At 32.5% G+C, this 60,948-nt stretch overlaps 5 protein-coding genes and 2 non-coding genes across 13 annotated transcripts; 1 reads left to right on the forward strand and 6 right to left on the reverse strand.

Annotated features, from left to right (window-relative positions):
* Nucleotides 1-3,120: 3,120 nt before the first annotated feature.
* Nucleotides 3,121-3,753, reverse strand: LOC144550632 (F-box protein SNE-like). The gene has a single exon (XM_078298619.1). The coding sequence runs from the start codon at nucleotides 3,678-3,680 to the stop codon at nucleotides 3,207-3,209; it is 474 nt and encodes a 157-aa protein (XP_078154745.1). The 5' UTR covers nucleotides 3,681-3,753; the 3' UTR covers nucleotides 3,121-3,206.
* A 22,847-nt stretch (nucleotides 3,754-26,600) lies between these two features.
* LOC144572366 (putative serine acetyltransferase 4) lies at nucleotides 26,601-27,790 on the reverse strand. Its single transcript, XM_078321920.1, has one exon. The coding sequence runs from the start codon at nucleotides 27,688-27,690 to the stop codon at nucleotides 26,812-26,814; it is 879 nt and encodes a 292-aa protein (XP_078178046.1). The 5' UTR covers nucleotides 27,691-27,790; the 3' UTR covers nucleotides 26,601-26,811.
* Nucleotides 27,791-38,881: 11,091 nt separating this feature from the next.
* LOC144572375 (uncharacterized) lies at nucleotides 38,882-41,761 on the reverse strand. Of its 2 annotated transcripts, none has more exons than XM_078321939.1 (3): nucleotides 41,332-41,744; nucleotides 41,007-41,078; nucleotides 38,882-39,364 (listed from the first exon to the last, which is right to left on the reverse strand). In XM_078321939.1, the coding sequence occupies exons 1-3, from the start codon at nucleotides 41,686-41,688 to the stop codon at nucleotides 39,053-39,055; spliced, it is 741 nt and encodes a 246-aa protein (XP_078178065.1). In that variant the 5' UTR covers nucleotides 41,689-41,744; the 3' UTR covers nucleotides 38,882-39,052. The 2 variants fall into 2 exon arrangements, with proteins under 2 accessions (XP_078178065.1, XP_078178057.1); XM_078321931.1 differs by lacking the exon at nucleotides 38,882-39,364 and adding an exon at nucleotides 39,475-40,478 and having other exon boundaries at nucleotides 41,332-41,761.
* A 1,049-nt stretch (nucleotides 41,762-42,810) lies between these two features.
* LEW1 (Undecaprenyl pyrophosphate synthetase family protein) lies at nucleotides 42,811-45,772 on the forward strand. 5 transcript variants are annotated; one of them, XM_078321979.1, is made up of 8 exons: nucleotides 42,811-42,889; nucleotides 43,110-43,161; nucleotides 43,571-43,859; nucleotides 44,146-44,213; nucleotides 44,300-44,501; nucleotides 44,986-45,082; nucleotides 45,282-45,364; nucleotides 45,632-45,772. In XM_078321979.1, the coding sequence occupies exons 3-8, from the start codon at nucleotides 43,571-43,573 to the stop codon at nucleotides 45,637-45,639; spliced, it is 747 nt and encodes a 248-aa protein (XP_078178105.1). In that variant the 5' UTR covers nucleotides 42,811-42,889; nucleotides 43,110-43,161; the 3' UTR covers nucleotides 45,640-45,772. The 5 variants fall into 5 exon arrangements, with proteins under 5 accessions (XP_078178105.1, XP_078178129.1, XP_078178097.1 ...); XM_078322003.1 differs by having other exon boundaries at nucleotides 42,826-42,889; nucleotides 43,558-43,859; XM_078321988.1 differs by lacking the exon at nucleotides 42,811-42,889 and adding an exon at nucleotides 42,956-42,974.
* A 5,743-nt stretch (nucleotides 45,773-51,515) lies between these two features.
* LOC144550718 (small nucleolar RNA R16) lies at nucleotides 51,516-51,598 on the reverse strand. Its single transcript, XR_013510560.1, has one exon. It is a non-coding gene; the product is annotated as a small nucleolar RNA R16 (small nucleolar RNA).
* Nucleotides 51,599-51,696: 98 nt separating this feature from the next.
* LOC144550717 (small nucleolar RNA R16) lies at nucleotides 51,697-51,780 on the reverse strand. The gene has a single exon (XR_013510559.1). It is a non-coding gene; the product is annotated as a small nucleolar RNA R16 (small nucleolar RNA).
* A 1,205-nt stretch (nucleotides 51,781-52,985) lies between these two features.
* LOC144572389 (polyol transporter 5-like) lies at nucleotides 52,986-56,508 on the reverse strand. 2 transcript variants are annotated; one of them, XM_078321951.1, is made up of 2 exons: nucleotides 56,263-56,508; nucleotides 52,986-54,742 (listed from the first exon to the last, which is right to left on the reverse strand). In XM_078321951.1, the coding sequence occupies exons 1-2, from the start codon at nucleotides 56,384-56,386 to the stop codon at nucleotides 53,295-53,297; spliced, it is 1,572 nt and encodes a 523-aa protein (XP_078178077.1). In that variant the 5' UTR covers nucleotides 56,387-56,508; the 3' UTR covers nucleotides 52,986-53,294. The 2 variants fall into 2 exon arrangements, with proteins under 2 accessions (XP_078178077.1, XP_078178085.1); XM_078321959.1 differs by having other exon boundaries at nucleotides 52,986-54,776; nucleotides 56,263-56,393.
* Between the last annotated feature and the right edge of the window lie 4,440 nt (nucleotides 56,509-60,948).

Below are 60,948 nucleotides of genomic sequence, written 5' to 3' on the forward strand. Positions count from 1 at the left end.
TGCTAGCATATTCCGAGATATAATATTGAGAACCATTTGGTTGGACGATTTTATAATCATCAGACCAAATTGCCATATGCGTTAACTTTATAAGCTTCTTTTTCAATGCAATATTTATGTTCTGTATTAAGAATATAATTAAATTTTCTTACAATATTTTTGATGTAATTTATATTTCAAATTATTAAAAATAGATTTATATTAATATAAACTGCCATGTAAGATAGCTTCCTCAAATAGACGAGGGCGGGGTTGCAGACGCTCCTATCAAATTCAACAATAATAAGCGAACAAATTAAAGTGTTTTTTTTTTCATAGTGATCTCTTGTCAATCTAACATCAAAGTGTAACTCGATACTGCTTTTGAATGTGTTTGGATCGTCAAGAATAGTATAGAGTTAGCACTGTTTTTGGATTATTAACTATTTTTCTCCGTATTTTAGGTTTGGATCACTCTAAGAATAAAACTATTCCTGAAATTAGCATTGTTCTTGCTAACCTATATAAACCATGGAATAGTGTTAACCTCAAGTTAGTACTATTCTTGTTATTCTTGGAGTTGCATCAAAATGCACTCTTTATAACTATCGCTATATATATTTTCATCTCGTTGTCACAAACCATGAATCGATCCCAATTTAAAACTTTAATCTAATATAGTAAAGTAATTACCGATCACAAATCCTTCCGAGAAAAAAAATTAAATAAAAGGTTTTGATAGTTTGCATTAAAAAAAGTTGCGTCAAATATCTCTCTGAAAATCATTTTATTTTTTCAAATTCCAACATTTTTCTATAGCCTAATAATTAGAGGGCCCAAAATATTTTTTTCTCTTCACTAGATTATATTTGTCAGATTAGGAAAGTTATAGTAGGCCTGAGGTTCCATACTATGATGTTCATCAAATAGCAAACCATGATTGATTGGCCATACCACTTGATGAGGGGAACCCATTTTTACCGAGTAATTTTTGATGTGTATAGCGTTTAATTTTTTTATGGACCAAAAGGCCTCTGTCCAACTCATCTCCTGTCCTGTTTTCTCTTTTTCTATTACTTTGTTGTAGGGGTATTTTGGTTCGTAAAAAATTCAAACGCTGTACGCACCAAAAATCACGCTGTAAAAACGGATTCCCTTGATGAGCATCTATGCAAGGCAAAAACGTCTATATCAAACTAATATAATTTCCCAAGTAGAACTAGGGTGCTCTTAAGCTCACCAAAGTTTTGGTGAGCTTAACTCTAAAACTCATTAAATCGATTTCAAATGACGAATCCGAACCGTTGAAACCCGCCTACCTTATGTGTGATGCATCTACATGTGAAATTTTTAAACATTCGAATTAATTTAGTATAAAGTCAAGCGGTCAAAATTAGAAGGTTAATAAATTAATTTTAGTGCATTCATTTTTGAACGTTTTTTGACCGCTTGACTTTATACTAAATTAATTCGAATGTTTAAAAATTTCACATGTAGATGCATCACACGTAAGGTGGGCGGATTTCAACGGTTTGGATTCGTCATTTGAAATCGATTTAATGAGTTTTAGAGTTAAGCTCACCAAAACTTTGGTGAGCTTAAGAGCACCCTAGTTCTACTCTAATTTCCCATATATACGGCATCTTTTTAAACCAAAAATATAAAGCAGATATATCTCATTTAAAAAAAAAACTATTATTTATTGTGACAACATAATATGATTAAAATCGAAAATAATAATAGAATAATAAAATCAACAGAATGCAACCAACTTATATTAAATAAAAACGAAAAATAATTTAATAACGACTTTAAGTATCAACAGGGTCGGAGCCAGGAATTCATGGAACGGGGGTTAAATAAGTTGAATGATGTGAGCTTTTGATAAAAATGGTGAATGAGAGATATAATATAAAATAAGAAGTGTCGCATGTGAGCTTTTGATTTTTTTGTATTAAAAAAAGTTCTAGAATGCTAGAAATCCCTCCAAATTATACACATTTTTTTTTTTTAAGAATAGCGGTCAATAGTATAGAATTTTAGAAAAAAAAAACACATGGAGGTCAATTTCTTGTATCCCTAACATTTTACTATAATTTATATCAGTGAAGTATATATTTAGTACTAGTGTTTGAAAAAAAAAAAAAATAGAGATCAATTGACTCCATTCTTGCATATATATTAGGTCCACCCCTGAATATCAACCTCTAGATCTTAGTATCTAGTAGCTCTTTAGCTACTTTTTAAGTTTTTTTTTTTTATCAAACAGTGTATATAGATGCTTAAAGAAGTTAATTTTGACACTAAATTAGTTACTTTAAATGCATAGTTATTGAAAACTTGAGTCGAATGATTGTGTACTTTTACCATTAATTTATATTTTTAACAAAAAAAAATTGCTCATTTAACACTTATATATACAGCATAATTCTCAAAAAATATCTAAAGAATATACGGAACTAACATTTTCACATTAGCGTATCATCACCATACATTCTTGAAAATTGTAACCGTACAGGTTTAAAGAGAACTGCATTTGTATTAATTAAAAGAAACTAGCTAAACATTTCTAAAAAATAATATTCTTATTTTCTTATTTTCTAAACAAAGCTGACATGACAGTTGAAATCTTATTTACTTTGTTAGATTGCTGCTGGTTGCTGACATTACAGTTGAGAGTTGAGACTGAAATTGTTCATGCAGCTGCAGCTAGCATAGATTATTATTAAAAAAATATAAAATTTGATTTCCATGTCCATTTTTATATATGGAGAAAACGGTTTGGATATTACAACGTGCCGTAAGCCCGTAACCTTACTCCAATAAAAATCTTTACTACAGCTACAGGTAGCTCAAGTCGAAATTATTTATTTATTTTCCCATGAAGACCTACCTAGGCACAATCACTGTAACAGCTCGAAGTGAGCACAAAGGTATGGTACAGTCGTCATGAAACAGTTTTAGCATTTAAGATACAAGTGCACCAACCAATTACTCAGCAAATTAATAAAGAATGGTGGCACAATCGACGAACAAGTACACTTCCCTTTGTACACGAAAAGCAATATATATAGTGCACATAATAAATAATTATTAGCACAAAAATGAATAAATAATTGTTGTACATAATAATTGCCTTTAGATATTTTAATTCCCTCGATAATGGAATTACATTTGCAAATACTAAACTAAAACCTTAGTGGAATGATCAAAATGAACGCTCCAGATCAAGCCACGTTCACAGGCTTACACAGAAACAACAGCGAGGCTGGTCGCTGCTTCCCCTCAAGCCTTTCATAACAATCAATGGAGAAGAGTGAGAGCGAAAGAGACAATGACAAGTGGGCCCACCCTTGCTTATCAGGATCAGCCGGGTCACCTGAGCAGGTCAACCGATCAAGTGCCGGCCCGAGACAAAGCCGGTATAATCGACGGTATCCCCCTAAAGCTGCAACCACAGACCGTGTACCTGAATCACCGGCCCCACCTACCACGTGGCGGTCACAGAGTGTCTCCCACACACTGTCCCGGTTGCACACAGTTGACCACAACCGGCAAACACAAGCCGCCACACCGAGAGACCTTCCGTCAAGCCGTGTCAGTATTTCAGCGAGGATGTCTACATTGTCGTTTAAGTTGTACCCACGGTTCATTGTATCGTCATCCTGCTCATGTTGCTCTTGCTCTTGCTCTGCTCCCATTGCGGAGGTATAATCTAAAGAGCAAGAAATGAGAGCTAGGAAGTTCTTCAAAGTTGGTTTGTTCGAGTGGTTATTTAACGAATGGGATTTTACCAAATAAAGAAGGAAAACTTAAATAAGAGAGAGAAGGAGAGAGAGAGAAAGGGTATCTAGGGGACGAAGGGATGGGGCCAAGAGAGAAGGGGCCAAAGGCGTGGAGATGCGTGGTATTCATTTCTCGGGAGACTCAGAGAAAAAGAGAAAAAAAAAAGAAAAAAAAAAAAGAAAAGAGAAAACATTCAAGCGAGAAAAATGGGACAGGACTAAGATGTGACGTCGGATGCTGTTGTTGTACTGTAGCATGCCGCATTTGGTAATCCAAAATTACACGGGGTGTTTCAAGTGTTTTATGTTATAACATGGATTATAAAAATTATTATATTATTTAATGTTATAACATGTATTTCTCTCGGTGCAAGCATGCATGGGAAGGTGAGCTCCCAACGGCTAGTAAGAGGTTGGAGTTCGCATGACAAATTGGCAATATTAGTAGTAGGCTGCTCTCTAGGGTCAACTTTAGTTGCTCTCGTTTTCATCTTGTCTAAAGTCTAAACATGCATTTCTCACACGGCGCCACCTTAGAAAACTATTATTCCTATCAATTAATGCAATCATGCATGCATTCACTGACAAAAAACAAGGTTATATTTCAGTACCGGAATTCACTTTTAATGAAAGTATACAAGCAATTTGAAAACAAGGTTATATCTAGCATCGCCAATTCAAATTTCGTTTGGGACAACTCGTTTTTTTTTTTTTTTCCGCTCACAATTTTTTTTTTTGGTTAGTGGCTTTAAATATACTCTAACAATTTCATTGATAAAAAACAGACTTACAACGAAATAAATGACCCTTCTTAAATCTAAACTCATTTATTCTCATGAAATAATGAAACCAACTCTAATCAACTAATCATATTTATCTACTCTAAAAAATACTCTATTACCTCTTTCTCCATCTCTATCTACGACCAGATCCGCTTTCGTCCGATAGCCGCCGCACTCTGATGGTCGGATTTGTCATGCTTCGATTAAGATGGGGGTAAAAGCTCAACATTTCGAGCTCCAACGATACCGCACTCTCGGCTCCAATCAGCTCCGCTCGACTCGGTTCTCTCTCCTCTCTCTCTCATTCTCTTCTCCGCTTAAGGAGATTGAGATGAGAGAGGGGAATGAATATCGTTATGCCAAAGAAGAAAATTAAGAGTGGGACGACTGAAATGAAGAGAGGCGAGAAAGCAGAGAGCGACAACGGCTAGGGTTTCTCCTCTCTAGAAAGCTCTTTTTTTAGAGCCGTCTGTCAATAAATGATAAACTTAATTTAAGATATAGCTCACAATATTTAAACAAGAATATAAAAAATGACGTGATCTAAACCACATTAGGACCTATAGTGGAGAAAAATATATTATCTGATGGTACAAAATAATGGAAAAATATATAAGCTTTTCTATTATTGTTTTGAGCATGCCTAATGCTTTAGATACTGATCTCCAAATGTTTGGTTGTTTTGAAATAATAGCCCATAAATATAAATATTAAAATTTCTTCATTTTCGCTTAAGTATATTTGGTAGAACGCTATGCTGTTAATTAAAACTTGAACAATTTGGCAACCTTTATAGCGGCCGATTATATATATAGCGCTATATTGGAAAACTAATTGATTAAAAAGGTACTTCAGAAAAAATAAAACAATAGAATTTTGTGCAGATTTAGCAGAAATCTTCAAATCCATTTAGTTTTAATTTTTATAACTGAGGTCGTCTTTTATTTTTCACTCATTGTCTTTTTATCGGGACAATTACTATATTATATTTTTGGGATCGACTAACAGTCCCCCTACTTCAGTCCCATATCTGTCCCCCGCACTAAAAGACAAAAAAATAGTTAAAACGTGTTAACTACCACCAAAGAGCAAGATTAATGCTATCTTATTAATAGTCAAAACGTATAGTATTCATACCTACGAATTTATAGTATTCATACTTATTATCATAACTATTTGTCATATGTAAACACAAGCTGGAGGGGACCAGTAACAACCAGGGGGACCGCTGACGTCTTGTGACAGCCTGGATTGGGGACCGCAATCGTCTGAAAGCGACATTTGCCAAGATTGGGGACCACTACAGCGAAACTATATATCATTCATATCTAAACAAATGAAGTATTCATACTGACGATTATGAAGTATTCATACATGTTTGAAATAATTTATACAATTCAAAATTCAAAGTAAGATTCATCTCTCACCCCACCTCTTCCAAGAAGTATTCATACTGACGATTACGAAGTATTCATACATGTTCAAAATAATTTATACAATTCAAAATTCATTGTCAAATTCATCCCTCACCCACATCTTCCAAGAAGTATTTATATCTAACATGAAGTATGCATATATAACAAATGAAGTATTCATATCTAACTAATGAAATACTCAATATATAACAAATGAAATATTCACATATATAACTATTCATATCTAACTAATAAAGTATTCACACATGACACTAACAATATTCACATCTGACACTAATAATATTCACACTTGCCCAGATTGGGACCAAGAAATATTCTCAACAGACTAGTATGCATATCTAAAACAATGAAGTATTCATATCTAACTAAAGAATTATTCATACTGACGATTACGAAGTATTCATACATGTTCGAAATAATTTATACAATTCAAAATTCAAAGTCAGATTCATCTCTCTCATCCCACCTCTTCCAAGAAGTATTCATATGTAACATGAAGTACGCATATCTAACAACTGAAGTATTCATATCTAACTAATGAAGTATTCATATGTTGCATTGTGACAACCTTCGCTGGGCTAGCATGGACCCTCTCCAATGGTGCACCACGCTCTCCCCGCCGAATCTTGACGGTGCACCATGCTCTCCTCGTCAGATCTCGACGGTGCACCACGCTCTCCTCGTCGGATCTCGACGGTGCACCACGCTCTCCTCACCGGATCTCGACGGTGCACCACGCTCTCCTCGCCACGTGAGAAGATTGAAGATTGAAGATGGTAGATTTTGACCACGTAAGGGAACAAAAAAGGAAAGTTGTTAGGGGGACAGATAGGGGACAAATTCAAGGGGGACAACATCTTTACTCTATATTTTTTATTTTTCATAATTATTATTCGGTAGGAGTGATTTTAATTTAATTTTTATATATTATATATATATAGAGAGAGAGACGGAGTATGGTGCATTGCAATGTATAGCCGCTTTTGTACATTGGACTATAAATCATGACCGGATTCAAAAGTCCAAATAACTAATTCAAACCGTTAATCTTGTTCTTCATATTAATATGTATTTGGAGACCAAATATTACATTTTTTGGAAAAAATTTACTATTTTTTTAGATTTATTGAAAATGATTATTTTTTTATGGTCCAGATTTGTCTGAAAACAACGATTTTCAATAAATCTAAAAATATAGTAAACAAATTTCAAAAAATGTAAAATTTGGTCTCCAAACACATATTAATATGGAAAACAAGATGAATGGTTTGGATCAGTCATTTGAATTTTAAATCTGATAATTTATAGTCCAATGTACAAAAGAGTCTATACATTGTAATGCATCATAGCCCATCTCTCTCTGTATAAAAAAATTAAACTTGATACTGATAATTGATGACGTTGCGTTTTCAAATCTTTTTGGTTGGATTTTTCAGTCTGCAATATATATATAGAGAGAGAGATGGGCTATGGTGCATTGCAATGCATAGGCCCCTTGTGCATTGCACCATAAATCACCGATTCAAAGTCCAAATGACCGATCTAAGCCGTTCATCTTGTTCTCCATATTAATATGTGCTTGGAGACCAAATTTTACATTTTTTGGAATTTTTTTACTATTTTTTAAGATTTATTGAAAATCTGAAAATCCAGGTGAACAGTAAAAACAGTAAAAATTTCTGGACCACCAGATCAGTGATTTTCAAAGTGGCTTAATAAATAGTAACAAAATTTCAAAAAATGTAAAATTTGGTCTCCAAGCACATATTAATATGAAGAATGAGATGAACGGTTTGGATTGGTCATTTGGACTTTGAATCGGTGATTTATGGTCCAATGCACAAGGGTGCCCATGCATTGCACACTAGTGGAGAACTTGGAATTAGTGTCGGCTGTTTATGGGTATTAGTGTCGGACATTAGGCGACACTAATCGGGCTGATACTAATACTTTGTAAATAGCCGACACTAAAAATAAGGCATTAGTGTCGGCTATTTATTAAATGGCCGACACTAATACTAACTTTTAGTGTCGGCTATTTATTAAAAAGCCGACACTAATACTTAAAAAGCCGATACTAATACTTAAAAAGCCGACACTAATACTTATTAGTGTCGGCCATTTAATAAATAGCCGACACAAATACTTATTAGTGTCGGTTTTTTAATAAATAGCTGACACTAATGTTTTTTTTTTTAAAAAAATTTCAAAAATTCACTATAAATCATAGAAAATTCTAAAAATTTAAATTTTTGTTCTGGAATGCTCATATATTTTTGCTGAACTATATATAAAACAAAGATATCAAATAATTCATCATAATTTACAAATAACACTCACTAAATAAAATATCATCCAAATTGCACATTTATTGTTATCATACAAACCCTAAAACAGAAAATACATACATAAAAGATACATAAAAGACCCTAAAAACTCTAAAATTATAAAGACTATACCAAAAGTCCATGAAGGAAGACTCGGATCGCGAATCTGAGCCCGCAGAATGGTGAAACAAATCAAAGATTTGTTTCTAATCCGGTTTTGGGCTGTGGAGTTTCTGTCAAAATTTCAGCCCGATCCGACGGACGGATCAAAAGTTACGCCCCTTTTCGTGAAGCATGCGCAGAAGAAGCGGCTGAGAAGATCAGATCGGAGAGAAGTGTTTTTCGTGAAGCATGCGCAGAAGAAGCGGCTGAGAAGATCAGATTGGAGAGAAGTGTGAAGCGAAGTGAATGTTTAAACCCTAGGCGTGCGTTTGAAAGAGGTGCGCGGGACTTAAAATGAAATTTTTTTAGCTTTAGTGTCGGCTGTTTATAAATAGGCGACACTAATAACTGAGAATTAGTGTCAGTTGTTTACAAAAAACCGACACTAATAATATTAGTGTCGGCTATTTAGATGTAGGCGACACTAATAACTAAGAATTAGTGTCGCCTACATCTAAATAGCCGACACTAATATTATTAGTGTCGGTTTTTTGTAAACGACCGATACTAAAGTATTAGTGTCGGTTTTTTAAGGCGACACTAATTGTATGTTCTCCACTAGTGGCAATGCACCATAGCCCATCTCTCTCTCTCTATATATATAGAGGTAGGCTAATAAACAATTGATTGTTTCTAGCCTCCCGTGCAACTAAGTCATTTTTCGATTTTTAAAGTCCAAATGATTGATCCAAACCGTTAGATGTGATCTCCATATTAAAATGTGCTAGGAGACCAAATTTTACATTTTTTGGAATTGTTTTACTATTTATTAAGCCACTTTGAAAATCTCTGATCCAACAGTGGCTTCACCAAATAGTAAAATCAGAAGCTACCGTTAGATCAGCGTTGTTCAAAGTGGCTTAATAAATAGTAAAAAAAAGTCCAAAAAATGTAAAATTTGGTCTCCTAGCACATTTAATATGAAGATCACATCTAACGGTTTGGATCAATCATTTGGACTTTAAAAATTGAAAAACGACTTGGTTGCACGGAAAACTAGGAACAATCGATTGTTTATTAGCCTACCTCTATATATATATATATAGAGAGAGAGAGAGAGATGGGCTACGGTGAGTTGCGAAGTAAAGCGACTATTTTACTTCACGCTCATATTTTGCGATTTTAAGTTCAAAACGTCGATCCGAACCGTTCATCTTGTTCTCCATATTGAAATGTGCTTGTAGACCAAATTTTACATTTTTTGGAATTTTTTTACTATTTATTAAGCAATTTTGAAAGTCGCTGATCTGATGGTCCAGAAAATTTTACTGTTTTTTTACTGTTCACAGCAAAACAGCAATTTTCAAAAATACTTAATAAATAGTAAAAAAATTCCAAAAAATGTAAAATTTGGTCTCCAAGCACATTTCAATATGGATTAAACATCTAATAGTTCGGATCGGTCGTTTGGACTTTTAAAATAAAAATACGGCGTGAAGTAAAAACGCGTTTTACTTCGCAACTCACCGTAGCCCATCTCTCTCTCTCTCTCTCTCTCTATATATATATATATGTATATGTATATTTTAATAAGTTGAAGGATCATGTGACGGGTGAAAACGGAGCGGATAGTAGTAAAATCATATGCATATTTATTTATTTTCATTTTCTGGGTACAGATACGAAGCGGATGTCAGACAATTACGGATACGGGTCCGAATCATATTGGATATTTATGAAAATAATATAAAAAAATTAAAAAATATTAAAGTTCATAATATTTATCGAATTATAATGGTAAATAACATAAATTTATATTAAAATATATGATATATATGTACTATTCGGATACAGATAATTGAAACGTAAAAAAATATAAGTATTTTTATCCTCACGGATATTCGGATATTGATATCCGAATATCCACATTTAAGTTTCCAAATACGAATTGAATACGGATCGTATATTATCCATACCGCTTTCACCCCTAAATTCATCTCTGCTACAAAGAGATATATCACACTAAATTAAGCTAGTGTCCTTTCTTTTTTGAAAAACCTTTCTAATTTCTGATCTCTGCTCTGTGTTCACATTTCAAGTTAGATTGATATATATATACAACTATCCAAGGTTCGCTTTTGGTAAGAGAGACATCTGAAATCTTAGAGAATCCAATGGCAATGAAACAGTAACAAGTTTGCGGCTAATATGTTCGTCGCTTGCTATATACTTTTTGAACAGAGAGGACCCCTGCTCAATTAAATCAGCAATACAGGGGTTTCTCTGCAGCAAACAGGACAACTTTTGTGTGCAGTTCTTTACTGACAAACATAAGTTCCAAAATAGTGTTCATCAATTTTCTCGTGGAGGTTCCTTGGATCAGCTACCAATAGTACTGATGATCACCTCAATCAGTACAGAACTGATTTGTTTTTTTTTTTTTTTTTTTATAAATCTTTTACTATTTTTTCAGAATACTTAGATCAAACGATTTTATACCTATTTAAAAAAAGTAAAAAATATATATAAAAATATATATAAAAAAAATATAAAATTTGATTTGTAAGTATAATTTCATATGAAGACAATATTTAGCTGTTTGACTTGACTATTTAAACTCTGAAAACAGACATATGAATCTATAGTGCAGACTAACATGCGCATTGCAAAGTATCGTAGCCTCACTCTAGATTCTTTTATAATATAAATAAAGATATTCAATGACTTGTAAAAGAAAATGCTTAAATTAATTTGTTTCCAAACTTTTTAAACATCGTATGATAATTTTTTTTTAGTAAAGATTGGAGATTAAATCACTTAACTATTTAATATTTATAAAGAGAATATTGTGTTTGTCACTGGATAAAAATTTGATTCTCAATGAAGTATGATAATAAGTTTGAAAGTTTGGAAAAAATTATTAACAAGAGATAAATAGAAAGGAAGAAAGATCGAGCGAAGTTCTGCAATAATAATATTAATAAATGGAAGAGAAGATTTTTCTAAAAATGATAAGTTAGATTTTCTAAATTATTTTGTTAATGTATTACTCTGTTCCACATTTAGTTCTCTCTGAAAAATATCATCGAATCTTTTTCTACTATGAAGAGGGATCCACTTAAAACATTTGAAAGTTACAACATCTTATAACAATTCAATTTTATAATTTTCAAAGTCTAAACAGTCGATCCAAAACATTCAACATGATATCTATATTAAAATGTGCTTGGAGATCAAATTTTAGAATTCATTAAGTACTTTACAAAACTACTATTTTTCAGTGGTCCAGAATTATCTAAAAATAACAATTTTGTAAAATACTTAATAAATAGTAAAAACTAAAATAAAATAAATGTAAAATTTGATCTTAAAGCACATTTTAATATAGAGATCATGTTTAACGATTTAAATCAACTATTTATACTTTGAAAATCGCCAAACCAAATTGTTGTAAGATGTTGTAAATGCATCCCTAGAAAAATGCAGTAAGAGTTTTTAAAATCATAAAAAAAAATGTCAAATTAAAAAATATTTTTTATGCAAGTTTTTCTCAACTGAAGCTTATTGCTTAAGAAACATATGAACCACTGGGTATTACACAACTTTATTTTTGTTTTGTTAGTTTGTTGCTTCAATCTAGCGTCAGTAGTATCTTGTCTGGCAGCATTTTTTTTTCTTTTATCAAATGTTAGTCGTCTTGTAGCCAAATGTTTTTGTCTATTTGAAAAAAAAAATGTCACACAGTACCATGTATTAATTTCATTTTATTGAAGCAACGCATGTTTGTTTTACACCTGTATCTGACTATCTGTATCTCTCTCTCTCTATATATATAGAGACCTAGAACTTTGTATATATAAAAATTAAAATGTGTCATCATTCAAGATCGAACTCGTGCTTGTGGGGTTCAGGATACGCTTTATCTACGTTGCGCATCAAATCAGTCTTTCAATCAGTATTCAGTATCGATCGATGAACTTTGTTCCTCCAATTTGTCAGACCATTTATTAGGAATTTTTTGTGGTTGAAAACCCTGGCAATTGCATTAATTTAAGAAAGTTACAAGATAGTATTTTGTTACATGAAATTATGAAATCAGACAACAAGTGTTTTTGAAAATATAGACGCACTAATTAGTTTTTTTTAATACAATTTTAATCATCGTTCCTTAATTAGAATCTTGTTTTTGCGTTGATGCATAGCTTTTGGGATTGGTGCACTGATTAGTTTTTACCTTTATTTGTTCCTTTGAGAGACAGTTTATGAGACATAATTTTTTATTTAAATTAAGAATATTAAAATAATATAAGATTATGGACTGATTATTTCCATTTGGTTCAAAGGATAGGGAATAAAAAAAAACAGGAATAGAAATTTTTTCGAGCCCATTCTGATTGGATTCAAGTCTACGTAGATTCATATCAAAATGAGATTTTGAGTGTGCGCCTCAAACATATTTATGCAAACAATCAAATGAGATTTGGTGTAATCAAATAATTTAACTATGGACATTGTTCTGAACTCTCTCCAATAAGCATGTATGGCATTGACACAAACATCAATCATGCTTGTGCTATGTGCAAAGCATGTGCCAAATATCAGACAATTATTGTCGTCCATGCATGTTTTAATGCATGAACAGCGTGTTCGGCGGACAGAATGGAATATGAATGAGACCAGAATTGTAAAAAATTTGTACTAAAAATTATTGTTCACGTGAAAAGAAAAAAAAATATGCCTGACTGAATTTTTTTTTTCTCAAGTGAATAGTAATTTTTGGGCTGCCGCCGAACACGCCCTGTGGAATGGAAGGGCTTGTTACATGAGCAATCTATAATTGTTTGACAATATACGAAATAGTGTTCAAATAGTGATAGTTGAAAGTATTAATTAATGTGTCATTTTCGTGTCTTTCATTATTTCATTTTAAAACAAAAGAGTACCATTTTGAGTACCCGCGCTATTGATGTTTGATAACAATATTTACGCTAAATATTACCCACTATTTAAAATAATACTAAATAAAACATATATAAACGACAGTAAAACTTTTACTGTACAAAAAGACTCTGCAGAATTAACTTAGACTACTTTTTTGCTTTATATCTTCAATAAATAAAACAACCCGACAAACTGGTACCACTGTTGGTACCAGTTAAAAGTTTTTTTTGCTAAGGTAGGTGTTCCTTAATATAGGAGAATGACTTTACAAAGCTTTTCTGACAGTTCAGTAGTTAGACAGGAATTCACATCCTCTCCAATACCTGATAAGGGAATCTTTTACAATTACTAGATCTGAACCGTACTTTTTAACTTGGCACGAATCTCAAAGCCCAAAAATGAGGCCCCCTACAGTGATCCGAATCCCAAGCCGGTTGAGATTTAATCTCAAACCGTAAAGTAAGTGATCCTCTGCAATAATTGTGCAATACCTGAGAGGATACGGGTTCGTTAGACAGGTCCCTCATTGAAAACTGTTTTTACACTCTTTTTTTTATAGTGTCTATGGTACTATGCATATCACGGGTTGGTCCGTGCTACGGCTCAATATTTGAGTTTTCAAAATTCTAATGGTCGATCCGAACCATTTATCTTGTTCTCCATATTAATATGTGTTTGGAGACCAAATTTTACATTTTTTGAAATTTTTTTACTATTTGTTTAGATATTTAGAAAATCACTTGATCTGAAAATTTTGGACCATCCAAAAACAGTGATTTTCTAAATATCTAAAAAAATAGTAAAATAATTTCAAAAAATGTAAAATTTGGTCTCCAAACACATATTAATATGGAGAACAAGATGAACGATTCGGATCGACCGTTAGAATTTTGAAAACTCGAATATTGAGCCGTATTACGGGCCAAATCGTAATATGCATAATACCATAGACTCACTCTTTTTTTTATTAATGTTTTTACAGTTTTTGCTCATATTTGATCTTGCGTAAGTTACCATAAGTTGTTTACTTTAAGTTAAGATGATATAATAGAGTATGGCTAGTATAATATCAGTGTCATTTAAGTTTATATAACATCAATTTCAAAATCTATCAAATTGACTTCAGACGGTAAATTCAAACCATTCAAACCGATCTACTTCATTAGTTGTGAGTTTACATGCAAATTTATAAATTTTTGAATTTATTTAGTATCAAATCAAGCGGGCAGATGAGTGATTTTTTAAGTTAATTTTAATATATTCATTTTTCAACATTTTAATCGCTTGATTTGATACTAAAATAACTCGAAAATATAAATAATTTACATGTAAATGCATCACTCATAAAGTAAATCAGTTTGTACGATTTAAACTAATCGTTTGAAATTTATTTAATCAATTTTAAAGTTAGTGTCAGATGACACTAATATCACACTAGCCTCACTCGATATAATATATGAGGAGGGATCCACTTACAACAACTTGAAAGTTACAACATCTTACAACATCGTTTTTTTTCATTTTCAAAGTCCAAATCGTCGATCCAAACCGTTAGATATTCAATCTATATTAAAACGTGGTTGCAGACCAAATTTTACATTTTTTGAAATTTTTTTGCTGTTTATTAAGATGGGTACAAAATCGCTGTATTTATTAAAATTCTGCACCATTAAAAAACAGCAATTTTGTACCCATCTTAATAAATAGCAAAAAAATTCCAAAAAATGTAAAATTTGGTCTGCAACCACGTTTTAATATAGATTGAATATCTAACGGTTTGGATCGACGATTTGGACTTTGAAAATGAAAAAAAACGATGTTGTAAAATGTTGTAACTTTCAAGTTGTTGTAAGTGGATCCCTCCTCATAATATATTTGTGTTTTGCAAAGTAACATAGGTATACCTTAATAATAAAATATTAAGCATTTTAATTTCAGTTTTCCAGTTCTCGTACCGTTTGACATGACATGACGCTGCAAAAAAATGTTTACATGCAAGACAAGTGGGAGCTGCAGCTCCAGCTCTTAACAGGGCAACAGTACAAGCCATTTTCCAGGAAAATAAAAACAGTACAAGCAATCAAGCATTGTAATCAGGAAATAAAATTTTGTGGGTCTCAAATGGACTGATGAGTTTTGTGTTTTGTCTCTCTTGGATTGGCCGCTCGGAGTCTTCCTCCACCACCCCCCCTGCTTCAGATTCCAATTATCCAAATCTGCATGGTTACAAGGGGAAAGGTCAAAGGAGTAATGCATTGTGATAAAGAAGTCTTCCAAACAGTAGAAAATCATCATTTGGTTCATGAAATAATGTTCAGAAATCAGAACTAAATTGGATTGGAAGAAACTTCTTATCATGGCTACTTTGCCTGAATTCGGATCCTCGCCGGTACCGTAAAAGGGAAAATTTTAGAATTAGTGGATCTGGACCGTTCTTTTTAACTTTGCACGAATCTCAAAGCACAAATGATAACTATGATACTGATCTTATGCCAAATCAATTCATAAAAGATAGCATATACAGACTACTTTGATTTAGCTTAAATGTCCTTTGCTCTCCTGCCCCTCTTATGAAATTATTTTTTCTACAATGTTATGTTTGATTCCAATCATCCATAAATCCATAACCATATAATCACACCAAAAAGACATAATTTATTCTTGTCATCGTGGAAAAAATTGAACATTGTGGAATCTGGCGCAACCAGATGTGTAAAAGAGAGCTCGGTTATATAGGAATGTTGTTTAGATAGTAGGCGCATGGACATTTTGGCGCGAGAGAAACACAAGATTCTTCTCAAATAATCAAATACCGGAGCATATATTGATTAATAATACAACACTTAACATTCAATTTTGGTTGCGGAGCGGATAAGAACAACCTCATAAGTGCGAGTAGCTAGGAATATTACGAGCCATGCAGGAGTTTATTGCGCTCTTCTTGCGGCAATTTTTGCGAGTTAATTTCATACTGTAGTTTTATTAGCGGTCAATTTGACATCTAAAATTTTTTTTGTAAATATTTTTTTTATAGTTATTAACACATACACCAATAATTTATTGGCGGTATTTCACCGCCAACCATAAAAAAAATTTATGGAGATTGAAAAATAACAGAATTTGTGAGCTTTTTTTAGTTGGTGATGATTTTTAAACTCTAAACAGTACCAACGGACTTAAACGTTAAGTACCAACGTATCTTAAACGTTAAGTTGGTTTTGTTTAGAATATTACGCAGAGCAGTTGGTAATTTATACATATCAAATGTAAGATTTTAAATTTTTTGAGAAAAGGTTCTTGTCCACTGGCTTTTGTCCACCATCTGTCCACAGCACCTTATCCAACTCCAGTTCAACTGTCGATCTCCACCTCCACTTCGTCTTGCTATTTAAATACCCGATCTCTCTTTCCGATCTCTCTTTTCTCTCTTCTTTCCGATCTCTCTTTTCTCTCTCTTTCTGATCTCTCTTTCTCTCTTTCTCTCTTCTTTCTGATCTCTCTTTCTCTCTTCTTTCTCTCTCTCTTCTTTCTCTCTTCGTTCGCGAATCGCCTATTCAAATCCAAATGAAATTCTCGATCGCGAATCTCATTTTTGTTTCGTTCGCGTGTCTCAGTCGCAGGAACCGAGGAGATATTCACTAATAGTGAGCTGGTTCGATTTGCTTCAATCAAGTATCTCCGATCAGGGTCACAAGGGCTTCGATTAACCTGGTTCGATTTGCTTCAATCGTGGAGCGCGATCGAATAGAAGTTGTTTTTGTTGAAGAGCACGGTAAAATTCAAATCTAGTAAGTTTTCTGTTGAATTTGTTGTTTTCGTTGTATGCAGTAACAGATCTAGCATTTCAATGAAATCTGGATGAAAGAGATGATAGAGAGGCGATATGGAGTATTGATCTGTTAATTTTACTGTATTGCCTCGTTAATTTTACAGTATTCATCTTGTGAAAATCTGGAGGAAATAGATGATAGAGAGGTGATGGAGTATTAATCTGTTAATTTTACAGTATTGCCTTGTTAATTTTACAGTATTCGTCTTGTCATTTTACAGTATTCATCTTGTGGAAATCTGGAAGAAAGAGATGATTTGTTAATTTTACAGTATTTATCTTGTAATTTTACAGTATTCATCTTGTAATTTTACAGTATTGGTTCGATTTGTCTCTGTCCTTCATTTGTCTCCGTCCTTCAATAAAGCCCTTTGCTCTTCATTTGTCTCTGTCCTTCATTTGCTTCAATCAAGTACTGGTTCGATTTCGGCTCGCTACTCCGAACAGTGAATGCATTGTTTCAAGCTTCGGTAAGAAATATTGTATATTTCTGATTCATTTTTTCTTTGCAATGTCGATTTTAATTGAGATTACTGACTCGGTCTCATTTTTTATACATGATTGCAATGGAACCTTCAATCGTGGAGCGCGATCGAATAGAAGTTGTTTTTGTTGAAGAGCACGGTAAAATTCAAATCTAGTAAGTTTTCTGTTGAATTTGTTGTTTTCGTTGTATGCAATAACAGATCTAGCATTTCAAATGAAATCTGGATGAAAGAGATGATAGAGAGGCGATATGAAGTATTGATCTGTTAATTTTACTATATTGCCCCGTTAATTTTACAGTATTCATCTTGTTATTTTACAGTATTCATCTTGTGAAAATTTGGAGGAAATAGATGATAGAGAGGTGATGGAGTATTAATCTGTTAATTTTACAGTATTGCCTTGTTAATTTTACAGTATTCATCTTGTCATTTTACAGTATTCATCTTGTGGAAATCTGGAAGAAAGAGATGATTTGTTAATTTTACAGTATTTATCTTGTAATTTTACAGTATTCATCTTGTAATTTTACAGTATTCATCTTGTGAAAATCTGGAGGAAAGAGATGATAGAGAGGCTTCTTACTCATCTGAACAATGAACACAGGAGGTTTTTAATGTAAAAGTTATTTGTTCATAGTTTTTTTGTTGTTGTTATGCTATTCTGAATGTTGCAGTGAATATTTTTATCTTGTGTTGAACAGATGTTGTTTGTGGTGAACGGATGTTATTTTGTGGTGAATAGATTTTGTGTGTGATGATGGATGTATATATAGATTTAGCAATTTTATAGTATACATGGTATTATTTTATGGTTTATATTTTGCAATTTTACAGTATACATGATTGTTTGCAGATTGTAGTTTAAACTGAAATGTAGCATTTTTTACATTTTATCTTACAGTATAGATGGTAATATTTTATGGTTTAGTTTTAGAAATTTTACAATATACAAGATTCAATTGAAAATTTACAGTATTATGTGAAAATTTTACAGTATAGACGATTCAATTGTACATTTACAATATACAAGATTCATTTGTAAATTTTACTATGTAGAAGATTCAATTTTACAGTATACAAGATTCAATTTTACAGTATACAAGATTCAATTTTACAATATACAATATTAAATTGAAAATTTTACTGTATACAAGATTCAACTCAGTGCCAATAACCGCTAATAACTAACTCTAACTGCCAATAACTTCCTATAACTGCAATTTCCGAAAGTACAGTTTGAAAGTACATTTATTTTGTCATGTTGTGCAAGTTGCAATCTTTTTCTAACTATTATGTGATCACTTAAAATAGTTGCTGAATGTTTTGTAGTTAATTGATATATTTTATGTGATATATTGTATAATTATACAGCATGTAGAAGTAATTTTACAGTATTCGCGCAAGTCAAAGCTGTGGACAAATGGTGGACAAAAGGCTGTGGACAATTAGACGCTTCCAAATTTTTTATCCTATTCTGGTTTTGATAATTAAACTTATAATAATGAAAAGTGGCGCATTAATTGACAACCAACATATCCGTTGACATGTGTAATAATCAACTTAAATTGTTAAAAAATATAAAATGTTAGATTTACTCTTTATATTTTACATAATTTGTGTATTAAATCTAGTGTAATTAAAAGTTTTTCTTACTACTATTAAATAGTAAAACAAATTAAAAATTTAATGTTACAAATTACTCGAAAAATGATCAAATTTATCTTCAAATTGTCTTAAATTTTGATAGACGTCATATTGAAATAATAACGAATCAATTCATGATTTTACTCTTTTTTTATTTTGATAATACTTAAGTCAGCTGCCGTATATTACGATTACCAAATAATATTACAACTAATTCTCAAAAAGAGTTGATAATTTAAAATGTAGATGTTGTTATATAGGTAAGGGGTGAAAAAGGAGCGGATACGGAGAAGATATCAGATGGATCCAGATATGAATCGGATATTTATGAAAATAATAGAAAAATTACTAAAAAATACTAAAGTTCATTATATTTATCTAATTATAATAGTAAATAACATTATTTTTTTATAATATATGTTATATCTCGAGTTGGGTTACGGTGAGTTGCGAAGTAAAGTGACTATTTTACTTCATGCTTATATTTTGCGATTTTAAAGTTCAAAATGTCGATCCGAACCGCTCAACATGATCTCCATATTGAAATGTGCTTGGAGACCAAATTTTACATTTTTGGAATTTTTTTACTATTTATTAAGCCACTTTGAAAATCGCCGATCCAGCGGTCCAGAAATTTTTACTGTTTTTTACTGTTTACCCGGATTTTCAGATTTTCAAAGTGGCTTAATAAATAGTAAAAAAATTTCAAAAAATATAAAATTTAGTTTCCAAGCACATTTTAATATAGATTAAACATCTAACGGTTTGGATCGACTATTTGAACTTTGAAAATAAAGATATTACGTAAAGTAAAAACGTGTTTTATTTCGCAACTCACCGTAGCCTTACTCGTTATATCTCTACTATTAAAATATAAATAATTAAAACATAAAATCATATCAATATTCTTATCAGACAGATATTATGTTTTCACCTCTATATAGTATAATAGTATATACAGGGTTAAACACAAAAGGGAAATAAAATTTTTAGGAAAAAAAAGAAGAGATTCCAGGTCACAAAGAGAGCGATGGGGAGACTCCAAGACCTCACGTGACAACTCCGTACTCTTCTTATTGCAAGTAGTCACATTCATTCACAACTCACAAGCTCAAATTTCAACAAATAGAAAACAATATTTGTTAGCTCAAGTCAACATTAGGATTTTTGTCCGTGCAGCAGAGATCAAATGGCAGCAAATATGTTCAAACTTAAAACTTCAAAAAATTTCAAAATATGCTCCCTGGAGCTTTAACCTCTTTACACTCCGAGAATAGCCTCATCAAATGTATGTGACGGACTGATTTCATTACAAGTTTAGCATTAATTTTCTAACAAATTAAGACACCTTCTACGGTTCTACCTACGTACTCCCTGATGCAAATATTATTATATTATACGTAGCATAGAGACGAGTCATATATAGACGGGTGGCTGGGAAGAAAAGAGAGAGAATTGAAGGAAAGAAACAAGGAGATGGCGAAGAATAGTAGAGGAGGATAGACACATCAGATCTCATCTCAGCATGCAGCATAGAAATTTAGAAAATGAAGTAAATAAATTAAATAAAGTGTCGCTTGCAAGGCAAGGATGCTAGCTTAGGTAGAAGTAGAACTAGAAGACTAATTGCACGGGGCAAGAAAGTACAATAACAAAACATCATACACCAAGGCAAGAAGAAGCGGTTGTGTGCAATTAAGAACCTGCCCCCACATTGGAATCCTCTCCGGTATTGGAATTCGGCATCTCTCTCTTGGACCTATCACCTATCTATCTTCATCACATGCTCATGCTGCACAAGCACAACAATTTTCTCTAATTTACAATTAAAACATTATTATTTTGATATTTTCTCTCCGAAAGGAAATGGAAGGTATATATATATATGGAGTCAAATTTTCAAAAATAAATGACACTCGCACTAATGGTGTGTTGGCGATTATATAATATATAATGAGGGCTCAAATACTTTATTGTTTTCGTGCCCCAATTATATCTTATATTTTTATCTCTATTTTCAAAGTCCAAACAAGTGATCAGAACTACTCAATATAATTTCATATGAAATATATATTTAGTTTGGAGACCAAATTTTATGTTGTTTGAAATTTTTGTACTATTTTGTTTTATAGGTATAAAATTATTATTTTACAATGGTCTTGTATCTTTTGAAAAATTGTGATTTTGTACCTATCTAAAATGTAGTAATTGATCGCCAAAAAAAAAATATAGTTTGCTCTCAAAGAAAATTTTAATTAAGAGATCATGTAATTGGTTGAGCAGTTTTGATCATCTTTTTGAACTTTAAAAATAGAAAAAAAAAAAATATATATATATATAACTCATGTGGGACAAAAAAAAAATAATGAGACATCTAATTCGCAGACTTTGAAAATAAAAATAAAAATATATAGCTTATGTGGGGCAAAAAAAACAAAGATAATGAGGCATCTAAGCACTCCTCATAATATATATCTGTTTTGACTTGATCATGCGCCTCCTATGTTTGCTAAACTACTGGAGAAAACCTAATGAATTAAAAGTTTGAAAGAATCTAGTTCCAAAGTCGAAACCCCCAACCACTCAATTCAGAAGAGAGTTCTTGGGACTTTATAGTTTGCCAAGTATTTCTTAGCTTATATGCTTGAACCATTGCCTCTTGGCCCGGAGTCCTAGGCGATTTTTTGTGTCTTATTCTAAGTCTCCTTTCAATGAGCTATGACTATAGCACAGGAGAGGTTTTGGTGCTCTTACATTTGTATGGATCCTCTTGGCATTTGTAGGGGTCCGCAAATTTCCTCTTCTTTTTTTTTTTTGATAAAAGTTCGTAGTCAGTACGGTGTTTTAAAAGAACCGGACATATAAGCGAATGGGTTTCTTTCCAACAAAAGAAATGTGGCACATGGGTTTATCATATTTGACTTATGGGATCCTCTGCTAAAAAGAGGTTCGTCTTCCACTGTACAGAAATAATTACGGTCCCAAACAGTATGTCAAAAGATGGTTTTAATCGAACATAAATGAATTCAATGATGTATATTTCTAGATAGTCTAACACTGATCGATGTGAAAGTATTGGATATATTTGGAATGCATATTTTCTACATTAAATCAAAAAAGAATTTTTTGAGATAATGAATCTCAACCGTCTAATTTTAAACGGAACTACTCTAACTCCTGCTTATGATATAATTTAAAAAATTTCTGACTATGATATAACTCTTGCTTATAATATAACTCCTGCTTGTAATTTTTGATGCTTTAACTTATAATTCTAATTATCATTCATAATTTAAAAAATTTATTTTGATTTTAACACTAAATTTAACCCGAATTACAAATCAAACATTCAGAGAGAAACAAAATTTTTTCTAAAAAATGACAAAGTTGATCAGTACTGATATATCACCATTAAAACTCAAAATCTGAAAGAGTTACATATTGGCTCCGCCCCTGCCAATCAATCTGGTGTGAATCCAAATACAGACTTTCTTTATTTTAAATAGGCACTGAATTAATTTTAGTTCTGCTAGGAGATGTAAACAGGGACAAATATATATATATTGGAAAAAGGGGGCCAAGCTCCTATGATACTATTAACTATACTCTCATAAAATGAAATTAAAATGCTCCATTATTTTTGTACCCCATTCATATTCACATACTTTTTTTTTTTTTTTTAGAGTTCAAATAGTCAATTCAAATCATTTAACATAGTCTTCGTATTAAAATGTGTTTAGAGACCAAATGTTATGTCTTTTTGGAAAATTTTATCATATTTTAGATAAATACAAAATCACTATTTTTGGAGGACCATCCAAAAACAGTAATTTTGTACTTATCTAAAAACATGGTAACTCTTTAAAAAAATTATATAAAATTTGATCTCTAGCTACATTTTAATATGAAGATCATATTAAATGAATCGGATCAAACTATTTAAACTGTGATAACAATAGAGTATTTTAACCAAACTCTAAAATGAATCACTTGACATTTATTCATCCATTATCCCCATCACAATTTTTTTTACTCCATAGGTGAGGTTTAGAATATGTTACGAATATAATTCAGAAATAAATTATCTTTTATAATACAAATAAATAGTGAGTTGTTAAGATTAAAATAGTAGTTCTCGAGCTGTGGTTATATTAATTCGGTTTTGTAATTTTCAAAGTTCAAAAAATTGATTCAAACCGTTTAATATAATATCTATATTTAAATGTGTCTAAAAACCAAATTTTACATTTTTTGGATTTTTTTTACTATTTATTAAGATGGTTTGAAAATTGTTGTTCTAGAAGTTTTTTTATTGTTTATTAAAATCAGCGATTTTCAAACCATCTTAACAAATAGTAAAATATTTGAAAAATGTAAAATTTGGTCTCTAAACAAATTTTAATATAGAAATTACATATAACGGTTTAGATCGATTATTTAAACTTTGAAAATCGTAAAATTAATTGATAGCCCAAGGCTCATAACTACCATCTTGATCTTAGCAAATCTCATATAAATATTCCGAAATGATGAAGTTTTCAAGAAATAAATCTACAAATAATTCAAACACAATGAAGGAAATACTTCGTCGACAGTTCGCATAGTTCCAAAATTTACAAATATTTTGTGAATAATTTTTAAAATTTCCGTTTAGTTTAACTATTTATTAAAGATATCTCGGCTTGTAGCATGAGAACTTTTATTCAAATTAGTATTTTTCGATGCAAATTTCATTGTCTGCTCCGAATGCATGCTAACTTTTCACAAGGATTTGCGTTGGTAATTTCCAAAGCAGGAGAAGATCGTCTTCCCTTTGCTGGGCTAACTTTGAAAGTAATAAAAAAAATCCTGGTGGTGCATGCTAACTTTTCAACATTTTGGGCCTTAAATATTAAGCCCAATTACTTGTTTGTATCTTTAGTAAATGAACAGGCTGCTTCCTAAAGCACACAACAAGATCCCAAAGATTTAATGGGCCAGTTTGCAAAGCCTGTTCTCTATTACTAAGCGTGGGTTGTAGAGAACTTTTAAAAATATGAAAATTTATAATTTCATATTTTTTACATTTTCATAAAAATAATTTGTTTTTTATGAATATGCAAATTGTAAAAAATGTTGAAAACACGAGAGTTATAAAAAATGAAATTATTCTTGGAAAAAACATTATTTCAGTATGCTGTTATTATTACTAAAGTCCATAATTTTTTTTGACTAATTATTTTAGATGATCTGAGTAAAGAATAATGTGCTAAACATTTTAGATTGACTGAATTTAAACAAAAAATAATGTTGATATGTTTCTTTGACATATGTGATTAATCCTCACTCCCAGAAAATGAAACAAACATAAAAAAATTAAGAGCAAGAGAACAAAAAACTAGGCACACAACAGTTAAAGAGTATTTAAACAAACAAACAAACAAACAAATCTTCATTTCAAGCAATGATTTAAAACACAGAGAATAAAAGAAAACTAATAACTCCAAATAATTATAAATTATTATTGACACCAACAGCTTCTCCATAACATAAAGTCTGAGATATTAATGAAGATTAGAAAAGCTCAAAACAAAGTTGAGCCTATTTCATCCCTAAATTAGAAAAAAAAAATCGTATTTTCCAATTCCACCCACTATGGAAGTTTCAATTTAGAATGGATAGAAAAAAAAGAAAAAAAAAAGTTTTAGTGCAAAATCATAAGATTGGGACGCTATTCGACTCAATTTCATACTATTTTATTTGTCGAACAATTTTGAAACCGAAGTCTTAAATTTAACGCTAAAATAGTCTGGTTTTATATACAAACAAAAGAGCAAAACTAGGGTGTGATGTGCTCACCAAGAGGGATTGGTGAGCACACCTCCAAAAAACTATCAGATTGACTTTGAACTACGAATCTAAACCGTTGAAATCCAAGTACTTCATGAGTGATGTATGTGCATGTAAATTTTTTAAAGTTTCGAATTCATTTAGTACATGGTCAAGCGGTCAAAAAAATGATGAAAAATTAATACATAAAATAATTAAAAAGTTAAGTTATAAAAAATTTATTGTTTTAACCGCTTGACTATGTACTAAATGAATTCGAAACTTTAAAAAATTTACATGCACATACATCACTCATGAAGTACTTAAATTTCAACGGTTTAGATTCCTAGTTCGAAGTCAATCCAATAGTCTTTTGGAGGTGTGCTCACCAATCCCTCTTGGTGAGCACATCACACCCTAATTTTGCTCCAAACAAAATACCTAATTCTCATCCCAACCAAATGTTTGCTCTGTTCAACACAAACCCCTCAAAAGGCCGAAATTCATTCCGCTTTTTGCTAAACCAAGGAAAGCTAAATTTCCATTCCTTCTTAAAGGCCACAGAAATGCTACTATGCTACTATCCTTGGAATGTGTAATAGGCTATTTATTAGTCAGAAAGGAACCAAAAACATTGAAAGCACCAGGTCGGTCCACGTGTGCTAGAGTAGGCACCTATACAATCCCTTGTGAAAGGAATCCAGAGCGGTTCCATGAATATTTGATCAAATTTGGTTCAATATCAAGTCAGAGCTTTTTAATTCGTATCAAAATTTATATAGACAAATTGATTTTTTTTTTTTTTTGTAAATCAAGTGCGAATTTGTCTATAAACTTGATCGTCAAATCGTATATCCACTAATTCGTATTTATATAGACAAATTCGTATATTAAACGGTTATAATTGATCGTCAAATTGAATTTCATCCGATACTTATTGGATCGCCGTCACTCCCTCATAAAATGTCTGAATATTAGATTCAAAATATCTGATATGCATTGACGATCAATTTAAAATTTAATAAATTTAAATGATCCCATAAGTTGAAATCGTTTGTACACGAACCGTTTATGAATTCAGATCCTCCCCGGCACCGTAATAGAGAATTTTTTACAATTAGGGAATCTGGACCGTTATTTTTAACTTGACACGAATCTCAAAGTCCAATAATACTGCCCCTATATTAATCCGAATCTCAAAGCAGCTAAAAGTTAATTTCAAATCATAAAGTAGGAGAATCTTTTACAGTATTTGAAAGATACTTTTCCAGTTTATACCCAACTTCAAATAAAATTTTGTTCAAATTAAGCACTTTGACAAAAACACCCACCCTTTCTTTTTAACGTAACCATCAAAAATAACAGTCCGCACTCCGCACAGTCACGAGTTTCTAACAACGTCGATTCCCGAACCCCAAGTGCTTCTTGTGCTTAAAAATAGGAACATTTGGACAAGCAATGAGGATATGAGACAAAATAGAGAAAAAGACTTGGTCCATTCAAGAGAACACTAGCATAGTCCAAAAATCGTGGTGCTCCAACTATTACACGTTGTGAACTGGTCATTCACAACAATTTTCTTCTTTGTAAGTTGTAAATTTTTGTTCCTAATTAAGAAAAGGAACACAAAAGAGAAAAATAAATATGTATATAAATCAAAGCTCAATGATGTAATTGAGCTATGGTATATCTAAAATCTATGATCCATGCTCACAGCTGGTAAAGGTAATAAGCTTTTCTTTCCCTCCGTCACCTTGGCTGGGCTTCCGACTGCTGTCGCACCGTCTGGTACCGGTTTGATCACAACAGCACCAGCCCCAATTTTTGCCCCATCGCCAATTCTCACATTTCCGAGAACATTTGCACCAGCCCCAATCAATACCCCGTCTCCTACTTTCGGGTGACGGTCTCCGGCCTCTTTCCCTGTACCACCCAATGTAACGCCATGTAAAATTGACACGTTATTACCGATCACAACTGTCTCGCCTATTACCACGCCGGTTGCATGGTCCATTAAAATTCCTTTTCCAATCCTTGCTCCTGGGTGAATATCCACAGCAAATACTTCCGACGAACGGCTCTGCAATAGTAGAGCTGCAGCATGGCGTCTTTCATGAGCCCATAGCCGGTGCGCAACACGGTAAACTTGTAAGGCTAGAAAACCTTTGTAGTAGAGAAAACAATGGACCATTTTTTCACATGCCGGGTCACGGTCGCATGCTGCACAGAGATCCGCACGGACTGCGTATCCAAGTTCCGGGTCAGCGATTAATGCGTCATGGAGGAGATGCTCGAGGGTGTCTTGGGGGATGATATCGGGGATGGATAGCTTTGAAGCGAGATGCGCAGCAAGTGCTGATTCGAGGGAGGGGCGGTTCAAGATTAGGAGGGAGTAATAATTGCGAAGGATCGGTTCGCTTGCTATGTCTGATTTGGCCTCTTCTTGAATTCGAGCCCATGTTTCGTCTATCGGAGCAGCGGTTTTGGTGGGGAAGGAGCAAGAGAAGTCAAAGAAGGGTTTGAGTAACGATTTATTGTCACGGCATTTCTGAACACTGCAAGCAGCCATGGTGTAGAGAGAGAGAGAGAGAGAGAGATGAATTTGTGATTTGAGAGATGGATAGGATGCGAGAGATATATATATATATATATATGAGTCGGGAGAAATCCGAGAACTGTTAAGTGGCAAGGAAGAGCCAGATAGGAAGTTTCAAAGAAGTTCTGTAATTATTAATAGAGAATATATTATACTCGGAGTAAAGCTAATATACACTTAAGTGTACCAAGTGTATCATACACGGGCCATCAGATTTTTTTAAAAGTCGTGCTACTACGACTTTTAAAGAAATCCGACGGTCATAAAGTTAAGTGTACGGTACACTTAAGTGTATATTAGCTTTACTCATTAATTATACTCGTTTTATGATAGAGTATTAGAGTTTTCAAGAAACAATATTATACTTGTGTTGTTAACGAACTCCGAATTGCACTCCTATTAGTTACCTATTGGCGACTTACAAGCATAGTGACAAATGAATTTTTCGGGTTTGGTACAACGAGGTCAAAAGTTCATAATTTGAGAATAATTCGAGTTTAATTTGGAAATGATTCAAAATTATCTGGACTAGAAATCTCACTCCTACAAAGAAGCAAAAAAAATGTTATGAGAAAAAATCAGGAAAAATTCGCGAATAATTAGTAAAATTCGGGAAAAGTTCTTAAAATTTGCGAATTATTCGAGCGGTCAACTGAATAATTCGGTGTTCGATTTGTCATCACCGAAAAAACAATTTATTCTCGAATAATTTATGAATATTGTGACTTTACTTACAAGTAAAAAATTGTCAACGAAGTTGAATTCTATGGTTATACTAGCCAACTTAAATAGTGCATTATATAATGCTCCATATAATAATATCAGAGACAGTGACCCAATATATTAAGGGAGCTGCTATTTCAACGCCATCTTAATTTTAAGAGCATATGTAATTAATATTTCTGTATGCAATGTCGATATTGCCCCTAATTAACACTCTCTTGTATTGTCATCTAAATTTTGATACTTTCCTTTTAAACTTGACTTATTAAATGCAACAATAACAAAATTAGTTCGCACAATTTATTTTTATTCCTCATATATACATTATTCTTCAAAATTATGATTAATCAGTAACCTTATTTGGAAACTATTTTTCTTCGGGACAAATAATTAGTCCTTAATTAAATATGAAATATTAAGTTTTGTTTTTAAAAATTCTTATGACAAGAAGAATAGCATAGAGTTATGTTACAATTTTTCTAATTTAGCTACAGATTTGAAATTTGATAAAAAGACAATTAAACTTAAATTTTGTTAAAAATTAAATAATACCAACTAAGAAGAAGTACATTCTTAATTTCCTAAATTAATCAACATCTTCCTCCCCACATATGTGACTTTTTTGGGAGAATCAGAAATTTATATGAATATGTTAACTTTGGAGGTACACATTTTGTTGACGATATAATCACATCTGCCTATTCGTCAATAACATCTCTTTAAGTATTATTATAATCATAGCTATAAAGGATTTAAATTAGCATTAATAATTTTATTTATAGAAACATTATGCTTTTCGTTCATTTTTTTTATCTATATTATATCTCTATTTTTTAATTTTCTATTATTATAAGTTTTAAAATTTATGTGTCAAAATAAAATCGTTAGATTTGATCTATATTATTTTCTCTACATGTACATAACAAATTTATCACTTTTTGGTTTTGTTTTAATATGAATCAATAAGTTGAATAAATAACGTTCAAAATTTATCCATATAATCATACCTATGATGGAGGTATGATGGATTTAACGGTTTTATTTTGATATTTAAATTTTAAATTTTAGTTTGTTAATATTTAAAAAATGAAGTATGATGGAGGCACAAAATATAGATGCATTTGAACCCTTCTCATTGAATAAAAAGAAATTAAATCTTTTAATGATGGAAAAATACTGTCCAAAAATCAATGCTCACAAAAAAATATTATAAAAAGTTCATAAAATTTATGATTTAGAACAAATAAAGTTTAAGACAAAGTTATATATAAAAAAAAAATAGAACTATGAACATATTTCTAGCAGTATAGTTTCAAAACCAAAATCACTCCCTATTGTTTAGTAAATACCAAAAAATGACACAAAACACAGAAAATCATAATTCTGAACAGTGATGCATATATAGGGAAAAAAATTGTGTCAGCTAACTAGTTTTAGTTGCATTTAATAATTAGTTGAGTTTAGAGTGTATATTAGGAGTAATAGAGGTATAAACAAAAAAAAAAATTCAGTGCTCTTAAAATTAAGTTTTGTACTATTAATATTTTTTTTGCTAAGAAGTGTAGTAACAAAATTCTCTCACTTTTGTACTGAGAAGAAAAGTAACAGAATTCTCTTAATATTACTTTCCTTTATTAGCTTCTTTTATTAATTAGGTGAGAGCGAAAGCGGAAGGACAAAACTGATATTGAGATAAAAAATTATCTTAGCTCTCAAAATTGCAGAAAGGTGTTGAATCAAGCAACTAAAATGCAATTTATGTATTGAGAACCATCTCATCATCTGATGTCGATTATATATGTTTATGAAGAAATATAATCATTTCATTAATTAGTAACAAAAATTCTTAAAGACCTTGAGGCTTGAGTACTGTTTCAACATAACTTTCTCCTTAGAAGATGAAAATCTTATTCATTTTATAACACTACAAATAATTCTGGAATAGTTGGTCTTAGCACCTTTGCTTTTCACTTGAGAAATGAATATTTGAAATTCACATCCGACTGATATTCATAAAAAAAAGAGGGACTGATATTCAAAGCTTTTCATTAAAAAAATTCACAAAAAAAACATTGATTTTCAAATATTCTAAAAAAATAGTAATAAAAATTTCCAAAAAAAATGTAAAATTTAATCTCCAAGCACATTTCAACATGAAGAAGTGAAGAACATGTTGAGAAATTTGAATTGACTATTTAAACTTCGAAAATAAAAATATGAGCAGAAAGAAAAACATCTTTTTTACTTCCCAAAGCATCGTAGTATCTCTCTCGAGTAGAACTAGGGTGTTCTTAAGCTCACCAAGGTGTTGGGTGAGCTTAACTCCAAAATATATTAGATTGGCTTTAAACAATAAATCCAAACCGTTGAAACCGATTTACTTCACGAGTGATGAATTTACATATAAAATTTTTAAAATTTTGAATTAATTTTGTATAAAGTCAAGTGGTCAAAAAATGTTCAAAAAATTAATGCACTAAAATTAATTTATAAACCTTCTAATTTGACCGTTTCACTTTGTACTAAAATAATTCAAAAACTTAAAATCTTTGCATGTAAATTCATCACTTGTGAAGTAGATGGATTTCAACGGTTTAGATTTTTCTTAAAACAGACGACCAATCCCACTATTTTTTTTGTTTTTTGAGGCAAATCCTCAGCCAAACACGACGTGAGAGATTTACCACTCATCGTTCTTCTCTTTAGAGAAAAAGTACTCGCAGCCCCTACCTAGGTTACCACAAGAAAAGGAGTCCGCTTACTGAGGAATGATATTCCGAAGGGAGTTATGTTCCTTAACAAAAAACAACAACTAACAACATCTAACATCTGAAGATCAAAAGACCCGAAGGAACAAAACAACCATCTACTATAGCTCAAAAGTCCATACTAGAGGTGGTTTTTGAAAATGTCAGCTCCCCGATCCGGAGAGGTGGATGAATAGGTACGTTTAAAACGGGTATAATATATTTTGGAGTTAAGCTCACCAAACACTTTGGTGAGCTTAAAAACACCCTAGTTTTAATCCCCTCTATATAGAAACAAATTATATTTTATCTCTTACCTTTTATCAAATAACCCAAATTAAAAAGATTATCTTTCGATCTTTGAGAAGTCTTTGTCTTTCTTCTTGATGCCTTCTCTTTCTTCTCGATGCCTCGTAAGAGAAGGTCGACACTGACTTTTCCCAACTAATTACTTGTGAGTTGAAAACTAATAAAATTAATAGTATCTCATTACTAAACAGTATTTTTAAAATAACAATAAAATTGTTGCAAGTCAAAGCGACATATTTTGGAGTTAAACTCACCAAACACTTTGGTGAGCTTAAAAACACCCTAGTTTTAATACCCTCTCTATATAGAAACAAATTATATTTTATCTCTTACTTTTTATCAAATAACTCAAATTAAAAAGATTATCTTTCGATCTTTGAGAAGTCTTTATCTTTCTTCTTGATGCCTTCTCTTTCTTCTTGGTGCCTCGTAAGAGAAGGTCGACATTGACTTTTTCCAACTAATTACTTGTGAGTTGAAAACTAACAAAATTAATAGTATCTCATTACTGAATACTGAATAGTATTTTTAAAATAACAATAAAATTGTTGCAAGCGAAAGCGACATATTTTTAAAATAACGATAAATTGTTAAATGATAATACTAATATCCTATATTTGATTTTTTTTTTTTTTTTTGGGTTGAAAGTCTCTAGGCGATATATTTGATCGTATGAAGCGCAAAATAGATGGTTTCATACTTCCACGCAAGATGTCCTCAGGAAAAGGAAAAAATAATAATAATTAGGTCGCCACTATATGGCATCCATATCTAAAATAGAAACTTAAAACTGCTGCTATTGTTAAACTTTGAAAAATTAACGCATAAAAAGGCTTCTATTAGTGAGGGATGTACTTGAAGTTATAAAGTTGCAATCAGTTTTTACTGATATTTTAAACAAGAGGAGGGTTTAAATGCTTTTATTTTTTGTGCTCCCATCATATCTTCATTTTTAAAAACTATAATAACTCAAAATTTGAAAGTTAAATGTTAAAATAAAACCGTTAGATATGGCCTACATCATTTTATCCATGTACATGTAAAGAAATTTGATATTTCAATTTTCTTGTGTTTGTCATCAAGAACTTGTAAAAATATACCGATGTGGATAATTTTTAAACGTTCATTTTTCAACTTTTAATTCACATAAAAACTAAATCGAAATATGATAATTTTTATAAGCACGTAGTGGAAATGATATAGATGTCTAACAGTTTTATTTTGACATTTATATTTTAAATTTTGAATTATTATAATTTTAAAAATAGAGTTATAATGATGACAAAAAAAGTAAACATTTTAACCGTCCACTTTAAATAATTATTCGAATTAAAAAAAATCTTATATTTTATATTAATGGAGGAGACTATTTATGTTGACATTCTCGTGTAAGATTCCTCGTTAATGAGGATAGGACTAATTAATGTCATCCTCTTTTGTTAATCACCTCTTAATAATAAATAGGTCAAAAGAGGATTCGTATCCTCTCAAGTAATGTAGAGGATTATTTTTAGGTTTGAAATTAAATTTCAGGCGGTTTGAAATTCGAACTAGCGCAGAAGCAGTATTATTAGACTATGAGATTCTTGCCAAGTTAAAAAGAACGGTTCGGATCTACTAATTGTAAAAGATTTCCTTATCAGATAATGAAGAGGATGTGAATTCATCAAAGGAGACATTTATGTTTGAGGTGGATAGTTATATCATTTACAAAAATATTAGAGTGAATATTCATTGACAACAGCTTATTTTGACAGTTTTGACGATTTTTTTTTCAAATAATGTTTTACAAAAATAGACATAATATAATTAATAAGCATGTAGTTTTTCTTCCGTGATTTTTATTTTTACCCAAAAAAATAGATATTTTATTATAAATAACCACGGTTTAGCAAAATTTATAAAAATGCCCAAACCGTACATAATATATACGGTCCGGAATTAAAATTCCAAACCGTATATAATATTTACGGCCCGTTTTTTTTTTTTTGGATTTAAAATTCCAAACCGTATATATTCTATACGGTCCGGTTTTTTTTTTTTTTTTTTGAGCCCAACTTTGCACCTCTGGTTAACATATCAAAACACCTTCAAAAATTATGAAAATTTACCGACATGCAGCCTTGACAGTCTTGTTCTATGAAGTCAAGACTGCATGTCGGTAAATTTTCATGATTTTTGAAGGTGTTTTGATATGTTAACCAGAGGTGCAAAGTTGGACTCAGAAGCACTCCTTCAACAGTTCGGGTTATTTTTAAGAGCCAATATCTCACGATCTGTTTTGAGATTTTGTATGAAACTTCACAGTCTTATTCTACGAAGTCAAAACTGCATGTTGGTACATTTTCATGATTTTTGAAGGTGTTTTGATATGTTAACCAGAGGTGCAAAATTGGACTCAGAAGCACTCCTTCAGCAGTTCGGGCAATTTTTGAGAGCCGATATCTCACGATCTGTTTTGAACTTTTGTATGAAACTTCACAGTCTTGTTCTACGAAGTCAAGACTGCATGTCGGTAAATTTTCATGATTTTTAAAGGTGTTTTGATATGTTAACCAGAGGTGCAAAGTTGGGCAAAAAAAAAAACCCGGACCGTATAGAATATATACGGTTTGGAATTTTAAATCCAAAAAAAAAAAAAAACCAGGTTGTAAATATTATATACGGTTTGGAATTTTAATTCCGGACCGTATATATTATGTACGGTTTGGACATTTTTATAAATTTGGCTAAACCGTGGTTATTTATAATAAAATAATTTTTTTTTGGGTAAAAATAAAAATCACGGGTTTTTCTTATAAATCGATTGGATAGTAAACTTTCATATAATTTAATATTGATAAAACCTTTACAGAAAATAGTTTACTTTCATACCGTATTTTTCGTGAACATAAAATATCTGGCTTGTTTTCTAACAATGGAAATAACACGTGAAATTTGAAATCAGATGCAATTTCTTTTCTATATCTCAATCTCATTATCCAATAAAAATCAAAGTAAAAGTCCTGTCGAATGTCGACCCAATAATTATGTCAATTTTCTTGCACGTGCAATTTATCACTTTCTTTGATATAGACTGATTCAAATGAGCTGAAATTTGAGATCATCAACGGTAACTCTGAAATCTCTGAATCATGAAACTGTTACGAGATGTGTGTACAGAAAAACCAGCTGTTCCAAGATACATGCACAAAAAAAGTTGGACGACTAAATTCAAGATTTCAAAATTTTCAGATGTATTTTTTATGGATCTCGAATTTCAGCTCATTTGAATCCGATATAGACATAGCAAGATTCTGTTAATACAATAGATAGCTCAATAAATCACATGAAAAATAGAAAGGTCAATCATGGAAGTATACTTCACCGGTGACGAATCAAATGTGGGGTTCCATCGGTGTCTGCGGCAGTTGGTCATGGGAAAAGGGAAACAACATTTTTCATTATGGATCTTTTGTGTAAACAACTCAAGTGCCGTATATAATGCCAATTATTTCACCTTCACAATTTATCATTTTTTATTTGAATCTTATGACTAAATTACCAACTTGAGAGAATTCTGACTTTTAATGTTTTCATGGAACTTATGATGGAGAAAAATAATAAATCAATTGATAATAGAAATAATTACTTAAAAAAAAATTTTAAGTTCATAATAGTCAACATTCTCCTCTTATCCCAATGTTCATTGACAAACAAATTATCCAATAAATTTGATTTTGTTGGATTCTCATGCAATTACAGTGGACAAAATATGAGATACCGTCAAGTGCATTATTTTTTTTTGTGAACTAGAATAGTTGACTGAAAAAAAAAATAATTAGTTCAGAACTAGTGAGTTAGTGACAGAGCTATATGAGTTAAGAGAAAGGACTGAAGAAGACACTTGCCTACCTCTAGCTAAATATATACTTCTATTGTGATATTTTTTTTCAAAAAATTTATACAAATAATCTTATATTTAACATAATTATAGAACTTTGCTATATCCTAAAAATTTTGTTCCACTATTTTATTTGTTTTTGCTCGGAAGTAAAATAATTGTTGTGTGAAGCAGTGTTGTAAAAAACATTCGTTTAGGCCGATTAATCAGCCAATTAGTCGTTGGTGGTGACCAAACTGTCATAGATTTTCCCAACTAATTGGCCGACTATTTCCAATTATTTTCCTGACTAATTAATCGCTTGACAATACTCTATCTGTCCGACGACCGCATACCATTATTTACAGCACTAGTGGGAAGTGTGAACAATGACTACGGCGTAGGCAACACGGAGACCCTTAAGAAAAGAAATCACAAAAACCAGCACAAAGGAATGGATGACGTTTGAGGTGACGCGTCTCGGGAAATAATGACAGATGGACCAATGTGTGTGGATGAGTTGGGCCCCGTGTTTATTTCTTTATTATTTTATTTTGGTCTTATTGGTATCACTAACAAGTTTGACAATTGACTGGGGTCTTAGTGAGGCCCGAGAAATTTGGGCCAGGCTGCGGTGCGCTGCGCTGACTTCACTCGTGACACTTGGCCTCCAGGGACATAAAAAAGACTCCATATCCGCTGCAATTCACGCTTCATATACACGCTACTGTCAGTTCTGTTCGTGCAGTCCAATCTAAAATGGACGGACTCAATCCATCCATCGTTTGAGTCCGCATCGTCTGCATTAATTCAAAAGAGCGCTGACTTCACTCGTGACACTTGCTCAGCAGGGACGCCGAAAAGCGTCCATATCCGCTGCAATTCACGCTTGATATACACGGTACTGTCAGTTCTGTTCGTGCAGTCCGATCTAAAATGGACGGACTTAATCGATCCATCGAGAGTCTGCATCGTCTCAAAAGAGCATTTTTTGATTTAACGCATCTCGACTGCTAATTTCAAACTAAGTTAATCCGGTCACATCTTATAATTAAGGAGTCCGTTAATATTAGTGTAAATATAGTTTGCACAAATCTTAAAACAAATCAAATGGTTCAGATGCATTAACTCGAAAGTTTTTTTTTTTAGTTAATGCAGAGGATACGAATTCCGATCGTTTTTGGTTTGAGAAATAGGGAACATGAACTATTCACATCATCAGACATTTTGAATACGGAAACTCACAAATTTATTATGAAAACCCACTTGCTCGAGAATAATTGAGAATAATTATGAGAATATGATAAAATAAATATTCAGTTGTGATAATAATTGTGAAAAAAATTAACTTGAAAAAAAATATTCATGAATTTTCTTTTAAAAAAAAGAAGTGAAATTCCAACTGTTTTATTACGAAACAATACAAGGTCATACAAAAATTCAATTATTCTGAATTAGTGGAACATCAACCAACTAGTATCAACAACCACAAAACAAAGTAGTATACCAGGAAATATAATCAAACTAACATCACTAAAAACATAAAAGTCCCTAATATCAATCACTAAAAGCAATCACATCAGTAGAAAAATAGCCAGTATCAACTAAAGACTAACCAGGAGACAATAAACCAGTTGCCTCATCAATGGTATCAGAGATGTCCCTATCATCCGACTCTCCTAAACCAAGAGAAGGGACCCCGTCTAAAACCAAATGGGAGCTGGCTCTGTCCTGAGAGTCTGTGTCCGATATCACTATCAGAGTGTCTATCTGAGTCAGATGAGAAATATAAAAAAGCATAATCAATGACAATTTAAAATATGAATTATCTAAACAAGACTTACACCAATATGAAGTCAAAGCAATAATAGAAGATGCAACAGAACTAATAGTTGGTACTGGTGTATTTTGAAAATAAATTTTATTTCTGGTCAACCAAACACTCCATACAGTAGCTGCTCTAATTAACTTAACCAACAATGAATCCTTTAAAAGTATCCAATAATCAAAATTCCAAAAGTCAGACACTTGTGTACAGTTAAAAACAAAATTGTTATGATTACCAATCCAACACCACAAAGTAGAAATAAATAGACAGGTAACAAATAGGTGATGTACAGTCTCATGGGCACTACAAAATGGACAGTCAATATTACCTTACCAACCTCTAGTATGTAAATTGCATTTAGTTAGGATTTTATCCTATCTAAGTAATCAAATAAAAATTTTGATCTTAAGAGAAATCTTAGTCTTTCATAAAGTGTTGAAAATATGATTTGGAATACCCTGAAATGAAAGCCATTTATAAAGAGAGTGGACAGTAAAAAGATCCGAAGAAGTCCATCTCCAATATATTCTATCCGGCTAAGCTGGATCTAAAGCATGAAAAAAAAACTCTAAAAGTCTATTATATTCATGAAAAATTATATAATTTTCTTTTTTAAAGACACGTTGTAAATAATAAATTTCTATTAATAATCATTGATAAGTTTATGTCAATTAAATAATCTAAGAGTGAAGTTATGTTACTATGCATATCACATATTAATTTGTATTATGGATCAATATCTCTATTTACAAAGTTCAAACAATTGATGGACCGTTCAACATGATCTTCATATGAAAATATAGTTGTAGATTAAATTTTATATTTTTTAATTTTTTTTAGATAGGCAGAAAAACATTTGAGCTAGATATTATAGACAATTCAAAAATAGTGATTTTCTAAAAAATAATATTAAATTCTAAAAATAAAAAATTTTAGCTTGCAAGTGCATTTTCATATAAAAATCATGTTAAACGTTCAAATCGACCATTTGAACTTTGAAAACGAAAATATTGACCCGTAGTATGAAACAATTTGCGCTATGTATAGTGTAATATTTAGTAATATTTAGCAAAATAAAAAATAAATTTATAGAGTAGAAATTGTCATGACAAAAATAAGGAAATTAATGGTGTAAAAGATGGTAAAAGATAAAAGTGATGATGAAAGAATAATTTATAACTGAATAAAATAAAGAAATCAAACAAAATTGATGAGTTGTAAACGGCCTATCGAAAACATCTCCGCCAAGAACATAAAAAAAATTATACAAACAAAACCTATAATCATCTTCTAGTACAAAAATTTGGTAGAAAGCTGTCTTTTTAAATCATCAATTGTGTTATAAAGGTTGCATAACAATATACACCGCACAAACTTTCCTTTTCAAACTTTTTCATCTGAGTTGGACATAAAATTAAAAAATGCTCCATCATTCAATAAAACTTAGATTAGTATGTTGTAGCATTTTCATTTTCGAATGAAATTCTCTACCGAATTCAATTTGATTCGAAATTTTTGAAATATTCTTAAAACGCAAAATTTGCATATCCTACCGGAAGCATTATTTTTATATCAACATTTTAATTTTGTTATATTGTAATGTAAATGCACATTGCATTGGAGCACTAGACCTTGGCAAATAGGTTTTCTTTCTACCATGAGGCCCCAAAACATACTAAAAAAAAAAGATTATCATGCAGAAAAAGCAAATTCTTAACTTGTGCTTAAATAAAAAAAAGCAACAAAAACCGGCAAACATTAACAGAAAAAATAATTTTGGTCTATATAACATTTGCACACTCTACTCTGACATGCATATATAACCAAAAACTGAAAAGAAAACCTAAAGCAGGCAACAAGAATTGATCAAACTTTAACTTTCACATCGACACCAGCCGGAAATTCAATCTGCATCAGTGAGTCAACGGTCTCGGCAGTTGGCTGTATAATATCAATAAGCCTCTGGTGGGTCCGGATCTCAAAGTGTTCACGAGCATCCTTGTGCTTGTGCGGGGATTTAAGAACACAATAAATCCTCTTTTTTGTCGGCAATGGGACAGGCCCCATGGTCTTGGCATTGGTAGCACGAGCCGCTTCAAGTATCAGCTTGCATGCACCCTCGATCCGTGGAACAAAGTATGACTTCAACTTTATTCTTATCTGATAGTTTTCCGGCATCTGAAGCAACACAGAGCAAATAATATTAGGTACCAAAATAGATTTATCAGTCTTCCATAAGTGATTAGACAAATACAAGTACCAGATCTACTGATATCGAAGAACTGAAATCCAAAATTAATTTCTTTTTAGAAAGGATGCTTTTATTATCAATATAGCAAGCAAACAAATACATAAAACCATTAATCAAATAGCTATGCAATTAAAGATAGAACACAAGTATATTGGAATGTTTACCCAAAAAAAAAAAAAAAAATTAATACACCATGCTAGCATCCTTCAAACCTAATCTGACAAACTCAACAACAATGTCGGACAGATTGAACAGGTGAGACGAGAATCTATGATCAGCCCCCTCTATAATCTCCAGCCTATGATTTCTTATCAATTTAGAAAACTCCATAGCATCGCTTGGTGGTACGGTGCTATCTTTTGAACCATGAACTGTCAAAACCCTACAATTTTCGTCAAGTGACATGCATGCAGCCTGCATGTCAATCCCAATTCTTTCCATCAGGCTTACTTCAGTAACTCGGTACATTTTTTCCGTTTTATCTTTCACATCAAGAAAACCATCTTTACGGATCCTTTCCATGAAATCCTCCCCAAGGCGTTCTTTAATCCCACCTTTCAGATCAAAACGACCCGCTACATTCACAATTGAATATACGTCTTTATACTTTAAAGCGTATAAAATAACAACATTCCCCCCTTTGCTGTGTCCGAGAATAGCAGTTACCTCCCGATTTTGTTCTCTAAAAAAACGCACCACAGTGCGTAAGTCCTCAACCTCCTTATAATAATTCCCGTATTCAAAATTGCCTTCACTTTCACCATTTCCTGAGAAATCAAAACGAAAGCTAGAAATTCCTTTAGATGCTAGTGCATCACCTATGTGACAAATAGTTTTACTTTCCTTTGACGAACGAAACCCATGGCACAAAATAACAAGTTCATTTGAACCAGCATCTTGTAAAATACCAGAAAGGTTTTCCTCAAAATTGTTTTTAAGTATGATCTTCTCTGGATATGTTGACGGTGAATCCTTGAGGGAGGAATGTAGCCTTGTCAGGGGTCTTTTGTTAGAGGGATACCAAGCAGCCCCAAAAAGTAACTGCATGTGAATGCATCTAGATGTAAGAGGAGAGATGGCTACATGATACTAATTGGCAGGGGCGGAGCCACTAAGGCCCAAAGGTAGTTGCCTAACCGTGGATTTTGGAAACAAAAAGTTTTAGCCAGTGTATTTTTGGACTATTGCCTACACTAACGAACAAGTTTGCTTACTCCTGGGCTAAATTTATTTTCTTCCCAACTCATTTTAATGCTAGTCCAACTAATTTTCTTCTTACCCCATCTCATTTTTTGGCATACCCCTAACCCATTTCCTGGGTCCGTCCCCGCTGATTGGGGAGCACAAACAAGAACAATGTAGCCAGATGAACTACATAATAAGGCCCGAGTTTTGGCACACGGTAATTTATCGAACTGAAATGCACCTCTACTGCCTTGTGCATAAAAGTTAGCTCTTTTAGCATGTTAATGAGACAATAAAATTGTGCGAGGACTACTAAATAAAATTGACATATACTCTGAAATCTCAAGGTTCCAATTTAAGAAAGAAACAGTAAGATCGAAGTACCTTTCCACGACGCTTAGCTGACGTTTTCTTCTTAGGAGGACTTTCAGTTGTAACCTCATCCTCTCCTCCAATCTGCGAATATAACACACCGAAGTAATGATTCAATTTTTGTTGATTACAATGCACCTAGTATTTATTATCTACTGTTCAATTACTAAAAAAAAGAGCTGGTTTTCAATGCAATCCTTTACAGTGTACATTTCTATTATCAAAGACATCAATACAAACAGATGAAATTGGGAGGGAACAAATTCAATATAAATTAAAGCAAATTAAAAACAAAATAGTTCAAATGAAAAAAAAAAAAAAATCAGAAATCCCATACATCGACAAAGGTGGATTCGCCCTCATCTTCATCTCCTTCTTCATCTACGTCAAAACCTGTGTCGTCCATAACTTTGTCTAAGTCATCCTGAGGTGGTGTAAACTCTGAATCAACCTCTTCAACGGCACCCTCGTCGAGCTCGAACTGGTCGGAATCATCCTCATCATCGGCACTCTCGTCGAGCTCGAACTGGTCGGAATCATCGGGAGCGGCGTATAAGCGGGGTGACGACGCACGGGAGAGGCGGAGGGAGAGGTTGGGGGAGAGGAGAGAGAAGGAGAGAAAGGAGCATTTGGCGGAGGCGTGGTGGAGAGGCAAAAGAGAGAGGGTCGTGGCGAGGGAAGAAGCAACCGCCATTGGATAGGGTCGAAGAGCTCTCTGCTTCACTCCGGTTCGTGAGTGTTATTGTTATGTTATCCTCTCGGATAGGGTGGAAATTACAAGGAGGTCCTTCTGATTTTTGTTATTTTGAATTATTTAGTCGTTCAAGAAGATTTTGGGCTAATTCAATTATTTCGGGCTGCGGTTTAGATAAATCCAATTCGGCCCATTATATTAATGGTAAATGGACCGAGTCCGCATCGTCTGCATCAACTCAAAAGAGCGCGCATCGTCTGATTTTAAACGGAATCAATCCGGCCACAGCTTATAATTCAGGGACTCTTACATATTGGTGTAGATCTAGATTGCACGAATTTTGAAGTGAATTGGACGGTCTAGATGCATTAACTCAGAATATTCTTTTTTGAGTTAATGCAGAGGATACGAATTCAGATGGACCTTGGGTAAGATAATTAGATAATATGGATAAAAAATGGCACCTTCCTAAATGACCCCAAATTTTGAGTTTGGATCTGGACCCGTCCGATCAGAATTCGGACCAATCCGTTCCGAGGTAGAATGCAGGGAGCCCTTTAATATTCGTGCCAAAGCAGATTGGACGGTCCGGATCCAAACGCAAAATTTGGGTTGGTTTGGCGGATCTGAATTAGTTTTGCTCTGGTCCAAGTAACCGGTATTTCAGCGAAACTGTCGAATTCGAATCCTCTGAGATATCTCATATTTTGCGTGACTTTTTGGAAAATGTCAACCGTCACAATACGTTCTGCGCGACTCTCAAAGCTCAAATAATACTGCCCCCTACGTCACTCCCGAATAGGCACCGGACACGTCTGTCACGCAAAATATGAGATATCTCAGAGGATGTGCACTCAATTGTCGCTGCCTCGCTGGTGTGTACTTTTGACGAAGGCCCCCCACCCACCCTCAGTCGAATTCAGATCCCCAGCAATACCGCACCGAGTAGAATGAGATCTTAGTTGTTCCTTTAAATCCGGCACGAATCTCATAACAGACCTTATAATCTAAAATAGGCACCGATGTGAATTTGGTTGGCTAAGATTAATTATTGTAGGAGGTCCGGTACCGTAGAGAGGTTACAGGATTCCTTCAGTGACAAACGGATTTTTAAATATTGTTCAGTGAAGAACGATCACCACAAGAAAGAAAGGGATGCGACTCCTCTCTTTCATGCTATCAGCGCCTATCAACGAACTAGGTATGTTAAACCGAACCCTCTCCTCTTCTCTTCTTATTTATACTTTAGTCTTTCCTGTTTAGATTGCTTCGTTTAGTATTCACTTGTGAGATTATTGCTATTTAATTTTTTAGGAAATTGTTTCTTATTTATCTGATGTAGTTAAGTTTGTCCATTTGAAAGAGCTGAGTTCATATTTTTTTTTTATTCTGATTTGGGTTCTGGTTTGTATCTTTTCTAGATACTTGTACTCGGTCAGTGGTTCTTATAAGATCCTAATTTCGCCTTCTAAGGTTAGTAAGATACTTCATTAGTATAATAACCAGTATTAAATTAACCTTAATTCATTAATTCCTTCATAAATGTAAGCTGTAAGACTATACTTTTATTAACTATTAAAGAATGTTACTTTGTAGATCCTTTTTATAAGCATGGTTTAAAAAACAAGGAATGAGTGAATAAATATAATTAACTCTACTTCTATCAAACTACAAATAATTAGCTGCTATAAAATGATTTTTGCCCGTCAGGTGTTTGTAGAAACTCCCCACTGAAATTTTTTTCACCATTTCTTTCTCTGCTGATTCTTCAAGTATTGACTTGGATAACCACTTTTTTTATAGCATTAAATATACATTCTTTTTAGTCAAACCTTCAAAAAAATTTAACATAATATAATATAATTTTAGTTGGTTATTGCAGATGATTGAGGCGTCAGTGATTGCAAGCCCCATTCTTGGAATTTTGTATTATTTACTTCATGCAATAGTCAGTCTTGGCCATATATGGTCATATTTGATTTATCAAATCCAGTGCTTAATCATTTCTTCTGGATTGCTATCGAAGTACCAAAACCTCAAATTAGACCGGCTTAAGCACTTGGCAGTTGTAATTGACAGTGAAGAAGCTAAGAACAAAAGCAAGGTCCATCAGCTTTTGCTCTGGTTGTCAGATACCGGTGTCAAATATGTAATTCTCTATGACATAGAAGGTAACAAGTTAATTAGTCCCGCATTCGATTCCATTGGGTTACAATCATTTTGTCACTGGTACTTGCAAATGCACAGTGTTGGTCAACTGGTAATTCAGTTGACTGGATTATATTGTCCGAATAATTTGGCACATACAAAATTTCAAGATAGTTTTTACTATACCACGTGATCCTATTAATACTTCAGAGTACTGTACCGAATGAACTAAGGACCATATAGTCTATTTAGAAAAGATGCTTTCAGTGTATTGTCCTTATTAATGTAATAATTTTTTTTAATATCTAGGGGTCATGAAGAAATCAAATATGGCTTTTCAGAAAAGCACTGCAACTCAAAGTGATACAAAATGCTTGGTATTCATTCACATATCTTAATTTTTTTCATTGCATAGTTCCTTTTTGGGTATATTGTAAACAAACCATGTTATTTTGTTGTGTAGGGTTTTGATCTGAATGTGCCTTCAATTTTTGATGTGTTTGGAATGACAGTGGAGGTTATTTCATACACTGATGGTAAAGAAGCAGTCGCAAAAGCAGCAAACTATCTTTTATCAAAAAAATTGACAAACCAAGAAGGAATCCTAGATGGATCGGAACCAAAGTACACTGAACCTGACATCTCAAGTGCCTTAAAGGCAGTAGGTTAGTCTTTGATAACTTGTATGTATTATCTTCTTTTGATTTCATAATGTGTGCTTTAATAGATCTGTTCTCTCAGAGGTGAATCTAGCTTATATGAATGGGGGTCAATTGACTCCCATTCATTTTCAAATTTTTTATATTTATACCTTATTTTTAATATAGTTTAAGGTAAAATATTATGTATAGTGTGAAATTGACCTCCATTTATAGTAGGAAAATTTTACATGCAGATCATTCGTAGTAAATCTAAATTTCCTTCATATATGGATGCATTAAAAAATGCAAATTAACTCACTGTTATATGAGCTCATACAGTCGCATTAAGAGAAAATTGGTAAGGATGTAAATTTTGCATTTGAGCAAAAATGTCACCAAAAGATAATTTTGTTTTATGGCACATTTATTATTTTTTTTTCCCCAGTTGTCTGTCTAATAGTTCTGTATCTTTGTATGTCTTCTAATTTGATCCGTTATTTATACTAAGGTCACGATGGCCCGGAGCCAGATCTTCTGCTTGTATATGGGCCTGCCAGATGTCATTTAGGGTTTCCAGCTTGGAGAATGCGATATACTGAAATTGTGTAAGCTTATGTACCTCGTAAATTTTTTTTTTGATAGTCCGGTACCGATTTACTTCATTTATGACCAATGTGGTGCCAATCTTCAAACCAAAAGCAAAGTTTTATTGCAAATGCATATCTCTATTTTTGTTTTTGTTATTGATGCTTTCTCTTATGTTGCATACGGCATTATTTTAATGTAACAGTTCTTTTGTTTCAGGCATATGGGCCAGCTGAGTTCTATGAAGTTTAGTGCTATAGTAAAAGCCTTGTATGATTTCTCAAAGAAGCACCAAAATTATGGTAAATATATTTTTATCCATATAGTTTTTAACCTTTTCATTTTCTTTGAAGCCCGGAAGAAGTTTAAATTTAAAAGTTCATATGCTCGTTTAGTATTAGTGGGCATATGCTGCAGTCTGGTACAATGTAAGTGACAGCATCAAATAAATGCAAATTAAGTCACTGTTAAAAGAACTATGCTGATATGAAGTATTGTTTGTGTTTCATGCTGTTTTCTTATAAAAGCTTTTGATCATCTCTTAATTATTTGATTATTTCCTGTGCCAGGTAAATGAACTGTTGTGCTGTTGCTCAAATAAACGCCTCCAAGTGAACATTTTCGCATTGCATCCTTTTCTTTAGTTAGCTATATTAAATAAAGAATGATGCTTCTATGGACATAAGGACCTATTTGTAAAATGAACATATTTTTATTTTCAAAGTTCAAACAGTCGATCCAAACCGTTCATCTTGTTCTCCATATTAATATGTCCTTGGAGACCAAATTTTACATTTTTCTGAATTTTTTTACTATTTATTAAGATGGGTACAAAAAATATCAAATTCAGACCATTGAATTTTGTATCCATCTTAATAAATAGTAAAAAAATTTAGAAAAATGTAAAATTTTGTCTCCAAGCACATATTAACATGGAGAACAAGATGAACGGTTCGAATCGACTGTTTGAACTTTGAAAATAAAAATATGTTCATTTTACAAATAGGTCCTTATGTCCATAGAAGCCTTTGCGATTTAATATGTATTAAGATTCTGATAATCGCAGCTTAATAAGAAATACAATCCATAGTTCAGTGTTTATATCTTGTTTATGGTAAATTTTTTTAATTTGAGTTCTGTTGTGTTCAAATGTAGCAAGATCAGATATCACTATAATCATCTGAAAGAAGGGGTTAAATTCAAAAACATTGCAATAGAAGATATATCAAACTGACTTCCTTTCCCTCGTTGTAGATTTCTAAGTTCTAACGCTAAGCTAAACAAAAATCCCCTTAGAGCCTGTACGGCCTATAATTGAGAATGAACATGGATACAGAAATTGAAATGAGAAATACTTTTTCCGAGAAAAAAAAAATTCGGTTGACAGTAACGCGGCCGATAAGAGCCTTAGTAAACAAGTATCTGATTTATGGTCAGGATTGAATTTGTTTACTCTTTTAAGTACTTTTAACATTACCTTTCCTTTCTCGAAATGTAAGCCTGTTCGTGAAACAAAGACTTCTTTCTTTTTGTTCTTTTTAATTTTAAAATAACCTTTATAAACATGCTATTTTGAGAGCAACATAACATTGAGGGTTCAGAGAATTTGATGGGAAATGATTCAAATGATTATGAGAATGTTTTAAGATGATTAGTTTTCTTTGTTGGAATGCTAGAGGGTTAGGTCAGCCTAACAAACGTAGGACTCTTAAGGACTTCCTTTCTGACAATAAAATTGATATTGTAGGGATCCAGGAAACTAAAATGGAGTCATTTTCTAATAGACAGCTTCATGCTTTTAGTTCTAATATCACATTTTGGTTACATAAAAGTTCTAACGGTGCCTCTGGAGGAATTCTCCTTGGAATTGATGATTCAAAATTTACTATAGTCAACTCTTGGATTAAAAAATTTTCAATTACAGTTCTTTTGTCTAACAAATCTGACACTTTTACTTAGTTATTCACTGTTGTTTATGGCCCTGTCATTTCCTCTAGACGTTCTGCATTTCTTTCTGAAATTAGAGATATTTCTCTATTGGGTTTGCCTTCTTGGCTACTCTGTGGAGATTTTAACTTAATTAGATGCAAGTCTGAAAAATCAGGTCCTTTTTTCAATTATATTCTAAGCAATAGATTTAATTCCCTCCTTTCAGATTTATCCCTCATTGAATTGCCACTTCAAAACCGTAAATATACTTGGGCTAGATCTGCCACTTCTATGTCCAAAGCTTTACTAGATCGATATTTTTGCACTTCATCCTGGTTTTCTCATTATAATTCCTCTCTGGTACATTCCCTTCCTAGAGTTTACTCCGACCACAACCCTATCATTCTACGAACAGACTCCCTTACTACCTCCCATCAGAAAAACATCAAGTTTGACAGAACTTGGATCTCTCAAGAAGGTTTCCTAGAATTAGTCATTCACTGGTGGACTGATTTTCAACTAACTTCAGATTTAGGAAACTCTTGGAAATTCAAGTTACAATTTCTCAGAAAGAAATTAAGGGGTTGGAACGCAAATTTACAAGGAGACAAGAGACGACAGAAACAATCCTTACTACAACAAATTGAACACTATGAAACACTTAATGAGTCCAACTCCTTAACTTCTGATGATTTCAATATTTGGCAGAATTGTCAAACATCTTTATACTGTTTGTACCATGATGAGGAATTATATTGGCAGCAACGTGCCAAACTTAAGTGGTTTTTAGAAGGCGACCAAAACACTAAATTTTTTCATATTATTGCTTCCAATAGAAGAAAGAAAAACTCTATTTTATCCTTAGAAATAGATGGTTCCCTCACTTTTGATCCTAATCTAATAAAGGATCATATTACTGATTATTATAAAAATTTACTAGGCTCGTCCTCATCCAGATCTTTCTACTTACAATCTTCTCTCTGGTCTAGTTTAGAACAACTAACTCCTGCTCAACAGTCATCTCTTGAAGTACCTTTTTCTTTAGCAGAAATTAAGCATACATTATTCTCTTGTAATCCTAATAAAGCCCCTGGTCCAGATGGCATTTCTTTTCTCTTTTACCAGACCTTTTGGGATACTATTTCTTCTGATATTTTTCAATTGTTTCAAGCCTTCTACTCTAGATCCCTTGACATCTCTAAACTCAATTTAGCTTCTATATGTTTAATTCCAAAGAAAACTGATGCTATTACTATTAAGAATTATAGACCAATTAGCCTCATTAATTGTAGTTTTAAATTAATTACCAAGTTGCTCACAAATAGACTCTCTAAGGTTATGGATCCTCTTATCGATGACTCCCAATCTGCTTATATAAAAGGCAGATTAATTGGAGATAATATAGTTATAGCACACGAATTACTTCATCAAGTTAGAGTAACTAAACAAAAAGGAATCCTCTTTAAACTTGATTTTGAAAAAGCCTTTGATAAGGTACATTGGGATTTTCTTTTTGAAGTTTTAGTTACTAGAGGATTTGGGACCCTTTTCATTAATTGGATTAAGGACATTCTCCAAGGTGGTAGGACATGTATCTCTTTTAATGGGAATAATGGAACTTATTTTTCATGCAAAAGGGGGCTTAGACAAGGCGACCCTATGTCACCCTTCCTATTTGACCTTGTAGCTGATGCGCTTAACAAGATTCTTAGTAATGCTCAAGCTGCAAGAGAATTCAAGGTTTAGGAAACTTTCCAAATGCCCCTAAGGTACTCAATTTGCACTTTGCTAACGATACCCTGTTATTTTTAGAGGCTGATCCTTTCATGGTAGAAAATTTAAAGTACCTTTTATTAGGATTTGAAGATGTCTCTGGACTGAAAATAAACTTTGATAAAAGCGAGATGATTCCCCTAAATATTTCTCCATCCTTAGCCTCTTCTCTAGCTAGTCAATTAGGATGTAATCTTGCTGCTTTACCCATCACCTATTTAGGAGTACCTCTCCATTGGAAAACCTTAAGTATTTATGACTGGACTCCATCAGTTGACAAAATTGAAAAAAAACTTCAATCCTGGAAGAGAACTTTATTATCCCTAGGTGGTAGAGTTACTCTTCTCAACTCAGTTCTTTCTTCTATCCCTCTTTATTGGCTGTCAATTTATAAAATGCCAGCCACCATTAGAACCAGAATTGATATAATAAGAAAACGATTTATTTGGTCTGGCAGCTCCCCTGCTAAGAAGAAATACCATCTCATCTCTTGGAAATATGTGTGTTTAAGTAGAGATCAAGGTGGACTAGGAGTTTTGAATCTTACTAGAATTAATATAGCCCTTTTGGCTAAATGGTGGATCCGATTTAAGGATCCTACAATTGTTGGTAAATGGAAATCTTTACTCATCGATAAGTATGGTAGTTCAGGTTTTGATATCTCTAATTTATCTCATTTTTGGAATGGTATTTTTAGCTATCATCATATTTTTGAGTTAGGTCTCAATAGGGAAGTAAATGATGGTCATGATACAGCCTTTTGGATCGATAGATGGCATGGTGACTGTGCCCTTTATTGCATTTACCCTAATCTCTTTAAAATTGTTGCTAATCGTACAATCATCGTTTCTGATGCTTTCTCTAATTCTTCTATATCCTTACAATTCAATAGGCAATTAATTGGCTCTGCACTTTCTGAATGGCATGATATGCAAATTTCTGTTCATTTTCATATAATACCAAATACCCCTGATCGTCTCACATGGAGATGGACATCTTCAGGAATTTTTACTGTTCATTCCCTATACTCATGGTTGGAATTTGGGGGGTTTTCCAATACCCAATTTACAACAATTTGGAAGTCTAAAATACCCCTTAAAATCAAAAAAATTTTGTGGTTACTTAGAAATGATGGTATCCTCACTAAATCTAACTTAGCTAAACGGGGATGGCAAGGTGACTTAACTTGCCCCTTCTGTGGTTCTTTTGAAACAACCGACACCTATTCGTTACATGTCCTTTTATCACTGCCATTTGGTCGTGGATTGCTCAACACAATGGTTTTCAATATGATTGCACTGTTTTAGAGGATCTTTGGTATTTAGATGCATGTATACCCTTAAAAGATACCCTTTTAATTGAATTAATTAGGGCAGCCACCCTTTGGGTAATATGGTTAGCAAGAAATAAGTTATGAAATAAGTTATGATTTAATGATTCTTCCATTCCCTCACTCACCAGCATAGGGGCCTCTATTATTTCACTTACTTCCTATTGGTGCAAAGTAAAAAATGATGATACTTTTTTTAAACTAACCTTGAATTTGCCTATGGATGTCTCTCCCTTGGCTCAGGTCGGCGATCTGGCAACCCAATCAGATTCTGATACCCCAGGAGAGGGATACCTTTTAGAGGATACTCCCGGACTTGGGTCAGAGGAGACGGGTCTGTCAGCCTACTTGAGGGACAGAGTTGAGCTCGCTGATACTAATATGTTGTCCTCTATTTTAGACCCCGTCTCCCCTGCATCCTCTTCTTCTCATTCTCCTAGTACTTCATCATACGCTAGCTTTATGAGGGCTTCCGACTCTACTTGCTCTAATGACACTTAGTACTTTGTTTTGTATTACTTAGCTATTATTTTTCCTTTATCTAGCTGTCAAATGTCTTTTATTTTTGCTGTTATGTAGTTGCTTATGTTTTGTTATAAGAACTCTATTTCTATTCTTTTTGAACAATGGAATTACTGTTCCATTGATTATTGTAAAAGAACTGTCTTTGTTTCAATAAGAAACAGGTAGGAGTTACACACTTTTATCAAAAAAAATATATATATATTTTAAGATGAATGTTTATTTTTACGGTGACCGAGTTTAGTTATAAAAAAATTAATTTATTTTAAAGGGGCAGAAAATAAAGATAAGATTTTTTATTATTTCATTTGAAGGAAGCAATTTTAGAATAACTAAATTTAGAAACAAATTTACATGTTTGCCTAATTTTTTGTTGTCTGCTGTTGCCCAATTGATACTTGGTTCTGCTTTGTACTGAATTGCAAATATTGTTGTGTTGGTTGATTGAGAGCAAATTGGATTCTCATATTCTTTCTTTCCACTCAAACCAGTTTGCCCAAATCCAATTTGCTAATCTCGATATCATAATTGTTGACTGTTCCAACAAAAAGGCAAAGTTTCAAACAAGCAAAAACACTAATTACTAAAATTTTAACCTTGTTAAAAGACAATTAAATGTTGTTCCAGAACAATAGTGTTCCAACTTCCTTGTACGATGTCCGTAGATGATCTTCAGTTATTAATTTAATTTCTTTTTTACAAGACCTTTTCTTGATTGAATTTGGCCAATCTGTTCGTAGTAATTGTTAATCAAATGATGAAAAACAGCAACACAAAAGGGATGAACTTCTTCATCGGCAATCAATCTGCAAACTTATTAACATAGATGTAAATTAGATGTAAAGAAAATTCAAAACTTCATACAATTATAGACATAAAAATCAGATCGATTGATATCAGAAGGCATCAGTAAATAAGTAGAGTATTTTATCTACATGGTCATATTCTGTGTGTAGGATAAGAAATTCACATCATTGCCTTCTTAAAATAAGTTCCGATTTCAAATCAAAGACAGCAAAAAGAAACAAAAATGATTCCCTTTTAGAAAATAAAATTAGAAAGATTAATTGATTTATATCAGAAGGCATCAGTAAATAAGCGAAGAATTTTGTCTACACGGTTTAAATTCTGTGTATAGCATAAGAAATTAACATCATTGCCTTTCTCAAAAAGTTCAGATTTGAAATCAACGACAACAAAGAGAGAATTTTGGTCGGACAATTTGACGCCATTGCAATCGCTATTGCTATGCAATAATGTTGGTAAAGCCAAACATTTCCTATATGCACCCGTTATATCCCTTCGGATGTAGTTCAAAGCAACCAAAGAGAGGGTAAACAAGCGCAAACAACAACAAAAAAGGGGTAAAATAAAGCAAATAAGATGAAGAAAAATATGAATTTAAACTCAGATAGATGCATATGGTAATCAGAGACAAAATCTCATACGTCCAGACATAGAAATTGAGCATCTTCATCATAGTCAACTATCTAACACGATCTGAAACTGTACGAGTTTAAACAGAAACAAATTTGCAAGAAAAACAAAAATTTATCTCAGACAAATTGCATTCCTCGTGGAGGAATGCGAATTGCAGACAATCAACACGGCATCAGATTCAGACCGCCCGTCTGCTTGTATCTCATCATCGAAACAACAATTTTGAAATTCCATTATAGAAAAATTCAGAAACACTACCTTCCTTACAAGGGTCGTGGTATCAAGCGCTAATGCTATTGAGGCGGCCGTGTTGTATTAGGTCTGAATCTCATATATATAAGGTGATTTTCATTTTTTTCTGAAAACCCTAGATTCAAAAAAATGCTAGAGTAACATTTCTTTAGACGGCCCACTAAAAATTTATAGGCCTGAAAAAGAAAACAACAGGCCCAAAAATGCAAAGACTGAACTGGACGCCTAATTGGGCTTGTGATTGTTATAGTCAAATGAGTGAATTACGACCAAACGGCCGCAGTGATAAACTTTTCAGGTTTCTTTATTTGTTAAGAGTGAGTCTATGGTAATATGCATATTACGGGTTTGTCCGTAATACGAATCAATATTTCTGTTTTTAAAATTTTAATTATCGATCCGAACCGTTTAATATAATTCTATATAAATATGTACTTGCAGACTGAATTTTTTATATATTTTTTTTAATTTACTTGATCCAAAATTTGCACATCAAGTGATTTTTTATCTATCGTAAAAAAATAGTAAAATAATTGTAAAAAATATAAAATTCGGTCAGCAAGTATATATTCATATAAAAATCATTTTAAATGGTTCGGATTGACCATTAAAATTTTGAAAACGAAAATATTAATCGGTATCACGAACCAAATCATGATATGCATAGTACTCTAGACTCACTCGTTTGTTAAAATACCAAATAAGACAATTTATCAACAGTATTTCTTATAAATCAATCCGTTATACAAATTATAACATAACTTAAATTTCAACACCAATACTGACAAAATGAAATTATTGTAGTTTTGATAAATTGCCTCTAATCAATGTAGCGAATACATCCATATGAGAGGTCTTTCAAAACCTAAGCACTCATTATCAAATTTAGTACTACTTGAACTTGACATGATTTTGACTTCCAATACAAGCAACACCACAACAGACCTCATAATTATTATCATTTTGAAACAACCAAACAACTCCTATCACTTAGCAACAACATCTGATTCTCCTGATTCTCTCTTCTCCATTCCATTTTCGACGAATGGCGCTGCAACCTCTCCATTTTTAGTGACTTCATTCTCATCAGCAACTTTTCCAAACAACACTTCCATGTCCTCTAAACTTCTCCCCCTTGTCTCAGGTAGAAAAAAGTAGATAAATACAGCCCCTAGGGTAGCAACACCAGCATATAGATAAAAACTACCGGCTATGGTGATCGCTTTGTATAGCGAAATGAAACTCATTGTGATCACCCCGCTCATGATTCTATTCACTGCGGTCCCTATGCTTGCTCCCTGAGCCCGAAGCCTCAGAGGGAATATCTCCGAACTGTAAACCCAGGCAAGTGGCCCGAAACCAGTAGCAAAAGAAGCGGTAAAAGTTAGCACTGTTGTAATGCTAAGCGCCCCTGCCCATTTTTGGCTTGGGTAATGATCAACAATTGTCAGACTGGAACCAAGTATGAGAAGTGAGATGCTCATTCCAGCTGAACTGGCTAGTAGAAGGGGTCGTCGACCGACCCGGTCGACAAAGAATACGGATATGAGTACAAACGCTGTTTTGCAGAAACCTACGGCAACTGTAGCACCGAGTGAGTTGGAACTGGACTTCATCCCTGCCTTCTCAAACACTCTGGGACTGTACAAGACCACCGAGTCGATGCCTGATGCCTGTTGGAAGAATTGTAAACCAACAGCTGCAATGACAGTTCGCCGAACTGATGGTGTTGGACGTAACAGTAGCTCTTTCCAGACTCCTTCTCCACTGCTTCGTTTTAGCATGGAAATTGATTTCTCATCCGAACAATCGTCTGGTATTCCTAGAGTATGTTTTATGTCGATTAGCCGTTGTTCAGCTTCCTCAGTTGAATCTGACGTTTTCAACAGCACATGCTTGGCCTCATCGAGTCGGCCTTGCATGACAAGCCAGCGTGGCGATTCAGGCATGAAAAACACACCAACAGCTAGAAACACAGGTGGTACTGCACCACCAAGAAACATCAACCTCCAATTTAGGTTGATAGGGAGCTTGGCAAATGCAAAATTAGCAATATAACCGAGCAATATGCCCGAGTTAATGAAAACTTCGGGGAAGGAGGTAAGACAGCCACGAACGGAAGCGGGCGACACCTCAGCAGTGTAAACTGGAGCAAGCATTAGGGCATAGCCTGTGCCAACTCCTGCCACGAAACGACCGAGCATGAGAATAACATAATTGGGGGCAAAGCCCATTAAAACAGCACCGGCAAAAAAGATGGCGGCTGCGAGGATCATGGTATACCGCCTTCCAATCCTGTCAGATGTACGGCCGGCTGCCAATGATCCGACAAGCGAATACAGGTTAATGATTCCGGCTAAAATCTCGATCTGAGTATCGGTAATATGGAGGTCCTTTTGAATGAATATCTGAGCTCCACTCATCACTGCACCATCTGGAAAGAGACGAGGAGCATCAACATAATTAATCTGTTAAACAATAACTTATCTATTTTAATCACATTAAGAAGTTAAAATAATACTTTTTTTTCATTTGGAGTCAAATTACACATTCCTCTCTTGATTTTTTTTTTTAAATAACAGATGCATAATTAATATGTAAACTTAAAACAAAAATACAGATTATTAGTTCTATATATGAACACAAAAAAAATATTAGAATTACGGAGTTCTGTTCCATTCTGTTTAATATTGATAGGGGAAAAAAAAAAAAAGGAAATATGAGCAGACAAGATTTATGTAATTAAGTAAAATTAAGAGGAGAGCAGACAAGAGGAAACAATAATATTTTAATTGGGAATATGTCACTAACTGTTTAACTAGGTGTTTAGTAAACTTGAATTAACACACACAAAAAAAAAAAATCAAACAGGTTCAAGAAGGATACAAAATTGGCCAATTGGGAAATCTAATTAACAAATAACAATCCAATCACTGTCCAAAAATCTGCTTAAACTATAGAATTTTTTTTAGAAATCATAAATAAAAAATAAAAATTTATCAAACCAACTTGATTGCTTTAGTTTTTACAAAAACCATAAGAACCGAGATACAATTTTAGTCCGAAATTGTTTTTTTTCCGGACCGAGATATCATTTCAGTCCAAACTATTTTCACATATTTTGATAACAAAATGATGGTAAAACTTGTGATAACACCTCGAACCGAAATGACATTTTAATCCTGAAAAAAAAAAATCGGACCGAGTGGCATCTCAGTTCTTGTGGTTTTTATAAAAATCAAAGCCATCAAATTGGTTTGATAATTTTTTTTTATTTTTTTACATCTCAGTTCTTGTGGTTTTTATAAAAATCAAAGCCATCAAATTGGTTTGATAAATTTTTTTATTTTTTTATTTATGGTTTGTAAAAAAATTTCTAAACTATAATCATGCATACTGTCCCTACTTTGTTAGGCTGCTTAGGTGGCCACTTTTGCCCCGACCATCTTGGAACCGGAAAGGGCAACATATATAATTTATTATGAGGCACGGTGCTTTGAAAAGTAAACCATCTATTTTACTTTCTGCCTAATTAAATATCTGTTTTCAAGATCTATTGTTAATACCTGATTTCAAGATCTAATGAACCGTTTAATATGATTTTTAAAATGTATTTAAAAAATCAAATTTTTACATTTTTAAAATATATTTTCTTTATAAATGGGTAGAAAATTATTTTTTTTGAAAAAATTCTGAACCATAAAATAACTGTGATTTTGTACCTACAAAAAAAATAGTACAAATTTCTAAAAAATATAAAATTTTGGTCTCTAGACACATTGTACTATGAAGATGACGTCGAATGGTTCAGATCGACCACTTGAATCTTAAATTAGCAAAATATAAGCAAAAAGTAAAACATAAGATTTACTTCCCAAATCACTGCCACCAATTTATATAACTTTAACTTAAAAATTAAGGCATAAAATGAAAATGGGTTTTGAGGAGACTAACCATAGCCTACTAGAACACAGGTCATGGAGGCAAGAAGAGCACAAGCTATGGCATATTTGTTCATAGGAGGCTTCTTCTTAGACATTGTTGCCTCAGCTGGAGAATTTGTTTTCTCAATATTCATTTCTTACTAGCAATAATGAGTGAGGTAATTTGGTTTGTGGAGGTGAGGCCTAGAGGAGAGAGAGCAGGTTTGAAAGGTCTATACTCTCTAGCAGCCTGGCTAGGTTATATTTATTTGAAGGTGAATCACAAACCTATGATACATTGATTGATGTATCATATGTCCTCTCTTTGATATGTCCAATTGTTGATAAGGACAGGAGAGGAAATTTGAGGAATTGTTGGAGAAAAATAGTGCAAATAGTCCAAACATTTGTAATATTTGAGGTCTGAAGTTGTTAAATAGAATTCTACAATAAGATGAACTCTTCCGATTTTAGTACACATGATAAAAAATTCTCACATATATCTTTATCAATTAATTTTATATATTTTTTTAAATTAGTGATTTTAAGTACCAACTAACAATTTTATTGATAAGAAAAATAAACTTACAACAATGACTCTTCAATACAAAATCTTTCAAATTACTCAAAATAAATGTAATCTTCTAATCTCACTTATAGACACTCATAATTACTCTATTAACTTAAACTCAATCACTCTCTATTATTGGATCCGCTCTTTTGACCGCCATCACGCTCCGACGCCCTGATCTACTCACCCACGCTCCGATCAAGATGATGTAGAGATTCAACACTCCGAGCTCTGATGATACACAGCACTCTCGGCTCCGATTCCTTTCCTCTCTCTCATTCTTCTTTCCGCTAAAAAAAATAGAGCCGAGAGAGAGGGGAGAAGCTATGTCAGATGTGAGATGTAGAAGAATGAGAGGAACAAACCTGAGGAGAACAAAAAAATGGGGAGAAAAAAAAAAAACAGTGGGGGCTGCTACAGTTTTGAAATCACCCCTTTATCTGTTAATTTTAACTGAGAATTAAAATAAAGAATAACAAAGTTTTGAGAAGTTTAAGATTTTCAATAAGACGCTGCTAGACTAAATCAATAAACGAGATGAGTTGCAAAAATAAAATATTACGGACATAATAAAAAAATGATTAACAAATTATTAAGTGTCAAGGTGGCGATATAAATATTATTTGAAATTCAGTGTCAAATCTTAAGAATATTTAACTGGGATATAGCCAATCTCTAATTGACATATGGCATCTACTTTTTAACCATATATTAATGAGGATCTTTAATTTAATTAATTATGAATGACATCCTCCTTCCTCTCTTTTAACTTTCTATTTTAGATTTAATTAAAAAAAAATAAAGTTCCGGTCCCTTCTCTAACCTCTCAACTATGACAAGAAAATTTCAAAGCTTAAGCAATTTCTTGCCATGATGATTTCTTGATTTATGAGAGTTTCTAGATTGAATCAAGTAGCAAAATATTTTAACATTTTTATGTCCACACACCTTCAAATCTCTGAAGATGTAAACAGACCTATTACAGAACATATAACAACTGAATGTGTCTTTATTGACTACAAAAGTCTGACACAGTTTAATATTACAAAGTCAGATCATATGCCTAATCAATTGCAAACTATAAATGCTTTTGTGTTCTTGTCAATTTTAATTTCATTAAATATACAAATTCTGACAATTCGTTTGGGTAGGTAATTAATGGTAAACATATAAATGTTTTTTTCTTAAGAAGAATAAGGATCAAAAGTTACTGATAGCTCAATATATTTGTGGGCATATTAAATTGCAAAATGAAATAGTAAGAGAATAAAAATAAAACAACTGAATTAATTAAAGAAGGTTATAAAAAGAAAAAAAAAGGGTAGAAAAACCAGAAAAACCATTGTGTGTACACCTCTTAATTTGATTAAGGAAAGTTTATTTTTAATTAATTGAAGTAGAAGGTGAAGAGACTGACGAGGAAAGATGAAAGAATGCCATTAAATAAATAAAAAAGTTTCTCATCAATGAGTTAGAAGGTGAATATCCACGTGTCAATTAGAGATTGGTTAATTTTAATTATTGGCAGAGGATTCGGTTCCTTTTAACTGACTTTGCGGATCTAATTAGATAATTTAGTTAGGATTAACCACTACTAAAGTGCTTGATTAAAAGTCTAATCGCGCATAATTAAGAGATGGAATTTAATTAAAGTTAGTATGTGAGGATTCTTTCTAGTGATGTTTACCTCAACATAAAACACAAACATTATGCAAGTCTTTTTATGCAATAATTAAGACACTCATAGAAGAGTTAACTAACATAGAAGAGTTAACTAACATTTTATCTAGTGATAAAGAACAATATCTTAGATGTGAGAGGTCCTTTATTTGAAATCCACATGAAAGTTTTTTATGAATGAAAATTAGAAAGCTAGATTTATTTCCATCTCAGAAAAGAGACATCCTCGTATATAAGATCAGGATGCTTAAAAAAAAAAAAAAAAATTGTTGTCACTCTATGAAAAAATTTGGAAGATAAGAAATAAGAAAATCTTCTCAAATACACCAATTTTGTTCCGCAGGCACAGTTTCACGTAAGATAACAATTTCTAGTCATGACATTTTTTTTTTTGAGAAAAGATTAAAACCGAGTCATCATTTTTTCAGATGAAGTCAATTAAAACATTGTTAAAGCATTTGTATTCTTTTTTAAATATAAATGTGGAGTCTAGTCTATCAACTTTTATTTAAAAATACTTATTTCAGTATCCGCGTTACAGTATTCGTATTTAGAAGAATGATGTATTATGATCCCCACTAATTATATTGTCTCCACTAATTATTATTCTAAAAATATATTATATAGTCCCCACTAATTATTATTCTAAAGTCCCAGCAACACCCTTTTTTTATGGTCTCCACTAATTATATGGTCTCATTTTCACAGTCCTCACACTCGTCCCCGCGTCATCATTTCTCTAACAAAATTAGTTGACTTCATAGAAATTAATACTATGCACGTATAAATATTTTCAAAACTTAGATATTAATACTTTCAGTGTCATATATAAAAAAAATACTTAGATATTTATATCTTCGTAGATATAAATACTTAGAAGATAAAATATTAACACTTAAAATTAAGATATTAATACTTTGATGCGTAACTTGTTATGATCATTCATTTTCGAGTTCACCAATCATCCCGCGTCAACCGTCCTAACAAAAATAATTGACCTCATAAGTATAAATACTCCAGTGAATAAGTATAAATTATTTCAATACCTAGATATTAATACTTAAGTGTCATACGTAAAAAATACTTGTAAGTATGGATATAAATACTTGTATGACGAGATAAAAATACTTGCGTGACGACGAACCTGAAAATACATTATCATGGATCTCATTTGAAAGAGAAAATTGTGTAGGTATTAATACTTTCGAAAAAAAAAATCAAATTGTGGAGTTTTTGCGGTTCCCGTAGAAAGTTATTTTTTTGCATTTAATTTTTGGTGGTCCCCCCGCTAATACAGTGCGGATACTATTATATTCGCGCTATAGTACCCGCGCAATAAATAATTGTTCACCTCATAGCAATAAATACTTACGTACATAACTATAAATACTTTTGTGCATAAGTATTAATATTTTAGGAAAACAATTCGAATTGTGGACTTTTTGCGATCCCTACAGGAAGTTATCTTTCCACATTTAATTTTAGAAGGTCCTCCTGCGGATACAGTGTGGGTACTGTAGCGCGGATACTGTTACCATCTCTCTTTATTTAATTGTTCATAAATATTTTATTATCTTAATTTTGAATTCACGATCTTCTATACAGAAGGTGTTGTTTTTTACCAGTAAAAAACAGATTCTTATGCATTTGTATTTTTAGAATGCACATTAATTAGTTAATTAGGATCGGAATTTTTATTAATAATAAAAAATTATATCAAATTATTCAATCTATCTAGTTTTTGGCAGGAATTCGATAATTGTCCCTTCTGATTACTAAATAACCGAACAAAGAGATCATTTTTAGTTATTTAGTCACCGGATGCATGAAAATTGTCCGGTTACTAAATAACCGGAAAGGAATAATTTATCCGGTTATTTAGTAACCGGACAAAAACATAGCTAGTTTGTGTTATCCAATGATGGTCATTCATTACATAGTCGAATATATTACACACAAGATAAAGGATAACTAAAATAATTAGTCTCTTGATATATAGGTATGGGCTTCAACTGTCCAGCATCAAATTCCACAATTACAATTCCTAATCATTTTCTAACTAATTAAGTACTTTAACTAGTTAAGCTAGTTATAAGTACTTTAAAGTACTTTAGTGTACTTTAAAGTACAAGTTATAATGATTAGCTCGGGGACTAGTTCGGAGATTGGTTCTAATTTTAATGATAAGTACAAATTTTAATGATGCAAATTAACAGCTTTTGATATTTAATAACTAAAAAAAGAGTCTCTATTTTGAAGCTCCATTTTATTTCTATTTTGTTTCATTTCTTCTCTCTCTATTTTTTTCCTCTTCGTGCTTTCCATTGTTGAGCGATGTTATTTTATACAAAATTTTGACTTCTGACAAAAATGAGTTTAAGTGGGAATTGAAAGATGTGTGAAGAATGATTGTTTCGAAGCGGTAGTTTAATTGTTATTTAATAGATGTTTGCATGCTTATAAATT

This window comes from Carex rostrata, chromosome 2 (assembly GCF_964058835.1).
Source record: "Carex rostrata chromosome 2, lpCarRost1.2, whole genome shotgun sequence".
In the NCBI taxonomy this organism is placed as follows: Eukaryota; Viridiplantae; Streptophyta; class Magnoliopsida; order Poales; family Cyperaceae; genus Carex; species Carex rostrata.

Coding starts and splice junctions, on each gene's coding strand:
- LOC144572366 (XM_078321920.1), bottom strand. CDS start 27,690: ATGGCTGCTTGCAGTGTTCAGAAATGCCGTGACAATAAATCGTTACTC.
- LOC144572375 (XM_078321931.1), bottom strand. CDS start 41,688: ATGGCGGTTGCTTCTTCCCTCGCCACGACCCTCTCTCTTTTGCCTCTC. Junction 41,079..41,331: donor GCGAATCCACCTTTGTCGAT/GTATGGGATTTC, acceptor TTATATTCGCAG/ATTGGAGGAGAGGATGAGGT. Junction 40,479..41,006: donor CAGCTAAGCGTCGTGGAAAG/GTACTTCGATCT, acceptor ATTCACATGCAG/TTACTTTTTGGGGCTGCTTG.
- LOC144572389 (XM_078321951.1), bottom strand. CDS start 56,386: ATGAATATTGAGAAAACAAATTCTCCAGCTGAGGCAACAATGTCTAAG. Junction 54,743..56,262: donor CTGTGTTCTAGTAGGCTATG/GTTAGTCTCCTC, acceptor GTCTCTTTCCAG/ATGGTGCAGTGATGAGTGGA.
- LOC144550632 (XM_078298619.1), bottom strand. CDS start 3,680: ATGGGAGCAGAGCAAGAGCAAGAGCAACATGAGCAGGATGACGATACA.
- LEW1 (XM_078321971.1), top strand. CDS start 42,844: ATGCGACTCCTCTCTTTCATGCTATCAGCGCCTATCAACGAACTAGGT. Junction 42,894..43,557: donor CCTATCAACGAACTAGGTAT/GTTAAACCGAAC, acceptor ATATAATTTTAG/TTGGTTATTGCAGATGATTG. Junction 44,502..44,985: donor AAGTGCCTTAAAGGCAGTAG/GTTAGTCTTTGA, acceptor ATTTATACTAAG/GTCACGATGGCCCGGAGCCA.